Source organism: Myiozetetes cayanensis, unplaced genomic scaffold (genome assembly GCF_022539395.1).
Source record: "Myiozetetes cayanensis isolate MyiCay16 unplaced genomic scaffold, myiCay2020 scf14, whole genome shotgun sequence".
NCBI classification, from domain to species: Eukaryota; Metazoa; Chordata; class Aves; order Passeriformes; family Tyrannidae; genus Myiozetetes; species Myiozetetes cayanensis.
The window spans coordinates 6,800,146-6,859,378 of NW_026087048.1; the positions used below are offsets into that span (position 1 = coordinate 6,800,146).

At 37.9% G+C, this 59,233-nt stretch overlaps 1 protein-coding gene across 4 annotated transcripts; it reads right to left on the reverse strand.

Annotated features, from left to right (window-relative positions):
* Window positions 1-1,538: 1,538 nt before the first annotated feature.
* CGNL1 (cingulin like 1) lies at window positions 1,539-57,275 on the reverse strand. 4 transcript variants are annotated; one of them, XM_050309640.1, is made up of 20 exons: window positions 57,084-57,151; window positions 41,711-41,834; window positions 39,283-40,882; window positions 38,669-38,763; window positions 37,659-37,752; window positions 36,255-36,356; window positions 35,726-35,874; window positions 35,099-35,234; window positions 33,010-33,222; window positions 18,766-18,972; window positions 18,359-18,463; window positions 15,143-15,295; window positions 14,324-14,494; window positions 11,733-11,894; window positions 10,846-10,935; window positions 5,599-5,682; window positions 4,345-4,469; window positions 3,675-3,783; window positions 2,791-2,954; window positions 1,539-2,168 (listed from the first exon to the last, which is right to left on the reverse strand). In XM_050309640.1, the coding sequence occupies exons 3-20, from the start codon at window positions 40,867-40,869 to the stop codon at window positions 2,021-2,023; spliced, it is 3,894 nt and encodes a 1,297-aa protein (XP_050165597.1). In that variant the 5' UTR covers window positions 40,870-40,882; window positions 41,711-41,834; window positions 57,084-57,151; the 3' UTR covers window positions 1,539-2,020. The 4 variants fall into 4 exon arrangements, with proteins under 4 accessions (XP_050165597.1, XP_050165595.1, XP_050165598.1 ...); XM_050309638.1 differs by having other exon boundaries at window positions 1,539-2,171; XM_050309641.1 differs by lacking the exon at window positions 41,711-41,834 and having other exon boundaries at window positions 1,539-2,171; window positions 57,084-57,275.
* Window positions 57,276-59,233: the final 1,958 nt, after the last annotated feature.

Here is a 59,233-nt window from a genome sequence, read left to right on the forward strand (position 1 = left end):
TTCTTCCAGTGGTTTCAAACAATAGTCATCTATGAACATTTTAGGATATACTACTGGGGGTTGGAACCAGTTGTTTAAAGCTAAGTAAGTCTACAAACACATGCAAATGAAACAACAACAAATAAATTACAGCAGGTTCTCTGATGATTGTCAGTACAGTGTAGTGCAGGTCTTCTCAGAAAAAAGGCTCTTTCAGTGTTGTCAAAATAGTAAAGTTACCGCAAAAAATGCACCTTGTTTGCTACTTGAACAGATACAAAATACACAGACAGTATTACAACTATGCTGTTCATGTTATTTCCCATATAATTCAAAGGATCAAACTCAAGTTGAAGGGAATTCCATGGCAAAAGAGTCCATAATCTGCTATGCACGAATACATTTCTGATCCCGCAGGCAGGAGTTTCCTTCCATGTAACTGCATGAAAATGGATCCTGCCATTGTCAGGACTTTTGCCTCAGCCAAGTCTATCAGCCTCACTTTCAGAGCTGTTAAATTTGCTCTTTTCACTGGATTCCTTTGTGGCAATACTGGAGGCTTCCAGTGACTTCAGTTCAAAGTATTTTTTAAAATTACACTATTACTTGGCTGAATCAATGAAGAAGTGCTCACTAAGCTGTAACTGGGGATAAACACTAATAAACAGACAGGACCTAACTATAGTTTATTAACAAAATTTTGTAGTAGTGCCCTTTCCTTAGAATTCTAGATTTGCAAAGGAGCAAAACCACTCTAGTGTGATATAAGTGGAAAAAAAATATTTTTAGAAACAAAATGGAAAGTGTTCATAAATTAAAATCTTCAATGCTCTTTCTTTTAAAATTCAGACAAAATTTGTTGAATAGATGGATCAACCAAAATACAGATACTTCTGTAAACTGAAATACTAATATAAATCTGCACATGACCACACACTGCAATACATCACAAATAGATGCCCCAGAAAAATCAGGTTACATGTTTTGTGTTTCCTTGGTGCAATTTCTTGCGAGTAGCATAAAATTTTGGTATCAGTTAGTGAACAGATTTAAACAGATGTATTTAATACATCTGTTTATTTAATTACATAAACAGATGTATTTAATTCAAAGACCACAACTGATTTTACTGAAACGAGTGGGACTCTTTAAAAACCCAAAGAGAAGACTGTCCCAATGTCCTCAGCTCAGCAGGCTGTAACATTCTGCCTCTGGCAGGATTGAATTCCTTTCAGGAAATGAAAGATACCAAGTAATAACTGCCATCATTCTCACCCTTCCCTATGAGGAACAGAAAGCTTCCCAAGTGAAGTTTATGAGGAAGTTGCAGGCAGGTCTCTCTCATCATGCAGATGTGATGGTCCTTTTAGAGTCAACAGGCAGGATTAACATTTGACCTCTAATATACAGAAAATACAATAAAACTTGCACTGCTTTTAAAATGTACTTCCTGGCCCAGGAACTGTGAATCTGCTCTGTAATGCACAAAATGTATTCATTTTCATTTGTTTTCCTCTTAGTGAAAACCCAAATGTAGCATTCAATATAAATTTAATGACTTTACATATCAAAGTGATTTATATAATATTAGAAACTTTACAAAATAGTACTAGTCAATAAAAAGATCAAGTTTAAAATATTTACATGTTATACATCCTTTACCCCTACTTACAATTATTAAATAATCTCCAGTGGTTTCCTTAATTTTAGGGAAAAGCTCTTAATAACTAAAAACTAATTTTGAATTACTTTCAAATGGCTTTTTACTTAAACAGAATTTTAGCAAAATCCCATTTCCAATGTGAAACACTATCCCCGTGTTTTCAGTAGCTGTTATATACATCTTGTGTTTTATAGCTGTTCTGTAATGCAATCCTATAATAAACAGTGAAGATCTAAATAAGAAAATGGCACAGTATGGATGGAAACATTATATTCCCAACCCTTAAATCCCTTTATGTCATTTGGCTTCTAGAACATCTAGTTTTTTGATAATTTATGTTATTCTTCCAGTATTTCAAGTAACCACATCAACACTTATTTAAATTTTTGTGTCATCATCTTTTGAAAAGTTATTTCCTGAAGGTACTTCACAGAGACTGTCACCATCTGTGCTGAAATCATCGTCATCGTCGTCGTCATCATCATCATCAGAGTCAGCCAACACTTTACTTGGTGACTTCTTCAGTCTACTAAAACAAAAATACAGGTCTTTGCTATTAAAGCAGCACATCTACACGCACAACATTTATACAAAGCTCAAAACATCGACTGGCAGGATTTACATTTTTAAAGGATGTCAAAGAAACTTGTGCTTCAACAGGGATAGTTTTTCATGGAGTACACCTTACGTGAAAGGAACGTGCAAGACAGTGAAGAGCAAGCAACCGCATTTTCAAGCATCTCTAAATAAAGTAACAGACAGGGGAAACTGTTACTGAACTGGGATGTTCAAAGACAGCTGAGGAAAACTAACACAGGGTAACTACACCTCTGGCATTAGCAGGAAATTTTTATTACCACAAGCGATACGAGTGTCAAGTCCCACACTTTTTTCCATTTTATATTCCCTGCCTCAATGACTTTATTCAGCAGGGAGATCTTGGGACACCTAGAGCACACTAAAGAGAGCTGGAGAACATCTGCAGAGAAAGGAAATGCAGAGGAGTTTCACAGGTCTATGTCTTAAACTCTGTCTGCTTACGACAAACTGGTAGAGAAAGCCCTCAGTTTATGGACCCCAGGAGCAAGAGGTCAAACCTGGCAGGGGTGGTGTGACACAGAACTGTAAGGTCTGACAAGTCATCCTACCTTAACTCCTTCTTTGCAGTGTTAAGCTGTCCTTGCAATTGTTCATTTATGTCTAGTTGCTCCTCAAGTTCTCTCTGAAGTTTCTTTTTAGCACTTTCCAGTCTGTCTATTTCTTCTTCAGCTTCTTCAACTTGCCGTTTCATTGCTTTCAAACGCAAACTCAACTGAAATATTTACATGTCAGCTGATTAGAGGACTGTTTTAATTAAAGGAATTTTATTCTTCCAGCATCTATGAGAGGGAGAATAAAGACAAAACTTTGCCAGTGTAGTGACACTAATGCTCTGCTTCAGAAATATCTGAAAGTCAGCATTAGACTTCAAGAGAAATGATGGGATACCATACTTCTACAGATAATTTTTTTAAAGGTAATCCTCTTAACAGATGTCTGTAATTTGAAACACACTGTTCATGGTCTGGACAGAACACTAGTGTTTAACTCGTGCTGAAACAAATCAAGTTTTAAGCAAGGAATCAACAAAGACCACAGGAATGGCAGAGCACGTTGCTGTTAGAACATCAATGTATGCTTAACATTTAGAGCCTATATTTAACAATAAACAGCTTGTTTCTTAAACAAAATGTTATGGTGGCAAAACAGAACATTTTATTGGTCTATTTACAGGATCAATTACTGTCTGTTATCTGCTTTATTTCTTAAAATAATTATAGCATTGCTTCTACAAGTGCTTTCTTTTCATAATTTCCAAAATGAATAACCATTTAGTACCAGACAAAAGCACATGATGACAATGGCAAATCTCACTCAGTGGGAGTTCCCAAACAACAGAGTAATCAGCATCTACCTACATTCTTCTCATATCTCTTACACATGATGATTTATGTTAGTAGGATTAATATTAGATACTGGTATATTAGTCTACCTGGTCCTTCTGATCAGTCAGTGACAGATGTTCATCATCTACTTGCAGCATTAACTCCTTCACTTTTCTCTCAAGTCTGCGGTTACTTAGTTGGAAATTCGCTCTATCCCTAGGAAAAAAACCCAACCAAACAAAAGACAGGTTTGTAAAAAAGGAACTTAAATCCAATCATGATATAATTCCTTAGCAATCTTCTAAGAATCAAATAACTACTAATGGTCCCTACTTTGATTTACTGATTCCATGGAACATATTAAGAAATTTGTTCAAAAGTATGAATGACTAAGTGGAATTACTTCTGTTACCAAAGCAACATTCAGAAACAAAAGTACACTCCTCCAAGATTAGAGAATGAAAGTGAACATGAAAGTGGAAGTGTTAAAATACAGTTAATATTTCTAAGTCTACTACTGGTATTAGACACTGATAAGATAAGGAGCTATGGAATCGTGTTACAGTGCCCAGTTTTAAATTTATAAGACAACTTCTACTGTGCCTTCAGTCAAAAAGAAAATCTGCAATGCTTTTATGAAACAGTAACCATTTTAGTTTTGTGCTTGTGAGGGGAAAAAAATAAAATCAAGCTAATTGTAATAAAGACTTAATATTGGCAAGAGGACATAAAAAAAACCATGAACATGCATGTTTTGGTCTTAACAATTGGTTTCACCTTTCTTCATTTTCAAGTCGTTCTTCCAGCTCTGTGATCCTTGCTTCCATTTGAGCAACAAGTCCCTCTTTACTGGACCGGTAAGAACCCTCCAGGTGAAGGATTCTGCTCTTCAGGTCTTTGTTCTAGAGTTGGAACACACTTGATTACCACTTACATGCTCAAATTAACACATATCAGCTTAGCCCAAAATAATTTCTCCAGGAAAACATAAAGTGATCACTATATTTTTAGTTCAGTAAATGTGGAAAAAAGATGTGAGATTTTACAGTTTACTACAAACAGATTTTCTATTACTGTGCCTTATTAAAAAGAATTTAGTGTTCAGCTTCAGTTAAATTTTAGAATTAAATGGAGCCTTGAATTTCACAGAGTTGCAAGCCTCTTCTAACAGTATTTTTTAATATGTCAATTTTTTTTTCAAACAGTCTGTCAGATCTGTCTTAAACTCCACACAATTCTTTTGTCAAATTCTGTGTTCTTCTCCTGCAACTCCCTGGTTTATGGCTAAAGCAGACAAAGAAATTACATCCAATATCATTTTACTCTATCAAAGCTCTTACTGAGTTTCCCCCTCCCTTTCTTAACTACCCAGTGCTACACCTACTACATAAATAGTTTGAAAAAGATTTGTAAAAGCAGAGTTTTTTGCTCAGTTCACACTTCCATTTTTCTGAGGCCTGGTAATTTAGATTTTCAATGGGGACCTAATGAAAGAGTTGCCAGGAAAAAAAACTCAAACAAACAAAAAAATAATTACATGAGAAACAGAAAATAAAGCTTTTTGTTACAGAACTTCAAACCATGAATTCAGGTCTGAAAACACTGAAAAACAGAAAAGCCAGAACTAAAGTATAAGAATGTACACAGTATATACCAGTAGGTGGCATTCTTTTTTCTCAAAAGATTAAGATGAGATTAATTTCACATAATGTAAAGCACCAAATTAGGTGTGTGGTACAAACATGTTCTCTAAATTCCCATTACAATCTGTTTTACCTTCTTGTGGTTGTCAATAATACTGTGACTTGCTAAGATAGCTTTCCTCTGGATCTCAGCTAAGGGCCATGATAGCAATCTTACTTTCAAAGATCACTGAGCTGCAGAAAACTTATTTACTGTTATAGAAGAAAACACTCAACTAAAATCACAACTGCTTCAACTTGTATCTTCAGCAGTGTTCCTGAAACACTGTTAAGACTTTAATGAAGGAGCTCCTCTGAAAGCACTCAAAGCATTTACAGATATAGTCACCTGTCTTTCCAAGGAAATTTTGTCACACTCCAAATCTTGCTTTATAGCTCTTTCCTGCAGTAGCTCTGTCCTCATTTGTTCAATCTATAATAGAAAGAAAAGCGAGATTTCAACGAAAGATTTCATTTACATTTGTCTATATGATACTTTGTGTATGTATATATATAAAAAGTAGATATACCTCTGCACTGAGAAGAAATGCCCTTTCTCAGAACTCAAGACATCCACATGATTTCAGATGAGCTTTACAGTTACAATCTTGAACAAAATTTTCCACTTCAGGAAGTTGATATTATTCCCAGTACTTACCCTAGGCATTTTACACCCACACTGGATACTGCTGATGTTCAATAGAAGGAACTGAACTCTAAACTGCTGCATGAGAGATACAGCATGTGGCAAGATAGGGTTCTGCATCACATCAGGCTTCAAACACCTCTGACAAGTGTCTTTTTCATACTTAAATCTGGACTTCTGAAATGACACCTTACCTTTAAGCTGTTGACTAGTCTAAATAAAAGTTTCACTTTATTAAACACAAAAATCTTGTAGCTGCAGAGAAGTGCCTAGAACTCAGTGAAACCCTCTACAGACAATTGCAGTTTTCTGTATGAATAAGAACAGTAAAATCTTTTTCAACAGACTCTGCTGCATAATGGACATGAGCATTTCTCCCCTCCTCTAGTCAGTGTTATGTCTGTCATGCCGGAAGCACCAGCTTCTAGGTTTGGGGAGGGGATGCTTTTGCTTGTCTTGTTAAAAGACAACTTTTGCTCCAGTTTCTGTAAATATTTCAGTTGCATACTCAATAACCACAAGAAAGATACACTGTCCATGTGTAAGATGTTAAAAACTACCTGATCAATCCAGAGTCAATGTAAGAATGCAGCATGAGTTTGTTTCATCTCACTATTGGACTTGATTGGAAAAAAAATATTAAATTTGAGGCTCAAAGAGAAACTCTGAACTGCCCAACAGCTGCTACTGAAATTTTGGGGCTAAAGGACAAAGTCTGTAGTGCTGAAATACTTCTGTTGCCTCTCCTTCCTGCTGAGACCCTCAAGTCTTCACAAATGCCTTTGCAGGCACAGCAAATGTTACCACAGTATTTGTGCCATTTCCTGCACAGTGTTTATGATGATGAACCACCTGGGGAACACAGTGAACATCTCTGCCAATCACTGTACCTGCAAAAACACTGATAAAGATTGCAGTGGCCGCAGCATTCTTCCCTGCTCTACACCAGTTCCACATGAACTTGCACAAACACACCATCCCACGAGGCAGCTCTAAGTTACAGATTTATCTCAGTAAAGGTCTTTCCAAAGTCACTGGGAATTCTTGCATGAAAAAAAAAAACCAAAAGCAATGCTAAGAATGTAAAGGTCAAAAAAGCACAGCAAATGAAAATTTACCTTAGGCCTTTTTCTTAACCACATTATCATATTAAAAGTTATATTTTTAGTTAATCACATGTTTAAAGGAAACCATTTACACTGTTTCTGTAGCTTTGAAATTAATATATGAATACAAACCAGGGTAGCAATGCATGCGGTTGCATTTGTTATGTCACACTATGGTTTCTGAAAACTAAGGTCAGAACAACTACTAGAATGCAAATGTCAGCACGTGGCTGTGTTCTCAACTGCCAGGTAATTTCTCAAAAGCTCTCAATGGCACATAGAAGGCAAATAATCGAAAAGTTTTATACATTACACAGTAAAATATTATTTTATATGTTAAAATATTTTATAGACGCAAATTAAAATCATGCATTCGTACAATGGCTGCATTTATTCATTAAATAGGTGACAAAATTTATAATGTGAGGGATTACCTAGAATTTATTCTGCTGTAATTGCTTTAGCCATCAAGACAGACACGGAAAGAAATAAAGCAAAATTTGTGGTAAAATGAATGACTAATTAAAAATGTAACTGCTAACTGAAGAAAGGCTTTTTGTTTTATGTAGGAACTTGCTTAATGGACCACTCCAAAGTTCCACTGTGCTCTTACTGTGCTCAAAGGCTGTGACAAATTTGTGCAACCTTCCCAAGATTCAAATTAAGGAATTATTTAGAGGACAATTATTATATTTCCAAGATAACTGCTACAGTTGTTGGACACCTCTTGGTAAAAGCAACCTCACAGAACAAGAGGAGAAAGAGAGAAAGTGCTGTATCTGATTAGGATCAGACAGCTACGTGCAAATATATACAGGAGGTTGTAAAAAGAGGAGGACAGCAGGACACAATTCTTGCTGGAGGAGATACAAACTGTTTTCACTTATCTCCTCACATTTTTTCAATAGTAGACTCATAATTAACAGGCACAAAGTAAAAAAAAAGGCAGCTGTCTGCCAAAATGTGCTCAGTTTCGCTTATTTCCCAGCAGTAAGAAAGCACACTGCTTTCACAGTACATATTCCATGTACATCCCATTGGAACTTTGCTTCACATTCTACCTTTCCTATATCTAATATAGTTTAATTATGTTAAAAGAATAAACTACTTCTGCAGCTTAAATTATCACAGCTGGATTTGAAGAATGCTAACAACAAAAAAATGAGAAAAACAGATTTTACAAAGCTTTATCAGACATACCAGCATTTTGTGCCAGCTTTAGGATTAGAAGCAGCTGTAGAGTTCATTATTAGTGAAATCATTTGATTTCTAATAATGTTTTAGATGCTGCCACTATTGTTTATCATCTTGCACTAGGTTTACAGCCTATATTTCTTAATTCCTAAGTAAAGTATATACATATACATATATACATATATATGTGTGTGCGCCTATATATACACCTACATACACAATTTCCCAGTATGGGACTAAAAACCCCAATGTTTAACAAACAAGTTAAAGCCAAACAACCCCCTTTGATACTACATAATTGAAAAGCAGCGTTCAGATCCATATTTTCATTTGTTTGCTTCCCACACCTGGAGCCAGCTAAAAAGCAGGTATACAGCTACCCACTGGGAACACTTCGCCAAAAGGAAGTGAAGGATGCAGTCAGTGCAATTTTATCCTTTTTTATTTATTCTAAAATCATCATGAAAACTAATTAGTCCCTTTTTCACACTTATTGGAAACAACTCTGACATTTAATAGAGACTCATGTTTGCATTTTCACAGAATACAAGAATTGATGAGGGAATGTTAAGCACTTTCCAATTATGTTAGCAAATGGCAAGAGGTACTTCATTTTACTTGTTTATAGGAAAAAAATCCATCGTGTGTCCTGTCCCTGCTCACTTTAGACTCAAGCTTTCCATATGTGTGTCTGTGTTGACCATTTTGGTCTTTCTACAGTTACTAATACCTTATAATTTTAAAACTAACAGGATATGACCCACTTTTCCCTGTTTCCACTTTGCTGTGGTACCTCCTGAGAAGGCAGAGGAGGTGAGAACAGTGTCTCATGCAGCCATCCGGATTCAAAAGGGTGTTTAAATTTAAAAAGAGCAACATTGTGTGGTAAATGAAATGTGAACTGCTTAGTCCTGCCAATGTTTATTCGAACATTCAGCTTTATGGAAAATAAAGAGGTTGTATAACTTTTTTTTACTGGAAATTTGAGTATTATAGTTCATTATTGGGATGTTAACAATAGCACATTAATAATAATTTTTAAAACGTACAGAAATACAGATATTACCAAAACAAATCCATTATAATTTCTCATGTCATTATAAATGCTTAGCAGACCCTGAAATACTCTTTAGTAATTTGACTACTTAGTCATTCTGGCATAAAATCAAAACAAAGCAACCTTTGTAACTCATGTGTGAAATGAGAAACTCCAGACCTCAAAATAAACACATTTTTTACCCATTATGTAACATTTTGGTCACCAAACTGTATTATTGGTTTCCATTCAGTTAGCAAATTAACTTACTATAGTTATAATAAGTGGTAACTAAAGTTCTTTTACTCCAAGTTTACAACACAGGCACAGACTCCAGTATTGAAGGCTTCCTGATTTAACAATAGCATAACCCCAGATTATTATGGGTCCTTTACATTCTGTTCCACCCACTGACTCGGGGTCTGTACAATAGCAGTGGAACAAGAGCGAAAAGTCTGTGTTAGAGTCAAACAGAATTAGAGTCCAAACAAAGCAGTGATGGTGCCCTGGTGTTCTAGGATGTGCGAAAGAAAGCTGAGCTCTAACTCACTTTAAACTCTCCAGCTGCCTCAGTGGAACACAAAATTGCATCAAAAAGACACAGAAACGAAGATTTTCCTTTCTGTTCTCTCTCTGAAGCTAAAGCTATTCAAAAGAATATTCAAATTCAAAAGAAGGTTTTTTTCTGGAGAGAGAAATGAAAACAGACTACTGTGGGTTGTACCTCAATGCTAACTGTCTCCTGGACTTCTAGGAAATTACTATGAGCTCTAGCACTTCATGGAGAGTTACATGAATGCTACTGATGCTCTGGCTACTTTTGCAGTAATCAGGCCCTATACTCTTCTGGTTTATTATAAATTTTTGTTACAGGACCTGTAATTTCCTATGTCAGTTCTTTCAGAAATCTCAAATAATACTATTAAGGCCTCTTAATGAACTCCTAATTCTCTTAACACTTGCTAATTTCCAACTCAAAGGTCTCCTTTGCAATACACTCATTCTACTTCACCACACCTGCACATTCAATGGCCTTAAGGACCAGTCTTCTGTCCTTGTGGACAGAAGCAAAATATTTCTTTATTTTAATATAAAGCAATATATACATATTTAAGGGCATAGCTGGAGTACTTTTTATCTTGATTGAGACCTCATCATACAATCTCCACAACTTCTCCACTTATACAGTCAAAATCCTTCTTATTACTTGTTTGAATTACTTTGATAGGTCTCACTTAGCAACTATCACTTTATCTTCACATTTTCTGCCCTATGAGACACCACCTCATTAATAAATCCTTCTTTCCCCCTTTCTGGGCTATCGAATGTAACATTTCTGGAACAAAAGGCTGATGTTTTTACGTGGAAAATGCTTTCCAACTGTTTTACCTCTGACATACCTTAATCAGTTTTTACAGTTGTAATGAAAACAAAGTTCTCTCTCTGTTGAAAATGGCCAGTATCCTCAGTTCAGTTGATTCCACTCATTAATTCCACAGTTCCCTAAGTTCCTCCTCCTTTTTTGAAATTAAGACTCCATTATGCTGAAATTGTGATCCTAATAACACTTTTTCATAGAACCACTACAGAAAAGTTGGAAACTTGTTTAAGTACCTGTTCTCTGCATCTGCTGATCCTCTCAGACAACAAATCTGAATTAGTCTTTTCTTCATCAAGCTCAAGTTCCAGGTGAGACAGCTTGTCCTAAGTGGAACAAAGAAAAGTAATTTCAACATACTACTTCCCATCCTCTTCAGATTGCTATTCCTTAAACTTCAGGACTCAAACTGTCTGAAAGACTAGGCCTGAAAACTGAAATACCTCTTAAAAACATGTGCAGAATCTACCAAAAAGGATGGCAGGTAGATAAGCTTTTAAAGTGAATTTGTTTGTCTGACAGATGTAAGATGGACGTTTTGCTTCCTTTTTTTGATCACTCCTACCAACTTCAAGAAAATAAGAGAAATTCTGCAATGTTTCTAGAGACTGTTTCTGATTGTCTAAATTACATTATACATTTGGAAGACAATGTCCTCTTCATATGAGTGCAATGCTATAAAGGTGTTTGTTTATGGAAGTCAAATGACAGCCTAGTTGAAGGGAACAGTTCTGAAGCTGACCCTGTAACAAGGTGGTCAAAATCACAATGATATCCAGACTCCTGAAATGAACTGATATCAAATGCTAAATAGAACTTACACTTCAAAATACTTTTAAAGTTCTCAGTGATTGGCCTACAAATTAAATTAATGAAAATTTGCCTGACAAACTCTAGATAAAATTTATTAAAAAGAAGTCAATTAAAATGATGAAAAAACAGTTGTAATTTAGAACACACCATGCTACAATAGATATGCTAACAGATCACCTTTAGAATATTCCAGAATGGCTTTTCAACAACATTAAGGTATTTTGACTCTTCCCTGGTAGCATCCATGTGAAATACCAGTACTATTTTAATCTCTCCAAATAAGAAACAAACCCTTAAGAAGGTCTTTTACCTCCATTAATTTGATTTGTCTTGCCCGATCGTCTTTTAAGTGGTTTTTGGCTTCCAGTTCATACTCCAAGCTTTTCACAGTCTGTTCCAGCAACTGAGTTTTTGTTATTGCCTCATCCTGAGCTCTCTGGTGGTCCCTCAAGTTTTCTTCCATAAGACGCATCTGAAAGAGATTATTTTCATGTATTTTAGACTGCACTTTCTATAAATGAGTGATGTCAGTCGAGGGGACGTCCTGCACAAACTACACACCTGGAAGCTTGACAGGAATTGCATTGAGTTCTGGGCTTTTCACAGTAATTTTTGTTTTATCCATATGATGGCACCAAGAAAATAAACTTGGATGAAACATCAGCTCTAAAGAGATGCTTCACACCACAGGTTTTACACTGATAATTCTCCACAGTGGTTTCCTTAAAATTTATTTGTTTTTATCAAGTTACAGCAAGCCAAAATGTTGACAGTTTTCTAACTGGTTATTTGGAACTTTTTCAGTATTATTCTTTTCCTTTTCAGACTCCCAATACTTTAGCTTTTAAATAGCTGCATAGCTTGTATATATGCTTGATGCACTTTGATGACATCATTTTACTAATAACATAATTGTTTTTATATATGTGTGTGTGTATATATATATATATGTATTAGTATAGCTATTAGATAGAGTGAGGCTATCTGCTGAAGAGAAAAATATCCTGTTCAACAACAGCATGTCCTCAGTAAAATTATCCAAAACCTTCATGGTACTTTAAAAAAATATATATTGAGTGAGAGGGAGTTTAAGTGAAACCATGAGCACTCCTTGCACATGTAACTTGTAACATGTATATAACACAGGATGAGAGCTTATTTTTTTTTTCAACACACAGTTTTCCATTTTCTTCCTTTGTCAGTGATTTTTTTAGTGATGAAGTTAAAATACCGTGATAGTGAATATTTACAAAGTTTGCTACCTATTACCAACTCCTGATGACATGGTGAACATCTAGTGAAGTGCAGAGATCTGCACATGAACAGCCTTTCATGGGCACTTCATGTTTCAGAACAACAAGGGACTGTTAACTTTCCAGATAGGTATCTTTTATGTATCCATTGAGAACTTGAAAGAGATGCAATGAAGAACTCCCTTATTGCCTTGCAAGACTCTCACTCATCATTTTTCTGCTGGAACAAGATGAAACTCATGTTGCCATGATCAATACAATCTTTGGCTTTTGATGAGACCCTTGAAAAGCAAGTTCTGTGCACTGGGAGACCTCCCCAAGAGGATTCTGACAGACAACAGACTTTCCACAGAATGGATGGACTATCTATTTGTATTTCTTCTTAAACACAAAGGAGGAAGTGATAATAAAGACTTTCAATTGTCCTGAATATTTAGTCTCCTAGAAAGTCTGCTGTTTAACCTGCCTGTTTTCAGATTTTATTTCCTCTCTTGCAGCTAGTTGCCATACTACATTTTTAAAGTCCTAGGTTTTTAAATATTTCCTCATGGAGATGTAGAATTCCACAACTAGTAATATTTTGTCCATTATGTAGTGTTTGGATTATCTTTTTGTCAAACAATGAAGTTTTTTTTCGTTCATTAATTTTTTCTCCGTATTTTTTCTGTAGTTGCAATAGCTAACACTAGAAGTATTCCTCATAATAACTGTAAACACTGTGTTTACACTTTGTTTTACATATTTAATGTTTGTATTGATGTACCTTTTTACATATATTTATTCAACTCATGAGCTACACTCTCAATGTCACCATTTTATCTTTCATTGTTTGTTATGAGTCTTCATTCCTTTAAAAAGCCTCTCCATCCCTGAATGAAATAAATATATAAGGAAGACAGAACAATAAACAGGAACAATTATTTCTTCTGTTGGTGTCCTTTTAAACTGAATTGAAAATAATTTTTTAAGGAGAAAGGGCAATGTAATAGAAGTTCTAAACTGGAAAAACCAAACTATTAAAATATTCCACATACAAAAAATACCTGTGACTAAAATATTCTCCAGTTTTCCCAACTGCATATTTTTAGAAGACTGGATTGCCTTACTGGCAAAATTTACATATTAAGAGGCAGACACTTCCTGACTGTGGCTGATTCTTGGCTGCACAGACACCTGCACAGACACCTTTGTCATTTAAATCTGCAACTTGGCTCATATGCAAGAAGAGAAGAATATATGTCAGCTCCTCTAGACCCAGTATTTGGTTTTGTTGTTTGTGTTTGCTGAGGGTTTTTTTCCCCTAAATAATTGCTGGGGGTTTTTTTCCTAATTCAAAAACACGTCTACATTCCTTCAGTAGCAGGCATTAAAGAGCAGCAGATCATCAATGGAATCCTTGTCATACCACTTAAGACACACTCATTTGGCAGACACTGCACAGATCTGCCACGACCAGGAAAGCCCATTTCCCTGGCAGCAAAAACACACTGATCACCTTCATGAACAACGAAACTCAAGAGCACTGACTGAGATCCTGTCTCATGATTAAGTGCACAAAAGCATGATAGTAAACACTCATCTTGAAAACTATCTGAACTGTATTCTAGGCCAAAGGTTAGAATTTGTCACTGAACTTATGGGTCGTTACCTCGTCTTGCATCCTGATGGTCATCAGACGTGATTTTTCTACCTCCAGGTTCTTCTCCTTCAATTGCCTCTGCAGATCTGCAAATTCCCTGCGATTTTTCTCCTTGTATTCATCAAGCTGGCTCTGAAGCTCCAGAGCTGATGTTCTTGAGATCTCTACCATTTCAGACATCTGGAGAAAAAAAGTACATATAATTTCTTTTCCTAATGTAGTGTTATAAAAGGTTCTATCATGTTTAATACACCAAAACGTTCTTTTCTCCAGTTTCAACATTCAGCTCAGTTTTCAGACAGAAAAAACATTAATTATTATATATTTTCCTAAATGAATGAATTTCTATGCAGAAGTGTGTAAACACAAAAGCAGAAAGGTTATTTTCTAATAGTATGTGTGGCAAGACTGTTCTCTTTCTGTCTGGCAGCAGTTCTTCCAGCTGAGTGATGCAATGAACTGCATGGCCACACTTCAGTGAGTCAGTATTAGTTGCAGGTTTACACACACAGCACAGTAGGTTTGATGCAGCAGCATTTTGAGAATCAGCTGTAAAACTGAAATATCAGTGACATTAGAACTGATCTGAGACCTTGTTTAAACTGAACTAGTTTACAATGCTATTTTGAGATAGTGGTGTTCCAATCACTGTTCCAGCCCTGAAAATTTTTATTGAGAGTCTCTGGGTTAAAGAGACTAATAGTAAACTTTGCATTTCACCTTCTTTTGTACATTTCCAAATAAATAATTCTTTACAATTTGTCAGTTCATTTGCTTCTGTCTGTTAGACATTCAGCTTCCTGCAGCCTCTCTGGAGTGAACTCCTACCTCCTCCTGTAACTTCTCAACAGTCTTGTTTAGTTGCCATCGTTCATTCTCCATTTCATTCTTTATCTGCTGTAACTGTTCCTTCTGCTGAGTTTCATCCTTTAACTGCTGAGTTAACTGTTGCCTTTCCTGTGAAATACAACGGGTGTTCTCCTGCAGGAAAATAAAAACACATATAATGAAATGCAGACCCTCTGTAGATTCCTTAAGGGAATTTTACTTAACACTCAGTGCAGCAGTAATACCAGCAGGCTGCTGTGACATTAAGACAGATTTAAGGGTTTTGGGTTTTTTTTTTTAAAGTTTATGGAGTTACAGTTTGCTAGTCAGTATTTATTATTTTAGTGATGCAGTGCTTTATCCCTCCTATAAATCCCTTAAACACTGTTGCAACATTTGTAGGACCAATTTCATTATTCTGTTACATGCAAAGCATACATTCCTCTGCAGCTGCACACCAGCCAGGAAATCCCACCTCCTGTACAAGACCCAATATCCACTCCAAGTTTCACATTTTCCTATATGCTCCCTGAAAAGTTCTCTCAATAACCACCTTTTTTTTCCAAGTGAAAACAAACAATCAAAAAAATCCCAACCACACACCTCCAAAACCCCCACAACAACAACAAAAGCCCAAATCTGTTCCTATGGTGAGTGAGAAATAACTATTGGTGTTTTTCCCCATTGCTGTGCCTCTGTAGCACCCAGAAACCTTTATCAAGATGATGCTGCGAAAAGAGAAAACTTTGCAGCTCTCAGCACACAAATCCCCCTCCTGAGAGAACTTTTGCAGTTAATGTTCAAACCAGACCTAAATGTTGTGGATTAAATTTTTAATGGCCTGAAGAGTATCCAATGTGCTCATCTACCAGGGGCTCCCAGTGTCTCTGTTGTCACAGGTGGGATGTCTGAGAACTTATCACCCTCCTACCTCTAAACACCATCCATCAGCAGAGTAACAGACTGTCACTAGTTCATTCCAACACAGGTACAATCACATGGTTCGTATGCACAGCTCTTCTTTTTGGAAAAGTGTCTAATAGCTAATTGTTCTCTTGGCTTGGTGACTTCTACGTGGTGGGAAATGGCCATTTTCTTACCCCAAAATTATGCATGAGCTCCTCCGAATCTATTTAAAAGGAGCCCATATTATGATAGTATTATTTAGCTAGTAACTATGCCCCAGAATGGCTTATTCTTCAAATAGTGAATTACCATTTAAAGCATAAAAAGCTCCTTGTTATTTTGCTAAAATCTAGCCAGCAGAAAACTTGATAACATAGGTAAAGGGTAAAAATATTCCTCATGAAAGCTGAGCATTGCAAAAGAAATTATCTTTGTTTTAATATAAATCCTTAATTACAACAGATACTACTTCATTCTTGTACTATTAGTCAGGGGGGATAACGTGTCCTATGTAGTTTCTCATCAACAATAATTTTCTTGGGCAACACAAATTAGGATATTGTATCGCCCTTTACTAGATCAGTTGATAAAAGAGAAAAATACTGATAAAATTAGCATTCCTACCTTAACTTTAATACTTGAGAAACACTAATACGTCAGGCTAGAAACAACTGAACTTCAACTTCCAGTGCTCTGCAACTCTCATTCTAATGCCTACCATTATTTACCACAATGAAAACAGAAATTCCATGTTCTTCCACCCATGGAAAGGATCCCATGTTCTGAACGTTTAATTTTAAAAGCACAGATCTGCCATCAATAATGTTGGTTTAATTGATATTTTTTAAAGATATTACAATACCATATAAAAATAACAGTACCATGCTATGGTCAAGGGGCATAATAATTATTTCCTTTCCCAAGAGAGTTCTCAAGAAACTCAGAAAGTCTTCTCAATGGTGCAAATTGTTAAGATGCATTTCATTTCATGAGACACTGCACTACATAGAGGAGGTTACCCTAACCAGAAGTTATAACAACACGGAACACTACAAAAATGCTCCTGTCTTGACCACCCCTAAGGAAAATTTCAGGATAAAGCACTACTACAAACTGGTTGTAGGAATGAAGTGCACACTAGTTTTAACTTTTCTGAAAAGAAATCTGGAATGGAGGAGGAATAGATTTGGTCACGTTTAACTGTTACAGTTCTATTTGTATCGTCAGTCTTTCTTATGCTAATCCACCATTAAAAGTAATTTGTGTTATGTAAAAAGCAAGATGGGACAGTTAGGAATTAAATTTCCACTGTGATAAACACTATTATTGTGCCAAAATTTGTCGTCTAAATTGTCAGTGGCAACACAAGGCCAAATCAACCTACTGCACAACATTACTCATTAGAACAGGCAAACTCTAAAGACAGAAAGGCTGAATTGTTCTAAACAAAAGGGACCACTGATTACATCCTGAAGTCCATTAGTGCTCATATCCGGTGCACAAGAGTGTAGAATCAGAAAGAGGATTAAATTTAGTCTTTCCTACTTTAGATGTAAGCTGTGAATAAAATGGCAAGACTGACTCTTCTATCTGTCACCTTTCCCAGAATCCCTTAATTTGGAGACCCTGCCTGGAGGCAGCATTCTTTGGCACGATGCCCTGAAGGATGCATAAAAACAGAAAGGAAAGAACACACTTCTCAAGCACCTTGACCCAAAGCTAATCAAGATGCAGCAGATGCATATGGTGCATTGATTCATGTTCCACAGGAAGGGTAAGTCAGACTGTGACAGAAGGGAAGTATGCTCAGTGCAGGGCACTGAAGAGCAATGGGCCACCTAAAAGGGTTGTGTAACTATCAGCAATACATACAAGCAAATGAGGAGTTTTAGGGAGGTAGAACAGATAAACAAATTTTAAGTGCAAAAAAAAAACCAAAACAAACCAACAAAACCCTGACCAAAAGCCTCAGATAAAATACTTCTTCGTGTAGTTACAAGGAACATCAGCTTTAAAACATCATTTTGTAGAAACAAAACTTAGTTGCCTATATTATTAAAATCTTATATTTCTGAAGCACATTCCATTTTAAAGACATAGGAGTATTTTCTTTTTTTTTCTTTTTTTTTTTTTACCATAATTAACTGAACCATGAGAACATGCTAGTTAACACAGTCTTCCCCCTTGGTTTTTAGTCCACAAAGTACACTTCAAACAGAATGAGACTTACCTCTGTAGAAAGCAACAGTGACTCAGGTAAACAAACAGGAAATTTAAAATTTAAATATTCCAAATTGTTCCTGTTCTTACCTGCAGATCTTCTAGTTGGCTTTCCAAAGCTGATTTTAACACTACCAATTCCTTTGCCTCCTTCTCAGCACGTTTCAAAGCTTCTTCCAATTGTTGCTTCTCTTCCTGTAATGATTCAATTTGATACATTCAGAAATAGTGACAAGTAAATTTAGCTATTAAGTCTCTTCACTATGGCCTATCACTGATCTCCCCAGTTACAAGCTGTGACTTGTTTTTAATCTGGTTTGCACTGGGGAAATCTTTCCTATACACGTCAGCAAACTGCATCCTGCTTCTTAGAACCTGCTGGTTTCCTTCACCCTTCCTGATAGCATTATCCGTCCTCCTGTGTCAGTTCTTACTCTGCAATGAACCCACTGTAAACAGGAAGAAGACTACTGAAGGGGCTTGTTTTCTTAACTTACCTCATATGTCTTTAATTTTTCCTTCACTGAGTTTTCTTCTCCTTTCATATTATCAATTTGTTTGTGCAGCTCCTCAATTTTACTCTCTAACTCAGTAACTCTTCTCTTCAGCTGTTTGTTTTCCTCAGTCAGCTCCTTGACTCGATTTTCTATACTATTTCTCTCCTCTTGTGCTGCATTTCTTTCACTTTCAAGGACAGTAGCACTCTAGGGAAAACAAATTATGTCATGTTGGAAAAAAAAAAAAAAGTAAAAGCTGGTGCTGTTTTCCAACAGAAGTTTCATAAGGCATCACAGCAAATATAGCTAAAATGTAACATTAAATATCAATGAAGTATATACAACATCATTATCAAATCCCATTGTCAGCTATTTCCAAGTGATCTAAAAAACTTAAGACACCAAAAGCCTATTTATCAAGAGTGTCTTCCACAGCAACACAAAATTTAGGCAGTCTCACCCCACTGCTGATTCAAGAACTAACATACAACACACATACAACACTCCATGCAGCTTTGTGGGGCTGCAGAGGAAATGACAATAAATATAAAGAAGTTTTGATATTGAAAAAAAAGGGGGGAAAAAAGAAAAAAGGAGGGGGGCGCTACTGGAATAAAAAGCCCCAATGGATTTCAAAGCATGGTCCCAAGAAGGAGCTGTGCCAGCACAGAAGAGCAGTAGAGACTGGAAGTACCTCAGAGTGGTACTGGTACAGTTCTACCTGCAGATGAGACAGCCCATGCCTGGGGCTGTGCTTAGTCAGCACTTCTGCTTGGGTTTCAGTTCCTGCCCGAGGGTGGAAGGAGTTCAACTTGGATTCAAAAAGATACACCTTGCGTTTTTCAGAAACTCTAATCAATATATAGCACAAACATAAATTATAATAAAATTATAATAAACTACTCACCACAATTTAGCACATGTGGCAATAGATCTTTAAGTGTTTTATTCAGGGTAACTGCCTGCATCTTGTAACTTTTCAGAGCTAATAACCACCTTACCACTTACCCTCTAAACACCCTACCATTTACTGTGGAAACCATGAGTGGAAGTTTGTGTCTATATTGTTACACTCTCTATACTGTTATAACACAGACCGGGTATGTATTTACAAACACATGGGGTAAAGAGCTGGAAGGATTTAATCTTTGCTCTTCACTAACTTCTCATTCAGAATCCCGTCCAAAGAAAATAGAAGAACTCAGGATATAATTGAGGTTCTTGCTCCTGGGCATTCAGGGTCTGATACAAAGCAATGCTCTGTACAAAGATCTGCTTCTCCTGTGCAGGCCCACTGCTTTTTGTACAAAGACCTTAAACAATAGTAAGAACACCAGAACAGACTCAGGCTAGACCAGTATCCTCTCTTGTGGCCACAGCTGATGTTTAAAGGCAAAGACAGAAAGAACAACTATGGGACAAGCCTTTCCCCATGACACACTCTCAGCTCTCACTACTTCTCCTCCATGAATGTATCATCCATTCATTTCTCTAAGCTCTTTCAAATCCATTTACACCTTTGGCATCTACATTATCTGGTAACAATAGGTAATTGCACATTAACTACTGAAGTACAACAATTTTGCATGTGAAATAGTGTTTATCTGGGTGAAAACAAAAGAAATCCTACCAAACTGCTCTGTAAGAAACTGTTTCGTGAAATATTTTATAAAACCATGAAAATCACTTTTCGGTTACATTATTTTTGATTGTTGTTCCTGATTTTCCCTTCCCCATGCCCAAAAGGAATAGGCAAAGTTATATAAAAGGGTGTTTACAAAGAGTGCCCTCACTAGATTGTTTTCTAGTAAGCAACAGCTTTAAATCATGCAAATTAGTTTGATAAAGCGGTAACTCAGAAAAAAAAACACTCCGACTGTCTACAGGGTCAATGAACTTATTATACAAAAACTGGCAGCATAAGCAGGCTGACAAGTTTTGGTCTTTTGAAAACACTGAAAAAACTTGTTCTTCTAAGTACATGACTGGTTAAAAGCTCTGAAACAAATCTGTTGATGCTTTAAGGTTTCACATTCCGAAATTTCAATAGCATTTATATATTCCTTTAATTTTTGCTTTCTTCATGCAGCGAAGTTTTACTAATTAGCAAGCACTCCACCAGTGGCTCCTTTTAGTCTCATTTCCCTCTGCTGGAGCTGAGTGAAAGCAGCTGAGGCACTGCTGGGGAGTTCAGGGAAAGGAATGTTGATTTGTCTGTTCTTTTTCATCCAACCGCCTACTCGGGGCTGCACAGTGAGGGAGGATTGCAGCAGCCCCGCATGTACCTGAGCATTCCACTGCCTCACCTGCCCTGCTTTGCTCTGCTTTCTCAACACAGGAAGCACTGTTTCCTTAGAAGTGGATGCACACACACAAAAGCAAACAAGCTAACACCCACCCCCCAGATCTACATACATAAATATACACAGAAGTAGTATCCATCTCTATATATGATTTAATTTAAGAGGCTCAAAGTTAAGTTCAGACTGCATCGATGCTGTCACATCTAGAGATCTGCTCCTGCTTTTTGCTGTATCTTAGGATATAGAACCTAAAATGAAACTCAACTGTTACTTGCTCTCCTTTTCCACTGTGTATTTCACTAAGTTAGCAGTAAGTTAGGTGAATATATATAAGAGGTAGAGAGGTACAAAGAGCAAGTTGTGAGTACTACCTTTATTAACCTAATTTAAAATCCTGGAAATAAACTGGATATATAAGTAAAATCGGCCTAAAGTTCCAGCTGTTTGAGTGACCAGCACTTAACCAGCAGATCTTCACAGGTCCCTAATGACTTTGGCATCCTTACAAGGGTTGCACCTTCCCATGAATGATCTGTTCCAAACAAATTTTCCAACATAGTAAGTAAAAAAATTCATTTCTTTTACCTGAAAGAGGTAAGTCTCAAAAAATACCAACAATAAATACATACACTCACACATACTTTTTTGAGATGGTAGAAAAACCTCTGTTGGTATATATGGGGAGCTGTGCTGTATTGTAGTTGGAGAGTGAGCATTTTTCCTACTTCTGGGGGGAGAGTAGAAAAATTTTCTTCACAAGTGCTTTCACTGTACACTATTGTTCCAACATCTTTTCAACTTGTTTCAGATACGACTGAAAAGAAACACAGGAGTATCTATCCTATCAGTTTACCTTACCCAACTGTACTGTACACTTGAAGTACGAAAGATCACCCTGAGGATATTGTTCAGGAGCATGATAAACAAAAAAAATACACCAGTATCTTCAATTTGATAGTAAAGTTTAAATAAAGTCAAGCCACACAAATACAATTTAGATGTTCTTTGTGTAGAAAAAGTACACGTAGCGTCACTTCTCCAAAAGAGTCAAATTACACTGCTGAGTCTAGATTGAGAAAAGCTTATGTTCATTTTTCCCCAGTGTGCTGAGAATTTCATGCAGAATTTTCCATTGGCATGCCATAGACATGCCAGCACATGCCATATCCTACAGCATATTGACACGGCAAGTTTGGGTATCAAAAGTCTCCACAGCTCTTCCCTTCTTGTATTCTCCACTGTTAGTCCTATTTGGCACCCCATGTTACCTTCTACCTCCCCTCCAGGCCTGCTCTTGGGAAGACAGGTGAGATAGGAAAGAGCCTGGGTGTCATTGGAGAGGACACACAAAGAAAACAAGCCCTGAAATGCACTTCTGACAGACCTTGTAGCAACACCATTAGGGGAGAACCTGGTGGAGAGAGATCCCTGTCCATATATTGAACAGTTACATAAGGGTCAGGTCAGCAGCCATCAAATCATAGGTGGACACTGATGAAGCAGAAAAGGCTTGTTGTGTCCTTTGCCCATGGAACCACACAGGCAGTGTGCCCAAGCAGGCCCACACAGCTAGAAGGCAGTATTACTCACACAGAGACCACAGGCTGGATTTACCACTCTGTCACTAGAGCTCACTCACTGTATTCTGCATGAAATATCCCTATTAAAGCATGGCTGTAGAAGATGTGAGAACCACTGCATTGAAATTACAGAGAAATTATTCTGTACACTGATAACGTTTGAATGGCAATTACTGCACTTCATAGGCTAAACCGAAGTGTGGGCAGCAAGCGCAGTTTAAGCTGCCCAGCAGCACAGCCCAGCAGAGTTGTGTCCTGCAGGATTGTAACAGCCAGCAGCAATCCTGCTCTGTCTGCATGGGCAGGGAGGCTGCCTTGAGAACTCAGGCACTGGCTCACAGTTCAAAAAAGGAGCTGAAGGCTGTTTGCAAAAGCATTCAGTTAGAGTGGGTTAGAGTGATGAGGATGAAAGCAGAAGGATAACCGACCACGAGGAAAAAACCAGACAGAGAGAACACACATGCAGAGATTGTGCTGTGGATCCACATCCCTCAGTCCACAGGAGACTTACCTGTAATGGTGCTGAACATAAACAACATGAGTTAACCAAAGGTCCTTAATGACACTACACCAATTAATGACTCCTGTCAGTGCTCATTCATAAATCCTTAACACTTACTTATTTGGGGACATTGGAAAAGTTTTAGCAAATATTTTAACTAAGTTTATACAATTTAACCCACAGTAACAGAGCTGGGTGAAGGTCACAAAGTAATGATTGATGTTGAATATGAAACATTAACAAACATTGTTAATATAAAAACTTCAGAGAATTGTGGATCAACTTCTTCACAGAGTTTAAGAGATTATGAACATAAACACATAACAGAGCACATATCAGACAAAACTAGTTAAACAGGATTCTTGACAACAGAACCTGGAATGAAGTGCTGTATATTCAGACTTATTTGCCATACAGAAGAAAAAAACCAAAACCAACCAACAAACAAACAAAAACCCCCCAAACTAAAACAAAACAAAGCCAACCAAACAAAACAAACAAAAAAAAAACAACGTGCAAAAAACCCAATCTTCTTGAAAAACAGGAGAAGAGGGAGGGAATTGTATCAAACATTGAAGTGAGCTCTTTGGATCTTAAAATTAACATAACTAAATTTCAATATTGCAGTTTCTTCCCTATGATACATAAAACATGCTTATTTCTTTTTACTCCCACTTACTAGTTGTGACAGCATGTTTTAGTAAACCAACTTTTTATTATTACTGTTTACTGCATTGCATTACAGAATTATATTTATGTAAGGTAAATACCCTATAGCATTTTTCTCGTGTTTATTTGCATTTGCTTTGTCTTTCCTTTCAGTCTGCCTGTCCTTTCAATCTGTCTGTCCTTGCTGTCTTCCAGAGCATCCAGTGCCCTCTATTTCCAACCTTTAGCCTGCTTCACATTCAGATATCCATCTCCTCAATCTCTGAAGGAATAATACCTTCCTCTTAATAACCACATCCTTTGCAGACTTCTCAAACACACTTATACCCCCTTCTCATTTACTATATTTGAATAAATAATTTATTATGCTTTCTCAAATTTTATCATGTTTAAACTCATGATTTAAGGTTGAGCAAGCCTTATCAGCAAAATTAAGCTACAGAGATTAGGTAAAAGGAGTTGGAAATGGGTAGCAAATTTCTAGAAAAAGCTGAGAATAATTAAAAAAATATACTTGTCCAGAAGAAAGCAAGCATAGTTGTAATGAGAAAGTCCCACAACACAAAGTCCTCTGTGACTGACTGAAGATAACCTTGTACATTCTGATGTTGTCACTGTGCCATGGTACACTCTTGTCTCTGCCAAAGATCTCCTGAGGCAAGACACTCAGCCAAAGCTTTCCAGAGGGGCTCAATAACTGCACTTCCTGAATTTCCTTGGTGCTTGATTTGAGACACTGGGTTTGGTTTCTAAAGACTTGAGCGCACAGTTGCAACCAAAGTCAGCAAAAATGGCACCCTGAATATATCAAGGACTGTATAATGGCTAACATTGTGTTACCCAAGGCACTTCAGTTTGAATATGCACAACTAAAGGATCCTTTTAACATTAATGTCTCTACCTCTTCATTTCCTATACTTAATGCAGTGGATAACATTTTTCATAAGCTGGCAGCTGTGCTGAGAAAACCACTTAAGAGTTTGTGGGGGGGAAAAAAAAAAAATCTTTCTTCAGAAGTTTTTGATGGTATGTACCGAGTGCAAGAACTGACCCAAGCCTGGAAAACACTGAAAAATGAACTATTCTAACATTGTGTTTGAGTGAGTAAAAGCTACATTTAACTCAGAACAGGTGAGAAGTGAGAATGCATGCACATACACATATATACGTGCACACAGACAGATATATATAGGTGTGGATTGTTTGGTTTGATAGGTACACCTGATCTGTAACATTTTACCCAGCACAGGTCTGCTTCTCTGAGCCCACAGTCACAGCTGCTGGAGTTTATATGCATGTGGCATTTAGCTTTCAGCTTGTTCCCCTGCATAAGGGAATTTCAGTGTGAAATTTGTTTCCCTCACTTGGTATCCTGCTGCTTTTAGGTGTTTTGCCTAACAAGAAATTAATCTAATAAAGTTTGGGTTGTGTCCTTGTATATTGTCATAATGTGTCCAGAAGTAATTTAGAACATATTAAATTTGGTCAAGACCAAGTTTAAATAAAGCAGTAAATATTGTTCCAACTTCTTTGCTGCACAAATCTCAGTAAAGCAAATATATTTATATACTATTCTACTCTCAACTTTGATGCAAGCAGTGAACAGATTTAAAGAACTGGAGATAAGGCTAAGATAGCACAACAGGCATCAAAATCAAACAAGGTCCTTGAGATGCAAATGGAATGTTTTTTTTCAACCTGAATACAGGAAAAAAGTACTCCTGGATAGGAATGTAGAAAATGTTCTGTGGCTCCATACATTTTACCACACCCTCAACACTGGCAAAGACATGAGTGTAGTTGTGTAACTGATCGTTAAAGAATGGTTTTGGCTAACTGCAGGGCTTCAGCTGGTGAAACTCCCCTCTGGCACTGACTACAGGACACAAGAGTGTCCTTTCACAAAATACAGGAAGAGCTAAAGTGTGTGGGAGCTAAGTATCTCATTCACAGCATGTCAGAATCATTACATTTTGGCAAAATCCAATGTTTATCAGGCACAACTTGGAAATTTTTCTAAAAGCCTTTAAATTTCCTTTCTGAATCAAGCTCAAATGAGTAAAACTAGTTCAACTAATTAACTGTTCCTTAATAGCCATACTTTAAGTACAAATCAAAAAAATAAATCTCCACTCAAAATGAGCTAGAGCACAAAGCAGAGCATTTTAATGGAAGTAACAGACTTTGAAATATTCTTTTCATATTGGTATCAAAGTAAATGCCATGATAATCTTCCAAAGTCTTCTGAAAGAAATGGAATGGTGGTGATGCTCACTTCATTCTATCATTGGTGTAGAACACTTAAGGTATCAAGGAAGATACTGGCTGCTGAAACCAGCTCTAAAGACCCACAGGCCACCTTTTTAGGTTGATGCTGGGCTAGTTGTTTAACTTCAACTATATGTAAAAGGTTTCATGTGGCTTCAAGGATTCAGATCTACCCAGCTCAGCTCCCTCTGATGATCTAGAGGGGGTAGCAGTGATGGAGATATCAAATCCCTTTCTATTGTCTTTTCCTCTCCTTTTTGTATACAAACAAAACAGTTTCTATAAGACAACTAGACACTGATTTCCCTAGGTAACATTTAAAAATCCCCAAAAACTACACCCAAGGACTAACACCCAAGGAAACAAGACAAACATGGTGAGCCTCAACATAGGGACAGCCCTCTAATTGCAATCATTATTAGCTCTTCTGTAAAGGCAGCTTCTGAAATCAGTATTATTTTGCTATAGTCATCTAGTTTTCAAAGCTCATGAATGTAAATAACAGGTCTTTATTTCTGTTTGTAGTTCTGGTATTTTTACCCACTGTGCACCTTTAGGCAACTCTTCCAACCTCAGACACTATTTCTTAAAGCAGTTGAAAGACCTGGGATGAATAAGACAGTAACACTGGATAGGACAGGTAATAAAACCTCCTGTCTCTATAAAAGGAATATGAAAACTCCATAAAAGCAAATTGGAGTGTTAGGCTGCCAACCCAACTGGAACCAGACCCTGTCCCTACAACTTCCCCCTGAAGAAAACGGGGGAAAAACAACATTAAAAAAAAAGCTTCTGGAAAAGAGACTAAATGGCTCAAATGGCTTTACTTACTGCTTTTCTACTTTGCACAGATTTTATTAATTCTTCCCATCACCTCAAAATGAGGCCCAGCCAACTTTAACACACGGCTATGTCTTTGAAGGCTATTATTAGTTACCTATTAAAAGGGTCCATGGTTTTTTCTCTCTTAGTGAGGTATGCTGCAACCAGCTTAAATTCCCAACTGTACTTCCAGAGACTATTCAGTAAGCAAGTATACAAACTTGCAAGCAAATCAGACTTTCATTTCAGCTAGAGCCATTCTATTGACTGGTTAAAAATTCACTTGTGACAGTTTCAAGAAAAGACTTGCTTTTTTCCAAGATCATTTTCACTGATCAAAGTGGTATCATATCCTTAATATTATTTCCAAAACGATTTAGGTTTTCATTTGTGAGAAGTAATAAAAGATTTAAATGCCCTCATTTTAAGACTGAGAATGCACCCCTTTTTTTACACAGAGTACATTTAACAAAACTTTCCAATTTAGCATGACCATACATTTACACAGTTAAACAATCCAAAACCAGGAAAATATTAACCTCTCTCAGCCAGGACCTATATCAGTGTCACATTATCCCCCTGGCTATGTATCATGACATACTCAGACTGGCTTATACTAACAGTTTTTTCAAGGTCAGAAGTTGTTGCAAAGACGAGGGTAAAATATTAACTAATTCTGTGTTCACATTGTTCCCTGTTGTTTGACACAGTCAAACACTTCACATACATCTACAAATAAACATATACTTTCACAGGACAAACCACCTGAATAACTACACTGTCTTCTGCTGATAAGGATTAGAGATCCTCCTGAAATGGATTAGAGATCCTCCTGATGGCATTAAAGAAGCACCTGTCTGTACAGGCTCTTGCCAAATTTCAGAAACACAAAAAACCCCCCACCAATAACTCCCTTTCCCAACCCAGCCTAACTGAACCAGTCCCAGCAGAGTGAGGTTCACAGTAGTGAAATGACTATTACAGATAAAACAGAATGATTTTTTTATTATTGTCTAGATGTTGTCCAATCCAGCTCAAATAGAACTTTTGCAGGACAGTTTTGCTCAGAGGTTTCCTTAACTCTACAGACAGTATAAAAATAGTCTCATGGTACTGCCTCCACTCAAGCACACACATGTACCCGTTGATTAAATGGAGGAGTAAACTGCACAGAAAAGAAAGGCCAGAGTAGGTAAAACTTAAAGACACAGTCACCAAGTTACATCTTTAGTGCCCTATGGAGGTACAGTTTATAGTCTTGTTGACAACACAGCTAATATTCCAAAATTTGTTTGGTACTTAATTTAACGGGCGCCTGAAAACCTGCATGATGCTATTACCAAACAACTTCCTTTCCACACACAGAATACAGACACTTAAAGTAAAACAAATCAAATCTGTCTCCCAAATTTTCCATATACAGCTGTAAAATATATGTTTCCAATAACAATGCCCATTTAAGGAGTGCCTGCAGCCTTCCCTCCACCATCACGCTTCTGTCTGCACACCCTCCTTCTCATTCCCCCTCCATCTGTGTTTGTACCACACTGAAAAGCAATCAGAGACACACCAGGCTTTTAGAAGGCTGGTAAAGAGGGCAGAAAAATGCAAGGAGGGGAGGGTTATGTCATGAAAGATGAAACATTGACTTGGACCAGTCACTACATCATTTGACTCTGTACACAGTTTGGATCAGTTACCAACCGGTTCCTACCACTGAAACCAAACAAGTGTTTTGTCAGCACGACAAAGGCTGGCCCAGGCAAGCAGAAGAAAGATGCCCCACCAGGGGTATCTGAAATCCTGGTTCATCTTCTCTAAACCTTTTCCAATTGCTGTGTATCTTGTTTGAGATGAACACACTAGTCTCATAGGATTCAGGATGCAGATTCAGAGGAGTTATAGATGTATGGATACAAGGGCATAACAATGCTCTCATGCCCAAATAATTCTTATCATATAATTTATATCTTTTACTGCTATCAAGACTATGGGTTTTTAGTGTGATTTATTACAACCCCAAGATTTCACCTTAGAGTGGCAAAAAGTAGCTGAGATTCTATTGGTGTTTTTCATATATATAATTTTACAGTTATATATACATTAAATCTGTATCACTTTCAGTACTAAAATGTTTCTGCAATTCTCCACAGTTATATCTTCTCTTCACCCTGGGGAACTTGGTTTGTACAGCATTATTCAAAAATATGTTCTCAGAATATACTAAATTATGTTTCATTTTACATTAAAACTATGTATTCCATCCATTTCTACAAGAAAAGAAGACACAGTATGTATCAGTACCATTTACAATGCTTAAGTTTTTATTAAGCTTCTGCTCCATGGGGAGATTTGTATTAGTTTTGAGGAAGAAGTATAATATTATCAGGTTAGGTAGAAAAAGATTCAATAGTTACTTTCATTTCAAAGGTCTTTACAGCTCTGTGTTAGATTCACCTGAATTCACAAAATGGGAAAAACCAAAACCAAAGCTTCTTATCGTTTATAGTACTCAAAATTCTATATTATTTTCATATCTTAAAGGAGTACGCTTTTAGTTCATAACATGTGCAGAAGGCAACCACTGCCTTTTGCTGTGGTAAAATTCCTTCTTCTCTCTCATCATATCATGTCTGACACACACATGTCAGCTAAAGGCCATGTGATGACAAGCCTCACTGCACTCTTAAATGTGTTGATAAACTAATCAGCTCCAAGCTCTGAGTGTCTGTTTTACCATTCTGAGAACAAGGTCAGACAAATGACAAACGCTGAATAAACCAGCCAAGGTCAGGCCTAAATAAGCCTCTTCACAACATGATGATTACAGCTTTTTCTGAGCAACACAATTTGTGCAGACTGCTCCTCAAAATACACACAGGTTTGAAGTGCTGTGCATTTGCAACTGCCCTCTTAGGCTGATACAGTTTCACTGGAATTTGAACAGCACCAGTTGCAATAGGCTATAACCTTTTCCCTGCAGTATTACCTTCCAAAAGCTGTTTCCAAATTTTACTGAAACACTGGCACTTCATCTACAGTGACAAAGCACTCCTGGTAAAAGTAGTACAGTTCTGGACTGTTGTGTTGTAGGGTCAGATTAAATAACAGAAATGTTTTGTATTATATTAAAAACTGGAGGAGATCCATATTTATTTCTGTTCCAGCATTGTGATTATGAAGAATTCTATTCTTAACCAGAAAGACCTTAATTTCTTAATTTATTATTAAATTAAAGGTAATTATTATCCCACAGATATGTTCTGGAAGTTTTACTATTGTTAAATGGAAATAGTCTGATCTCAGTCTTAACAAACATGAAACGAAGTCAAGAATAATCACGGCCACCTTGAGACCACCACAAGAAAAACCATAACACAAAAGTAAGTTTAAAAGGTAAACTGTAGCAAAGAAAGTTAATATCTTAATATCTGTGACTTTATGTAAAAATCCTTATTACAAAAACCAAAAAAACAAACAACAATAAAAACCCACCAAACCCCTCCAGCCCAGCACCACGGCAGAGAGCATGAGAACAGAATCATACAGGACAAACAACCCTGCCCTGTTCTTTCACCAGATAACCCTGAGTATGTTTTTATTGCTTCAAAACAGATCTATGTGGCATTCTACACACAGAGCAAATGAACTCTACATTACTTGCCAACCTACCTGAGGTCTCCAGCAGCTGAAAATTCTGTTGATTTAACACTGGCATAAAAACTACTTCCTTTCTCTATGGAAAGTCTTCCTTAACAGCCTATATATATCACAAAACACCTTTTCATTGTACCAATTTGGATTATCTAGAAGCAATAAGTACTAACACTCCTGCACATACAGATTCCAACATAACCTGAGCTATCCAACATCAGCATCCACATTTTGTGTGTGATAAACCACTATTAGAGCATTTACACACCTGTTTTCCTCACCACATACAACAGAATGGCCCTTTCCACTAATTTTTATGTGAATTTCTTGTACCCCACCATCCAGTATGAATCTTTCCAGCTTGCAATAGTATTAGAAAAAAAATGTAACAGGTCAAGCAGCTTCCATTGTATAGAACTTGATTTTCACATACTCTGTTGGGTATTTCAGATTAATTATAAACCCAATCATTAGCATCACAGCAGATCACTCAGTTAACTTACTGCAGAGATTGGTTATACTTTCCTGACAGAAGATATATCAAACTCAACAACTCATCTCAGTCAGCAGGCACAAAGATAATGCTGTGCTTAAAAAAAAACAAAAACCAAAATCCAAACAACATTAAGAGTACAAAAACTGGAAAGATTTAAACAAAACAAAACAAAACAAAAAAACCCACCACCTTGCAATTAAGCATGTTTTACTTTAAATAAAAACAAAAATCACCTGCACTGAAATTATAAGAGAACTGGTGCTTAGGGCAACATTAATCAAATAAATTTCACTTTTGAACATCTTATTAAATTTACTATTAAATTTACTATTAGACTATGTCATGCAAGTGAATAAATGCTATTTATAACTATCTCTGAGCCAGAGCACCCCAGTCATAGAGCCATTTCCCAGACTGTGGTATTGTTATGCTGAACAGACTACTCTTTCATTTCTTGTCAGTCGTAATTACAGTTCCATAATTGAAATACAGTAAATTACCATGCAGTAACTTTGAAAGATGGTTCATTGAGGCTGAGCTGTCACTACAATTACTGTATAATAAAAAATGATCATTTAAATGTTCTACTTTTCTCTCAAAGAAAAAAATTAATTCAGTTCAAGCATCTCAGACGAGTCAAATATCTTCATGATGATGTAAACAAAGAGAAACAACACATTTAAGCAAAGCTGAGCCATCTCAAGCACAAGTCCTAGGCTGCATTAACAGCTCAGCATATACAAAGTTTTCTGACCTCTGAAGAAAACTGCACGTTTAAAAACAACCCTTTAGAAGGATAATCTTTAACAGAATTCATTCCTAAAATATCCAGCATCTTCCACATGTGCTCCTATTTTGCTCATAAAGCATATAAAGCTTTGGAAACTGCTTTCAAGTTTCAAGCTTAATTTTAACTCAGTTCTAAGTTATGTTTTAGGTCACAACTAGTAGGATTAGTACAACTCACCTAAGCCCAGTGAGGTGTAACAGACATTAATTAGCATGGACATTTCTAAGCAGCAAACTGGGCCTACAATTCTGACTTCTATTGGTCAAGCACAGTTTGCCCTCAAAATTAAAAACAAAAATTAAACACATGACAGAAAGAGGGAAAAGACACAAATGCTGTCACTGTAAAAACAATGTTCAAAATTTTATGAGAGCATCCCCTTACCAAAAAAAAAAATTTTTCAATGTATTTGTAGCTGCTGCCTCTGCAAAGAAAACTTCACAAAGGACATCTTTTAGAAAACAGTAACAGATAAGCACATGTGAGACCTGTTCCTATTCTCCCCCTCACACAGACTTCCTGCTGATGCTGGAAGAGGCAATTCCTTCAGTTTTGTTTTCTTCCTGTCTGACTCAAAACACCCAAATCCCTGCTGTTCCTTGTGCTGGAACTCCTTTGACCATTCAGTAAATAAGCTAAGTTCAATAAATGAAAAGGACACAAAACAAAACCCCCACACTAGGACTAAGTAGTCGAATGGACAAGGTGGGACAATGTATTCAGGGAACAGGATGTGACACAAGGAGCTGAAGGCAGGAAGAGTGGGCTGCAGAGAACTGCTAGAAGTTTCAAAACTATAATTTCAACAGCAGCACTAGCAAAGCACACTGGGGCTCTTCAGGGCATTCTCAAGGTTTTGGTGATTCTGTTTAACCCAAGACAAGCAAATGGTCCTCTGTACTACACTCCCATCTATTCTCTCTCAAAGTTTGCAATTAAGCACATGTAGTCAATAACTGATTGAAGAAAGAGCCACAACTTCAAAACATTAGATGAGTGTATAAAATAAAACTTGTTCTCAGCAGCTAAGAATCCCCAGCCCAAATCTTTTCCTATTTATTTTGCTAAGAAAAGAGTAGTATCTGAAAGAGCCTAGTGTATGACATCTGAGAGAGGTAAGATTTTTCCCTGTAGAGGTTAATTGTAATCACTTGTCTTACCTCTGTTGCTTTCTCCAGGCTCTGTCGTAGATCAAGCAATTCTTTATCGTGCTGCTCCTTAAGTTTGTCCATCTCCATGTCATGGCTGGATACTTCTTCTTTAAGTGCTCCTTTTAAAGCTGTAAGCTCTCTCTCTCTCTTTCTCAAGATCTCCTCTTGTTGATCTTTTGCTATTAATACTTCTTGCAGATCCTGTTTCATTTGCATCAGCTCCTGAAGCCCAGAATTAAAACACAACTGTGTGACAAATAGGGATGTTCTGCCTGTATTTCACAGGAAGAAAGCATATAAGCTTCCCAAGACCAACTTCATTTCACAACTGGCATATGTTTTACAGTAAGCTAAAAATTTACTAATCCCTAGGATTATTAGAAGTATAACATATAGCTGATGTTTTAACTGATGGGTCAACATATCTGATGCTGTAAAACTATCAAAAGATTTTGATGGTGTATGTGAAGCCATCAGTAAATAAAGAAGGAGTCAAACAGAGGTTGCAGTTTAACAACTCCCTAAGTCCTACTTTCAGTAGCAAAGAGGCAGATAAGAACAAAGACAACACTCTTTCTCACATGGCAAGAGAAGTAAACCCAGTGATAATTCTTTGTTTTATTTTCTGCTGAAAGAATAAAGTTACTTCTTCAAGTGTTGAAGACAAAACAAGTGCTTCCCAACTGAGTCCATGCATTCACACCCTTCCTCCTCCCACCATGTTCACCCTAGAAGGCATTTCCCCTCCCCAAATTGCTGGGGAGGAAGTGGATAGTCAGTAAATACAAAGACTAAATACATGTGCATATAAACATAGAATAAAACAGCAACAATAATCAAAAATGTACAAAAATGTAGCTTTAAGAATTATCTGATTTGGTATTTCTCAAGCTGTGAATAATTGCACTTCCAAAACCCAGGTAGGCTTCCCCTCACTGAAGCAGGACCAGTACATCTAAACCACTTCTGACACACATCATCTACTTGTCCTTAAAAGTCTACAATGAAAGGGATTCTACTACCCTCCCCAGAGAGCCTGTTTAATTATCCTATTCCTCTGTTTAATTATCAATATTATTAGAAACTTTTTCCAACACTTACTTTAACTCTGAAGCTGAGTCTCTTATTTCTTACTCTGATCTCCACATAACACAGAAAAATTGATTACTCTCACCTTTAGAGCAACATTCTACAAGATGCTTTGAATCTTCCCTCACTCCTCCACTCAGATTGAAGACCTGCTTCATAGTGACATTTTCAGTACTACCACCATCATTTGAGATATTCCCCTACTACTTACAACTTTCAGCTGTCTGAGATTTAAGATCTCACCAAGCTAGTTATTCTACCAGCATGTCTTGTGTGCAAACACCTTTAATATTCCTGAGGTCTACTGTCTATGCTTTTGTTCCCTATTTTGCATTTTCTCATTTACCTTCCATTACTTCTTTGCACTAGTATTAAGACAAGTTAATTGTCTTGGTACTTTAGAGTATTAAAACACACCGAATTCTAATCTTCTTTTTGAACATTTGTGCACTGATACTCCTACACACCCTTATCAACAAATTTAATAAGCTGTGTTCTCTATTTCATAATCGGTGTATTAATATAACCAGGGCTCCAGCCAATTCATCCTTCATCACAAGGTGACAGAAAACCTTTAACTCTTTCGTTCCTCTCCAGACTATCCCTCCTCCTCTCCCCCTGGACCCATCAACAGAAAGTCAACAATTCAGAAACTGCTTTGGTGAGTTCTTTTAATTTTCTTAGTTGAATCTCATCTGGCCTTACTAATATTTACATCTCCTTTAAACTGATCTTCTCTGTTCTAACCTCACATCCTAATTGCTAAAACTGACTGACATAATTGTCTGGTAATAATGGATAACTTGGTTGTCCCTTAACCATGACCTTTTTTGTTCTCCTGCTCTATAAAACAACGGTACTAACAGTTAGAGTGTATTGGTTTTGGATTAATAGAATAGAAAAAGCAAAGGCATGTATTTCTTTCATCTGTATCTTGATTCCCACTTTTCACGCAATTCTTCTTTTTTTTTTTTTTTTTTCATTCTCCTTCTGGTACTTTATAACTAACCTCAATCAGAATCTCTTTCTCCCCTTGATCAGTATGTTTGGCATTATCCAGTTCATCATGCATCTCAGAGAGCTGGTCCTGAAGATCTCTGATCTCAGTCTGGTGCTGTTCCTGCTCCATCTTCACTTGAAAAAGCCTCATCAGTAAAAATAAGACAGGATTTTTTAATTTGTAGAAATACTGATTTGTTCATTCAAGTACTAAAAAGACATGTATCTAAAAAGACATATGTTGCCCACAAGAGAATGGGATATAGTAAGGCAGAAAAATTTAATGTTAGAGGGGTAAAAATGAGAAATCTAAGTAGATATTTAAGTGGGAAGTTGTATTTTGTTTCAAACCTGGTCATTCAAGTTTTTCCACATTTTAAAGATTCAGACTATATATCATGACTGTGAAATATTAAAAGCATTCTGCACTAAGAGGAAGACTATAAATTCAGCAATCTTTCTCTTCCTTCCAGATATTCTAAAAACATGCCTCTTTTAACTGGGAGAAACACTTGCTACAATAACAAATGCACTCATCTGATTCCATCAAAATATTCAGCAGACACAGGTAGTTTTAATCTAAAATGTTTAGGGAAAGGTACAAATCCCAATTGTAACTTTTCTAGAATGAACTCACTCCTCCAGGTTTTGCCTGAGGTCCTTCTCATTTTCCTCCAGCTCCTTTTTCAAGGCTTCCTTCTCACGCAGACTTTCCTCAAGCTGCAGCTGAAGATCTTTCAGGCTTGCTCGTGTAGCATCTCTCTCTTCTTTGGAATTCTGCTGATTCTGAATTTTGTACACCAAAAGTTAAGCAAGGTAATAACAGCTACATGAGTAACACAGTTTGACTCTCAGCCCATGCCTGTCTTGACTGCAATTAACTGAGTAACATTCACCTCTGCAGATATCCAAGATTTTTTTTGTGCAGTTGCTCAACAGTTTTGTTCACTTCTCCAAACTCCTTCTCAAATACTGAGAAGAAAGACATTTATTAGAAAGCGTAACAGTGCTATGAGCAACTTTAAAAGACTTCTGAAAAAGCACAGGCATATCTGGATTAAGAAAAATAAGAAGCAAAACAGATTCAGCTGGTCGATCAGTCACTTATTTAGAAAAGTATATTTGAAATAGTCGAAAGCTTTATAACAACAAAGTGCATGCAGTACCCTAATTTCCAGATCCAGTTTTTTCTCTAATTCTTCCACTTTCCTTTCAAGTTCTGCTTTTTGTTCAGCCAATGCTTTTACCTCAGCTGAAGAATCCGAAACCTACAATTAAACAGAGACATTTATTCCCACAAATGCAAGACATTCTTTTTTTTAAATCTAAAGGAAGGCTACAGGTAGGACTAATAAAGTGTAGCATCAACTGTCTGAGTTCATCAGGGACTTTTCATATGGGTCAGGCCTGGCTAAGGTTTTCAAAGGAACCCTGATTTGATTTTCATAAAAATTTCTGGACAATTGCTCAGAGCAAGTTGTTAGTAAAACAGGAAATATACAAATCTAAAGAAAAATTCAAATTAGGCAACACATGAATCATTTCACAAGTACTCAGGCCCAAATTTGACTGAGATATTTCTAATTATGCAAAATGGACATCAAAGGAATTCATGCTCATGTGTCAAGACAGATTTTCAAATACATTTTTAGGATGTGTTTTGCAAAAAAAAAAACAAGTTGTAGTTAATAACAACAGTTACATGAGTCTCTCATTCCACACCTGTCTCACTGCAATTAACAGATTAACATTTAACAGATTAACGTTTATCTGTGTAGATACGTCAGAAATTCTATGTGCATGTGCCTAGCACTTGTATTCACTACTCCAAACTCCTCAAATCCTAAGAAAGAGATGTCTTAAAAAGTGTAACAGTGCTGTGAACAACTATACTTAAAATAGTCTTCTGAAAAAGCACAGCTATATCTGGATTAAAAAGGATATGAAGCAAATTAGATTTTCATTTTGACTAATTATAGCCCAGAATAAAATAATAAACAATGAGCATTTAATCATTCTCATGCCATCACTGCAGCAATTGGGCATTTCTTCAGTTTGCTTTAGAACTGATTAAAAAAATGTATCATTTAGCAGGAAACAAAAACTTTTCAGTAGGCAGATTGCCAGATATTGTTGTTGTAATGTGACTTTTATACAATATCCTAGACTACTGCTTTTCTAAATTACAAATTTAAATACTTCTCTCCACTTGGATATCTATTTATAGCACTACAAGGAGAAGATGCTCCACCACTATTTTTTAAAGTTAAGTAGTGTAGCTTCTTCTTTGATCCGACAACTTACTGGTGTTCATGTTCAAGTTTGCATCTCTCTCCTTCCAAAATGCAGAAACAAAATGTAGATGCTTCATGGTAGACTTCTTTACATTCTTTTTTAATTGTTAGCAAATACATTTTCCATAAGTCACCTCAGTGCATGATCAAGCTACGCTCCTGAGGGACTGCAAGAACAGCCTGGTTGAAGTCAGTAAGGGAAATTCAAATGTTTCATGCCCTATCTGAATACTGCACCACTCTGAAACAAGCCAAAGCAAATTAAAAATTCTTTACCTGTGTCCTTCCAGCAGCTCTTGACTTTAAAGTCTGAATTTTCTCAAAAACTAAGTTGACTTTCCTCTTCGTTGCATCATCATTATCAGGACTTCTAAAACAGATAGTACAAAAGCAATTATATGATCAAAGTCATTATTTTGTTAACAACACAAATCCAGAGTGCCCAAACTACTGAAAATCATCACAAAAAACCCAAACTAATATGAACCAATCACAAATTATCTTCACCATGATTTATTAAAACCTTTAAAGACAGGGGGTAAAAATTTATATCCCAAATGTTTTCTGAAAAGCCAACCAAAAAAAAGATCACTGAGCTCTTTAATTGCAACTCTATCCTATAAGACTGTAGCTGTGGCAGGACAGATATTCATCACGTATATATATTATTCAAACATACTGAAATTACAAGTAATTAGTACTAGGTTTTTCAAGTTCTGACTTCTGCACCATAAAACAGCATTTGAAACAGCTCCTAGAACCTGCTACATCAGGAATGCAAAGAAACTTAAATGCATTTTATGTTTTTAATTAATTTCTCCTTCATCTTTCAGTAGGTTATCACTAGAAAATACCAAGTATAAGAGTTACAGGTGGACAAACGATTAAATGCACAGCAACAAGAGAGCTGCTGTCAAACTTTAGGAAACAATTTTGTTGCTGTTCAAAAAACCCAAAGTTTTAAACTCCCATGAGGTACAATTTGAATTCTGCATTAACCTCTATATCAGAAGTTTAATTCTAGGACTACTTAAAAGACCAAGTATATTCTAATTCAAAAGTTTCAAGTACATTTAATCATATCCTGCACCTCATGTAAGTCCTGATAGCCTGGGTATTTCGAGATCCTGTAATGCCTTAGAGGACACAGTTGAGACACAGAATTGTCTAACAGACAGTTCATTTAGTTATAGTTTTGACTTCACTGTTCCACATTTTAAATGTAGTAGAAAATAAATATTGAGGAAATACAGTCTTCCCTCCAAAAGTTAACTATGTTTACTAACCCCTCCTTAAGGTAATTGTAAAGTATCTGTTTAGCAGTCTCTTCATTTGTTTGCTGTGAAAGATCTTGTTGGCCTTTTAAGAGATCAGGAGTTGCCTACAAGGACAAGAAAAAATGTCAGAAGATACAATCCTATGACAGTTGTAAATACAACTTGTACAACTGAACTTCTCCATTCTATTCTATTATGAAAACATTCATATACTGTGGACCTGAAGTTCTCAAAGATCCACTGGAGTTTTGGCTTACTGCAAAGAGAAACCACACTCCACACCAAAAGAAAAGAAACAAACTTAATTTTCTGTAGTTATATATATTTCCATATTCTATTTTTGTACATTTTTGCTAAGAATAATCATAATATCATTTACAAAAATCTGCTTTGGCCCCACCATTTTCCTTCATCCATACAAGAATAAATTCCTTTACAAACCATATTTTCTACACTTACAACAACAATAATTTTCATATTTACATTTCTCCAGAACAATCCCACTTGGAAGTATGGTGTGATGGGAGTCTGTTCTCGTGAAGACCAGAAAAATACACAAATAACGTGACAGTTTTCATATGTGAGGATTCAAATGACAGCTTAAAGAACAAATTCAAAGTTACCTGAATATTAGGGACAGATGAACATGTTCTTACAGAAATCTTCTTGGCCCCTGAATCAGGGGAGATTGTGATTCGGTTTGGCAACAATAAAGTGGAAGTTACTGTTCTAACTTCCTCCCTCTTGCTCTGTCCTGGCAGTGTAGATGACCTACACACTGAGCTCTCAGGATCGGCTCCATTTTGTTTGTGGTGTTGCAAAGAGCTGAAATCGTTGCTGTCAGTGTCTTTAACAGGCATCTGCAGTTTTCCAACACTTCGAGCAGAAATCTTCATCTCTTTGGAAAGTGACTTCTGATCCCTGGATAACTGTTTGCGAAGGCAGACTTTAGATGGTCTCAGCAAGTGCTCAGTTGACTTGCCCAAGCTTTTATTGAATTCACCTAAATAATCTGAATTTACATCAAGACCTAATGACAAGGCACTATCAACACTTCTTGATCTTTTACGATCATCTGGATGAATTCTATTCCTTTTTCCTGACCTGCCTCTTCTGTGAGGATCAACCTTCTTATCAAACTTTTCAATTAGCTGATCTACCCCTGGAAGTGAACCGGTGTCGATATCGCGACCAGTTCCCGGCAAAAATGGGATGTATCTCCTGTTTTCGTGTCGATTGACGTTGTCTGCATAGATGGCATACTCCTGGTCATCAAGCAAGAACCTGTATAAGGAATTTGCAGAAGTGGGAGTAGCTGATGAGGACGACGATCGTCGTGAGTCATCCAAGACCAGCCCAGTAGAATCTTGTCTGCGGAAGGGAAGCACATCTGGTCTAGGTTTTCTTGTCTCTTGGTAAGAAGTGGGACTAACACACGGGGATTCTCCTGCAGATGAAAATGACTCTGAAACACCCACATCACTAGGGCTGATCTTGCTACTGGAACAGTCCAACAGTTGCTTATTTTGATCTTCTACTGACCTGTTCAAATGTATCTTTTTGGAACTTGCTTTGGTTGGCTCTGCAAGGTACGTATTTGTTTTCTGTAGAGACACTACTTTAGATGAGGAAACCCAAGGCTTTGCTTCAGTTTTTTCATCTGCAAAAGATTTAGATTTACTGCACACAGAAGATTGGTAATTATCCAAGTTCAAGTTATTTTTTTCAGGATCATAAGGCTGTAAAAGTTCAGGATGTCTTTGAAAGTTCAACAAACTGGAGGATTTCATTGCTTCATCTTTAAAAACTGACATTCCACTTTCCTTTTCATCTACATGGGTTATCTTCAGTTTTTTAAGCACAGAGGGTTGCATGTGCTGTATTCCAGTAAATTTTGTGTGTTCATTGATTTTATCCTCCAACTTAGAAGCAGTATTGGAGTCTGTGGCTGGCTTGTTTACAGGTTGAGAAACGACCTGCTGCTCTTTTCCAAAAGGAGGAGGATTTTCTGATAAACATCCTTCTGTATTATTTAATACTATGTAAGGATGTCCATCGATTCCCTGGACTCTGATGCTGACACCGTAAGACCCCGTCCTCAAATTCTGTGCACTTTTAGTCTTTTGAGTCTCCTCACTCGCGAGTTCAAGAGTGACTTCATAGTCCGGCTGCACGTGCTTAAACTCAGCAAAATATGGCTCCATGTCCATCAGAGGATTATAGCTGGAAAGGAGAAAAATTACACAACTGTCATTGCTTTAAATAATTTAGATTATTACATTCATTATTTTATTCCACCATTCAATGTGACTATGAAGATTAAAAAATGGCAATGTGCGGAGAAATCAATCTCGAAGCTAAGCAAAGCCCAAAGCAAATGTTGTGACACAAAGACAAGTGTCTGACTGACAGATTCTGGATCAATGGAATGTTATTTTATCATGGCAAATGTTACCTTCACAGAGCTGGTGCTGGTTGCTTTGGAATCAAGTGAATTCAAATATAAGCAACTCTGGTACAATCTTCTGAGTCAAAGCAGCTTTGGGTATCTCCACTGCATTTACTGAAAGACTGTACCCTTCCCAAATAATGATCATTTCATAGCCAGCAATTGGTACCAGCCATAGGAACCCTTAAACATAAGCCCAGGAAAGCAAAACACAACCAGGCAGTTTTAGGTTATGGGTTCCAGGTAACCAAAGCACTGCAAGTAAGGTCAATATCCTCATTCCTTTGAGTTGTGCTTTATGTACTTGAGTTTCAACGTTTGGTTCTAATGACATCTGAAAATAAACTTTTGCATTTATTATCTCATTGTCATCCCTAAGAATAAACTTTCTGATGGATTAATGTAACAATCTCCCAATTGTAACCTTGTTCCAGAAAACTCCAGTTGCTATCCTAAAACAAGGTTCTTTGCTGAGCAACAGAAGTGGAAAAATACTGCCAGTATTTCCAAAGTTGACAGTATCATTTTCAGAAGCAATGTTAACTCCAGTCTAAATGTGCCAAAACTGTTTCAGGTCTAGAAAACAATAAATTAAACCCTACCTGTGTTTTTAATGTTAAATGCCATTCTTTCTTTCTCTAAGAGCTGGGTTTGCAGGGAGTTTTACTTTACTGTCTGATGTATTATGAGCCAAGTGCCTACAGGCAGTGACAGTAAGAGCTGTGTCTATAAAAGAATGGAACACAAGACTCTGTCAGAGTGATGCAAAACCTGGAGGAATAAACTTTTGAACTGAGCTGGAGAGTTGAGTAATCCCTGAAGCCTGACAAAACCAAGCTCTCTAACCGATGGTGAGTAATCATCCAGAGGAAACTGAAACAACAGGATGTCTCATGGAAAAACAAACCTCTGCAGCCAGTTTCTCTCTCCATCTATCTCAGCATGAACCACCTCCCTCAGATATTTGTGAGCAGCAGAATTCTCATTTTTTCCCGACAATGAATAAAAAGGTTTGGCTCAACATTCAGAGTGCACTAGTTTCCACACAATTCTTCCTTCTAGCAGGGCAGTTCCCCTAGAAAACCTCTTCCTCTCTAAAAACCAACTCCAGCTCCCCCTCAACAACAGTTTACTTCATCCCAAGGAATCAGCCTACATTTCTCTAAATATAATGCTAGATAGCAAGTGATTATTTTCAGGAGGAAAAAAGCAGTATCATTGTCAAAGTCTTCCTTAGTTATTAAAAGGTTCAGTGACCTAGTTAAATTCCAAAACTAAATCAGGGGTTAAATTCACTTATTAAAGGGAAGTAAACAGACAATATGAATTTGATCTCCATGTAGGAACTCCTGGAGTAGGAAGAGAATCAGAACAAGTGAAAAGATGAGACAAAGAAGGTTAAGGAAAGTGGAAAAACAAGGAGCAAAAACAACAGAAGGAAACAGTAAGGACTAGTACACTTCACAATCTCAGGCCTCTATTCCATGTATTCCTCCACACTTTTTTACCTTCTTTTCTGAATACTCACAACATCTCACATTAATTGAGACAAAAATAACAAAGTTTATTCTAATCACCCAGAGTCAATGAAGACATTTCCATCAATGTAGAGGGTTTTGACCAGGGTACTGAACTGAAATCAGCTTCTGAACTGCCCTGATGGTGACTAAGAATGCAAGGAGGGAGAAAGAGAGAGCACTGTACAGAGTTCTAACTTGGAATAGTCACTGCAAAATGACCCATCTCAGGACTGGATGCTGAGGGAGGAAGGAAACCAGGAAACCAGGCTCTCCACTCTGGTCTTTAAACTGTCCAGCTGCATTCACCCATGTCTCAAAGTGTCTTTGTTCGCTCAAGGCAACAAAAAGGAGGTATTTTGAAAATTTCAAAAGTTGTTCTCAAAGTAAGCAGTTTGAAGCTCTTACACTTTCCATTTTTATATTACTGTTATATTACATGACGTTGATCTGAAGTTACTTCTCTGGATATGTAATGAAATAACAGAAATTTAAATATTTTCCAGTCTTAGCAAAATAAAAATCACAAATTAAAGTTTCTCAGACTTCTACATCAAATCAGCATGATGTCTAGGGAGCAAAAGACGTGATTTTGTAATTGAAAATTACTAACAAAGAGACTTCAAACAGCCTGAGGAAAAAAAAGGCAACAAAATACTACAACTTCTAAAGAGCAAGCATTTAAATTCTCAATTAATGTTTTCAGAAAATACAAATTATTCAGAACTCTACTTGAAAAAATCTGGTTTGCAGAACACAGTGTGCTGATACTACTGTAAGTTAAAATCACAGGTGGCATATTTGCATGTGCCCACGTCAGTGAAAGAAAACCCCTCATTTACTGGATTTGGTAGCACATCTGCAGAAGGTGAATATGTGAACACCTCTAAAAAAGGCTCTCCACTTAGTGATTCCAGCAAGACTAGAAATGCCACTAAGACAAACTGCTTAGGGTATGAAACTCAACAGTGCACCTTCAAGCTCTGTACATTAGCAGACCTATAAAGAGAGTTAAGTTCATCTGAATTTGCCATTAATGGCAACAATTCACAAATACAAGAAAAAGGGGTCAATAAAAATAAACATAAAAGTTAAGAAAAAAGTATTTACATCAGTCAGCATAAAGAACAGATAACCAATAAACTGCAATATGTCATATTCAGGGTGACTGCAAAAGCAGTGCTTTCAAACATGTTGCAATGTTGCTAAAAATATTAAAGAAGTAGAAAAAAAAACCCAACCCCAAACACCATCAAAAACCACTACAAAACACCAAACCCCCTACTATATAGTGGAAACAATATTTAGGTTAATAATCTACCTCAAGTTACCTTAAACTAACCATTAATAGATTTCATTTGTCTCTAAAACCATAAACAAGTATGTGTATTCATCTTCTTCACGTGCATTATACAATAACTCTTAATTTTACTGTAAAAAAGGATAAACCCCTGTAGAAATAAAAGTGTTCACCCAAAAATTTTTTAAATAAAACATTTTATCTTTATGTAACTGTGGAAAAAATATGTATAAATTCCCACTACATCCACAAGAAAGTAGCACAGATGACCCTACTGTTCAAATATTGAGGACTTTACTTCAAATTCCTATTTTATAGGACGTCAAACTGCAGTGGATAACACTCACATGAACCACATGACATCAAAAAGTGGTTTTACAACACACAAAAACACTGGTTTGGCAATATTGCAAACATTTTTAAATTAAAAATAAAAGCATTACTGGCTTTCCTCACGCACAGCCTTTCTGAGGAAACCCCCAAAGTATGTTAATTGATTAATTGCAGCTGCAGTCGCGTTTCCACACCCAGTGGTCAGCTGGAATCTCAGGCTCTGGCGGGGTTACAGCAGCAGCCGGGGGTGAGAGCACCGAGGCTGCTCCTCTCCCATCTGCCTGCCCCCTCCTCGAGGGGTGTCACCACGGCAGAAATGAAAACACCCGAGAGCTCTGATGGTTGGGCACACACCTCTGCCACCAAAAGCTGCAGCTTGGCACGCTCAGGTAAAGTGTGCCTCCATCCTCCATCCCAGGACCTGTGACACGGTGCAGGGGGACAGCTGGGGGCTCTCACAGCCACAACCGCCCGCTTTTAATCTTCTCTGAGTCTGCTGAAACCCTCAAATGTTATGGCTTAACAGCTTGTTTAGTCTTAAGCTTATGAAAAGAGGTTACATATTTAAACAGTATTTGGGAAGATATTTTCCCTGTTTGTGGGGCTCCTTGTTACTTATTTGTAGTTACTTACAAAGAAAATAGCTTTTTTTTTTTAATAGAGAGTGATAGAAATCCTAATTCCACATTTTCTGCAAAACTAATACTTTAGATTTTAAATACAGTCTTGCTAGTCATTTTATTTGCTGTCTCAGAGTTTAAAAATACAACTTTCAGAAAACAGAAAAAAAGTCTTAAGCTAAAGATTTTTACCTGAAGTCTTAATTAGGTAAAAGACTATAATTCTATTATATTATAAAATCAGTTCTTATCTCCTATCTGTGAAGTAAGTATCATTACAACATCACATAAAAATTGACATGGATTGAAGAAATGACTACTTCAATGAATTATTTTCTTTGGAAAATATTCTACTTGCTAAAACAACAGGGAATATAGTCAAGGCCACACAACCGCCAGTACCTTTCAGAGATGAAAAGTTCAGGTGCAGTTTAGAACCATGTAAGTACATTCACACCTTCCGATTGGTATGTTCACACGTTGTTCATGCCAAGCTACATTTTTCTGAGCCACAAAATTTCTCCAAAAAACTTGCAAACAGTTCAGAAAACAAAGAGCCAGATTTTCTACAGTTACAACACATAAACTTAAAGAGCTGGATTTACTGATCAACACGTTCAGAAATTCCAATCATCATCTAAAGCAAATCCAAAAGAACACTAATAAAGATCCAGGAAACATAGTCAAGCACAAACAAAGCAAGTTGACTCCACAAGGTAACACATGAAGTTTTACTGAGACCACTTAAGTATATTGACTGTGTGCCCCAGATAAGTTATTTTATTCAAAAGGTCAACAAAAGAATAATTTTCAATCAAATACATCCTTGAAAAATGTCAAGCGCTGAAAAAAAAACTTGCTCAATGAGTTTATCAGACTGAGGCTGAGCCTGCAGGCCAAAACCTTTGGATCTACACAGGCCCTTTCTACCTGTGAAACAACATGAGAACCATGTGTATTCCCTGCGTGGTCACATCTCGTTTCACCTACAGGATCAAGTCCTTTAAACAGTTCCCAATGAGCTGGTTTGAAAGATGCTTCCTTCACTTCGGTGGATCTATATTACCAACTGACTTTAAAAACATAGGCCTTCACATACTACCCCCAAACCCAAAAGTTGCAGCATTCCCTTTTCTCAGCTTGGACAATCCTCCCTGCTCCTTTGTGAGCCCACAACACGCAGCCACAGCTTTACTGACCCAGCAAAAACAGGAGCAGTTTTTATCAGATCAGCAAGAAAGGCACCAGGGAATGATGGAATCCCCTATTTTGTCAGCAGCACGGCCTTGGACTGCCTGAGGCAGTCAAAAAATTTCAAACTGAATTTGTGTTTTAACTCCATTTTCAGGGATAGAAACCTTTCAAAACTTCTATGAACAAAGACACCTGTCACTCCAAGCTGTTCAGGCCTCTCAGTTTTGGGATTTCCTACTAAAATAAGACTTCATAAAGGTGTGTTAAACCACTCACTTTAAACACAGGCCTCCAGTGGGTATGGAAGTCCCATATTTTATGATTATTCAGAAAAGGTTTTATTTTTCTGAACAACTCCTTTTTGCCAAAGACAGAAATGATGGCATTTTTGTTTATAAAGTGAACTTGTCAGCAGAGGTTCTCATGTCTGAAAATCCAATACTTTGCATATTCTTCTGTAGCAGTTTGTTCTTCAGTGGTGATGTGATACTTTACAAAGAACCACAGGAGATGACCACTGAAGGTTTAACAGGTGAAAAGCATTTTTTTTCTTTTTTTCAGATTCCTTTAAAACATTTCCTTTCACAGCTATTTTGCGGCTAGCTAACAGCAGCTATGTGAGACCTGCCTTACAAAAAAAGAAAACCTGTCATCTGGAACCCTGACTGCTCTCCCTGACAACAGGAGCAGAAAGGAGTGCTTTTGAGAAACACACTCCTGTGCCAGACTTGTCTGTTCCCTTCTTAGCATTACAGCATCACAGAGGCATGGAATGTCTCCACTCACCCCTTTCAGTTTTTCTTTAGCCAAATCTACAAGACAGATTTATCCAAAAAAATTCCCTTCCCAATCCTGTTAATGCCAAACTCTGCATGTGAAGCTTCTCTTCTGTATCCTGCCCACCCCTCCCCATCACAAAGCCTCCAACACATCTGTCCCACTTTCTGCTCCAGCCTGAGACCAGCCAGCTGCACTGGACACACAGGGCTCCTGGGATTATAATCCAGGCAGAGATGTTGACCAGCATGTGGGGGGATACACTATCCCACCAACAGACACGATCCTGGCCTCCCTAAAGAGCCAGAGATCCCTTACAGGTATTGCCTCACACTACCTGTAGGATCCTTTTGCATACAAGCAGCGAGGGAACATGGATTAATAAAATGACACTGGGTTCCATGTAATTTATTTCCAAATTTGCTTCCCACAAGAAAAAAAAAAGTCACTGCCCATATTATTTAATCAGTGTCTTTTTTTTAAAAGTGGGATGTAACAGTTTATGGATGTTTACTCCATGTTTTCCACATGCACAGCAAAAAGCCAGGAAGGAACTATAAAATTTGTCCTCCAGCCTTACACAACATTGAGCTTGGTCTCCAAACTAAATAATGGATTCTCTGTGCAGCTGACTATTCAGAAAGTATCAGCAATATCACACAAAGACAAAGTGGGTGTGAGGTCAATAATAAATGACAGAGTTATGGAAAAAGGACAGGAAGTAACTTAAGGAGAGAAGAGGATGGAAAACTTACATACTGTGAGGGTAAAGAAAAGGAAGTAGACAGGATAATTCATGGAAAGACCAAAACTGTAATGTTTTTATACTTGATGGAACACAGTCTCAAAAACAAGCCTTGCAAGTATGAGGGGAAACTTCATCACTGTCAATCCTACTTATAATTTGCTTCTGCACTAGACAAATGGGCCTGGGTTGCTGTCCCTTTCCTGCCATATGGAAGACAGCTCCAGGGTACCTGATAAGTTTATTTGATCTACTGCCCACAGGGGAGCAAACAGCAGAAAAATGACATTTTAAAGTTCTAGATATAGGACTGGAAAAAAAAGTCAGTGAAACACACTGAAGAGCACACTGACAATATCCAGCAACAGGAAGATACCAGAAACAACAATTTTACCGTCTTTTAAACAGATTCCTTATCCCCACTGAAGATTTTTTCCTAGTTCTGCTGTATTAATTTGTAGCATCTTTGGCAGTCACTCCCCACAATTATTAGAATGAAAATTATGACAGTTACAATATATAATGAAACTTCCACACAATTTATTTTTCCCCTGTACTGCCTGTAAACTGTCACTCTGTCTAATGGTCAAAACTTTCAAAATGCCTAGACAAAGGATTTTCTGTAATACATAGTGTCATACTATATCTGCAGGCAGTAATGGGGGAAAAATTACTCAGAGAGATTTCTTTTATTATTGGTCAGCTGTTCTGACGTCAGCATCAAAGACCTAACCAAAATGCCTATAAATGAAGAACTGGAAAAATGACTGCTGAGTTTTCAGACATTTATTCCATTTTAAACCAGCTCAAAAGCTTCATGTGCCACCTCTTCTTCCTGCTTCTTGGAAGGAAAGAGACTGTGAAAAATCTTATACTTGAATAAAATCAGGAGTTACTGGGAACCTAAGCCACACGGCATGTGTTTTTCAAAACTCCATATACCAGTGTTACACTGCAAAGCCTTATGCTTGGTATCACACAGACAATACCAAGTCAAGGTAGCTCTTCCGCATCCAAGACAGGGCTACCCTGTTATTATAAGCAGAATTAGCCTCACACAGTTCATAAAAACCTAGCAGATTATATTCTTAAAAAAAATCTACATATAAATGAATGTACAAGCTATTTTTAAATTTAGTACTAGATTCCACCCAGCACCTCAGACCCAGTCCCTCCATGCATCTCTATCACCAACTGGTGCAGTGCAAAGAGAGGAGGCCCACGTGTGACTTGCTGCCTCCCACTCTGGTGCCAGGACTGTCAACCCAACCTGCACTGCTCTGCAGTGACGTTCACACCCACGGCCAGCCCAAGGTGTGCACGCTGCCTGTGGAGAAAGGAAAACGCTGCAGGACCACACACCCACACTGCAAGTGTCTCCCTCAAACCTCCCTTTAAAAGCAGGAATTCCAGCCTCCTCACCAGAAGCCATGCAGGTCTGTGCCTTCCATAAATGCAACATGAGTTGTTGTTTTTTCCCTTTGACCAAGTTGTGATTAAACGTCGTAGTCATATACCTTTGGGTGCAGAACGGAAAATGAGGTCCAGCCAGGAACACTGACCCACAGAAGGAACATTCCATCACAGCAATGCATTTTTGTAGGAAGTATTTCAACACTTCTGAATCAATTACTTTCATTTCTATTCTGTGAAAAATACCATTCTCTGTTGTGATTTCACGTGGCACACTAGGGATGACAAGTAAGAGCTTCCTGCAGGATGAAAATTCAAAATAATGCTTTTCTTCCTTAGGCATTAGTGGAAACAAACAGCCACACTTCAGTCAGCACGGATTACAGGTGTTATTTTATCAATTTCTCCTGAAACACAGTATAGCAAAGTGCAGAGTCTTTGGGTTTGCTGCCTTAGAAGTGAGGATTTCAGTTTCAGTTCTGCCCAAATACTCAACAACCTTATTCAGACGCTCAGCCAATAAAACAGAACTTCAGCAGCCACCTTTCCAAGGACAGGAAGAGGACTGTATTTAATAAAGACTGTCAGTAGAGAGAGCTATTAAAAGCACTTAGAGCAAAAGATACTGTTCACAACATGGTTCATACTCCCTCTGGCTGAAAAATGTTGTGTGTAAGGAAGTCTCAGTGTCTGAAATGTAAAACATCTTGTTAGTCCTATGGAAGTATGTGACAGATCAGCCAAGTACTTGAGCTGTGTGACAACCAGCAGGTTTTGTTGGCTTATTTGTTGGTTGTTTTGGTTTGGTTTTTTTTTTTCCACAATTAAAAGCTGCTTCAATGGCTCTAAGTCAACAACAAGATATTTTGGCAGATCCTCAGGTCTCATAAATTGTCAAAGTTTTATTGAAAACAAGGACATAATATATATATATCCAATTTTCTTTATCTGCTATGTATGTATTCATGTAGCAATTTTACAGGATTTACCCCCAAAGGAACCAACACATGACCTACTAACCTTGCTTATTGAGTGGAAATTAAAGCCTTAATTTTTGTTAACCATAAAAACGCTAAGAAATCCCCAAATTTCTCATGGAATATTCTAAACTATATTATATATACTGCATTATATATACTTTGTATCATTATTAAAAAGCTCTCTTTTATTGAAATAGTTAGTTTGCAGATTCTCCCAAACCATAAGCAAAAGGGCAAAAAAAAGAGGCAGCATTAAAAGTATACTAAAATAGAAGTCAACCTGTATCTGAAATACAGTTCTAAGAAACTAACTCATGCCATCTGTAGTGACCAGACCCAGGTCCTGTATATCGTGACACAAGTCACTGGAGGGAGATGGAGAGTTACATTTGTTTATTAACAGTTACTTTGGTGCAAGCTCTATGTGGACACAAATACCTGCATGTGTCCTTGTGCCACGATACTGTTTCATCTCCCAGACTGGCTCAGACACACCTGTACAAGTTCTTGTTTGCCACTAAAACAAAATCCAGTTCCTGGGTTATCTATCTGTCCTTTAAGTATCTCAACAGTAGTGCACTATTAATTAACATTTATCAACTTCAAATACAAAAAGCAAGTGAACACCAAAACTTTATAAATACTTATCTCAGAGTTAATTATATACACAACCACACTCAGTTTTCCTTCACTTTTATGAACTTATAAAGGGAAAGTTAAAACCAAGAAAAAAAGAGTAATAAAGTCACCAAGGGGAAATTTTATTTTATATACTCTCTCCTAGTTCATCAAATTCTAAATGTTCCTATCTGTTGAAGTATTGACAGAAACAACAGCTGAGTGACACAAGAACACTTACTCATTCTAAAAGCAGTTTGTGATTTCAAAGACAATAGCTGGTTTGTATCCCAACATCTGACAGGATTACACTCACTCCACAAGAGATTCTATGTTGATTCACTGCATTTTCCTCCCATTGTCAGTGTTAGAAACTGTATTTTTTTCCAAAGGAAATTATCTTAATACATCGTAATAATATCATTATTGTTTCAATCAAAGAGAGTATCCTGCTCATATTTTTAGAGGCTTGAGCAAAAAAATCTCAAGTTTGTTAAGATTCTCTTAAAAAGCTCTTCTCAAAGGAATGAAGAGTTAGGGTAACCTTTATTTAAAAGTTTTGCAAGGTCTTCAAAACCACAAATTTATTTGTAATACTATCTAACATAAATACATCAATAAATAATAAAAGGTTCCTTATCCCAAAGATTATTCCTTCACCTTAAATATGACGTTTCCCTGGACTTTCTTGTCACTATCCCCACCCTAAAATATAATCTTGTCTACAGGAATTACAGTTACAGCAACTGTAATTGTAGATGCAGATGCAATCAGCATAACCTTGATTATATATGCATAACTTATTCCTAAAAGAAATTCCTAAAGAAAATTAATTATGAACTGTATGAGTACAACTGCTTGCAAAGGTCTCACCTATATGGAGAGACACAGAACCTGATTAATCCCTATGGAGATGCAAGTATTCAAGTACAAAAACGACATGTAAAAGAGGCTGTAGGAGTCATATTTACACAGCCAACATAAGGCCACAGCTTCATGTGTATTCAAGCCAGTTATGCCTCCCACTTTTCTATTGTTAAACTTTGTCTTAATTACATCGTATTCTTTAAACACTTGGCTTCACACCCATCTGGTTTCTTTCAACTAATTCAACCATGCGTTTTCCAACTTAAATATGCAGCCAGGATTGCAGGCCCTGAGCCCAGGCACCACCAGACAAGATGATATCATCCCACTCTGTCTGAGACATGAGCTGAGAGAGGAGAGGCTGCACAACTCCACAGAGGAGCTTCCCAGTGTGCTGGACTGCAGCACTACGAGCTGCAGCACTCACAGGGGCTTACAAAGCCTCTGAGGTCAATGTTGCCTGGTGTGGGCCCTGCCTGTACACTGAGCACAGGTTTAACCAGCTCCCACTTCTCACCTTCACACTGGAATAGCGTTAATTACTGGGGGGAAATGAGAGAGGTAGGGCTGCTTCTTTAGGAAGCTTGAAGTGTCTGTGGAATTGTAATGTAACATTACATGCCATTGTTCTTCTAAATAAAGGCTGCTACTGCCAAACATTTGCTCCCCACATATAACAGCTAATGGTGTGCAAATGAGCGTATGAGGGATACCCCAACCCATTACCAGGTTCAACAAGGCCTCAAAATATTCCAAGCTTAACTCACATCACTGAAAACATTCCCCATCTCTTCTATAACAGCTTACATTTTCCCCGCCACTTCCACATTATGCTTTATGATGAAACAGAACACAAATAACTAACCCACTTCTGCGTGTGTTCACGTACTTGAAATACGTTTGCCATTTTAATAAACTTCAACAGCTCTCAGAGGTATCTTTCAATAGAATTTAAAATGGGGTTAAATCATTCCTACTGGCTGGTAAATACTTACCAGGCTTCCGCAAGTGTCTGTGAGTTTATGTACACACACGCAGAAACACATAAGCACATATGTAAATAGGTAAGCATGGGCAGCTCAGACAACACATCTCCTTTTCACACTGTATTTAGTTTCCACATCCACATTTTCGCCCCTTTCAAATGGTGTGTGTAATGTACATGCAACTGCAGTATTATGAAGTGCTGCAAATGCCTGGAGTAAAAATCTTGTCATGCTGGACTCAGAGAGTCACATAGCTATTTGAATGGTAATGACTCTTGCACGCCTGGGGACCCTCACAAAAAAGGGCCATTGGGGTAATAATTGAGGCATCTCCCAGTCTTACCAATCTCCCTGGTGTTTTTTTGAAGTCTAAGTGCTTTCCAAGATGTTTCTCCAATCACATTTATTCCTCATGGCTCTCTATCTTTACCAAAATCAAATCGAACGTGAAAAGGTTCCTACAGAACACTGATTTTAAATCTCATACTGTCAACCTGGTTAATGAATCTCATAAACACAACAGACGAACCAATTTAGTTTTAAACAGTTAATTTGCCTAAAAATTCAGAGGCATTCATACAAAAACTAAAATATATATTTAAAATGTTTGGCTATGGATTTTGTCATCCACTCTATTCCACATAAAATGGAGGGTTGTAAGCCCACATTTGGATAAACTCCTTCAAAGAGGTTGCCAGCTCTGTTGGCAAAGATGCTACAAGATCACAACAAATGCATCGCACTCTAATCCCAAACAGTGGTGACTCCATGACTACCACTCCACTAAATCTTCAGCACATACATTCCTAACATGTTCATTTCTCAGGTTTAAACAGTAAATTTTCATACTTGGCTATCCTGAAAAGTATTACCATTTTGATCTAACGCCACTCAGAGAGTCAAGGTCAAAACAGTTTCTGAAATGCGTTAATGTTTCCAGATAAACATGCCTGGAATAAACATTCCATGAACACTTAAAGCACTTTTCCTCACACAATAACCCAGTAATGGAGTGTTCTCAGTGGGCAGATTCTCCATTCTGCCAATTAAGAATAGAAATAGCAAAAAAAAAAAAAAAAAACCAACAAAAAAAACCAACACAAAAAAAAAAAAACCAACACAAAAAAACCACCAACCTTTTTTGGGTTTTTTTGCACATCCTACCAACACAACATTCAAGATTTTTATTTAAAAAGTCATAAAAATGCCAAACCTAAGTTCAGGATGCATCAAGTCAGTTTGTTGAGACCCAGCATCAAAACAGGAGGAATTTTCATCTTCACCTCATCCTGGCCACTCAAGTCAGTTGTTAATCTCGATACTGTAAATATGTAGTTCTTTGCACAGTCTGGCTCTGAACGGTCTCTCTGAACTGGTCAGGTAGAAGATAACCTCCTCCTACCACTAAAACAGGAAGGAGAAGGGAGACAGATAAAGAATAAACACAAATTTCTTCAGCCTGCTTTATCTGAATACACGGGCAGTAGGCAGCAGGTAGATGTAACATTTCTGCTGCTGTTTAGAGTTGCACTCAAGAGGGTGCAGAAGTGAAAAAAAAGTGCCCCATTATCTTATTGTTCATTGTCATTTCTCAGAAATCTCTTTGTATGAGTGATCTTGACCAGATTCTTGCTGGTTCCTTTCTAACAACATAGGTAGATGCTGCCACAGGCTGAACGTTGCTTTGCATGACCAGATTCATGTGCTTGATATTAATATACACATTTTCAGGTTACCTCCACAGTAAAAAGGCCATATAATAATGACATCATCATCACTATGACTTCAAAAAGCACAAATGGTAAAACAGCAAACTATAGAATAAAAGTGGGGTGGTCTACTTTTAATTTCTGACATTGGCAGAATTACTCAGTCCTCAAAGTACTTAAGTAGCAATTTTTAAATAATAACCTGCCCACTATGGTCCAGGCTGAATAGCTCCTTGCACACACGTTCATCCTGAATTGCTCCATAGCAAAAGACTTAAAAATTCACGTTTGAGGTCATGCCATTTCACCTACACATTTCAGATGACACTGCAGAACCCAGACAAACCAGTTTCACCAATACTCCCAGAAAGATCAACTTCCCATTACACAACGTAAACCAGAATAAGGAACTGTCACCAATTCTCTTCTGCACCTTTGTCTTCCTTCTTACACAGGATATATCACAGACCATTTCTGCAGCGAACTGAATCCCACATCCCCTACACATACCCTCCCAGGGCAACCTAAGTGCATATCAAGACATTTTACTACCAACAGGGAGATCCAATAATGCAATTAACAGAAATTAAAATCAGCTGGTTTACTTGGAGGCAATTCAGGCAGCCTGAGCAGTCCTCCCATTCATTAGATTTAAAAGCAAAATGCAATTAAGTCAAATACTGAGAATAAAAAAACCCCAAGCCAGTTGTGTGACACAGTCCTGGAGCAGACAGGCTCTTTAGAATATTCCTGCAAACTGCAACCAGAGTTTGATAAGGCCTGGCTTTTCATTACTGCCCTAACACTAGTTATGTTTGCTAAAATAATCCCTTCTAGTGTCTATTTGCATCGCAGTGGGATTTAGAAACAGTTAATGTCAGCTGCAACTCAAGGTGTATGTAAATCAACCTAGGAATACTTTTCCTATGATAAACATATTTCAGAAACGCCTCTAAATTGTAAATACACACACTTAAAAATATCAGTCTCTTTGTAGTATACTTCATTTGAAGCAATGCATTTTTTATATCAGATTAATTTTAAAAAAAGAATATTAAACTGAAAAACTATGCTAATAAGTTATCTTCTCTTACATGAAAGATTATCTTAATATCCTAAGAAAATTTTAATAAAAATATGAAGCATTGCTTTCTTATTTTGCAGTTTTCTGTTTAAAAAGTGTAACTGTGTCCCAAAAAGAGTAACATACATTAAAAGGCAGTGTAATTGCCTTTCATTACATGACAAACTTCATCTCGTTTGTAAAACATGCTGCTTATTACACTGTTAATGGTATGCTTCAATATCGTATGAAAAATTCTCATTCCTACTTATAATATTTTTCCAAAAGACCCGAATTCAAACTAACACTATAATTATAAAGGAAAAAAAGGCTTATAGCAATTTGGTACACTTTTACATTCATCAGCAGTAACCACATCTGGCTTAGTACACACTGTGAGCATAAGCAGTTTTATTCTGGGTCTAACATGAGAGAAAAAAACGAGACAATTCAACAACTGACACTTCTAGAAAATATAATTGCTAGTCAAACAAGTTCTTACAAAGGTACCTTTAAAAAGTAAACAGTGGTTTGGTTTTGCCATTTTAATTATATTTTTATACAAGTTTTAAAGTTCTGTTAAAGCGAGCTATAAAAGAGATTTATAACTATGAAACATGTGACAGTTGTCAGCATAAGCGTCAGACACCAAATCTATCAAATTCCTACGGATGTACCACAAATCAGGATATTCCAGGGGTTTTCTGATTCATCTGCAGGATTCACTTATATGAGTCCAAGCAAGTTAAACATACCTTATATGTTCAGAAAAATAGAACAACTTTCAAGAATAGGTTTCTACTATTTCTATTTTGCTAATTATTCAGTGTACACTGTAGTAATTTAAAAAAAAAATTTACATGCTAAAAACAGGAGCAAGATAAGAGCTGCAAGAACTATTCTTCTGTCAACTGCAAACGTTCATGCAAACTCACCACAAAAGTTATATCGCAGCACTGATCTCCGCATAAAGTTGTCATCAAATGGGGAGGATATAAATTATATCAGATGCAAAGTTAATTGGGAAGAAGAACAAATGGCAGAACTGCCGTTCTAAGCTTTTCCCAAGCAGAAGCGAACACACACAACGCGGACACACCCTTTCGCAAAAAAAAAAAAAAAAAAAAAAAAAAAAACCAAAACAAAAAAAAAAAAAAAACAAAAAAAAACAAACAAAAACCCAAAAAAAACCAAACAAACAAACAAAAAAAACCAACAAAAAAACACCAAACACCACCACGCTAAATTGCGGAATAAAAGGGAGATGAAGAAGTCAAGAGTGCCGAGAGCCCAGGAATGCCAGGAATCCCCGCAGGAATGCGCGCGGGCAGGCGGTCCCCGCTCCCCGCGGGGGCTCCGGCCGCGCCCGCCCACCTGGAACGCAGGGCCGGCAGCAGCACCTCCAGCCGCGGCTCCGGGGCAGCCGCTCGGCGGGAGGACCCCGCTCTTGACAGCCCCCAGGAGAAACGGAGACAGACTCGGGTCTTACCGGAGTCCGCTCTCCCCTCCGCCGCTCAGCCCGCCCGGCCGCTCGGCCAGCACAGCCCCGAGGAGCGCCCGGGGGAAGCGCAGCCCCGGCACAGCTCCAGCGGCTCCCGGGCGTGCGGGGACGGCCCGGCACCCTCGGCCTTTGGGAATGCGCGCGTTTAACGGAGCAGAGGGAGGCAGCGACCCGGGGCGCCTCGGCAGCCGCCCCCACAGCGCGGGCAGCAGCCCCGCGACGCCACCGCCCCCGTGCCCGCCGCGCTCCCGTCACAGCCCCGTGCCCGCCCGGCCCTGGCCGCCGCGGCGGGGACAGCCGGGCGACACTTTGCCCCCTCGGCCCCCAGACCGCCCGCCGCCGCTCTCCTCACCCGTCCCGGGCCGCCTCTCTCGCAGGGAGATCCCCGCCAACTCCGTGCCACTCTCTCCGCTGCCCCGCCAGCCACGCTCGCCGCCGAAGCCGAGCGCGGACTGCCCGCCCCTCCAGCGGGGGAGGGGGCGCCGGGGCCGGGCCGGGGAGGAGCCAGGCGGGGGGCGCTCGCGCAGGTGAGCCCGGGGCTTCCCGCCGCTTCCCCGCCCGCCCGCGGCCTTTGCTCTGCCTGTGGGAGTGCTGCGCGCCGGGACCTCCCCGACAGACATCTATGGCCCCCCAAAGGGAGGGGAGGGCGCCCCGCGCCTCCTCAGCTCGGGCTGCGGCGAACCGCGCCGGGACGGAGCGGGGTGACCACAACAATCCGCTGAGGAAGAAACCCGCGCGCTGCCGGTGGAGGCCGCCTGACAGCCGGGTTTGTTTTCCCTCGCTGTGCGGAGGCGGCTGGCGGGGTGCCCGCCGCGGCGGGAAGGGCTGAGGCAGCACAGGGACGGGGCAGGGCGGGCGCGGTGCTGGCCATGAGGGGGAGGAGGAGGTGAGGGAAGCGCTGAGGGAGCCGGGCTGGAGCGAACAGGGCAGTGCTCCCAGAGCGGCGTCACGGGCACCCCTGGGCACACCTAGGCTGCCTTCAGCACTCTGGTGGTCTCCACAGTGTCTTCAGCTAGACTGGAACTATCACAAGGTGATTCCAAAATGTTCTACACGTGTAGTGAGAACTGAAGTGCTGCCGTACTGCAGCATCTCTCTCCCCTGATCCAGAAGTGAAGGAAAGGAAGGTGCTAAGGACTTGTGGTTTACAAGTGTCATCAAAAAAAAAAAAAAATACGGTATCTACAACCACGTCACAGGAATTGGGCCTCAGATAATTTTTTACCATGCTCAGAAATCTGTTCTCAAGCTTTGAACCACATGAACCAAGGGACATTGTCAGAAAAAAAAATTACAGTGTATGTACAGGGAAACAAACACAACAAAACATGATCCCTATCCACAACAGAAAAATGCAGTGAACATGAGAAGGAAGAATTTAATATATGAGCCATGAAAGCTATGTCAGACCTGTTCTACATGAGGAGTAGGGATAGGAAACATCCTCTTTTCAAAACCAGTAGTGCTGGAGGTCACTGCTCAAATGCCTGTCAGAGCTGCTCTACTACCTGTTACATGTCTGTCAAAACAAGCCCAATTAGCAAACACGCATGCGTATATATATACGAAATTGTATATAATTTTATCGATTTTCTGTAAAGAATGCCCCTGTCCTAGTTAGAATGTATAAACAGAAGAGGTTCATCTATATAAGGAGCTGTTCCAAATAAAACATCAATATTAACACTGCTGCGGCACTGTATCCGATTTGAGGTTCTACGCTGGGAAAAAATGCATCAGAAAACTAAGTGCATTGTAAGGACATGTATTTCAGTAGTATTCCAAGTCAGTATTTCATAAGGATCTCTTCACTGCTGCAATAAACAGTCAAAATCAAAACAAGGAGACAGAGAGGAGTGTCTGTCAGCAATTGCTGTGATAAAATAGTAATAAAATACTATACTGATGGTTAATCAGTAGAAAGAACTCTAAACTGTGGGAATTGGACAAATTATGAACAGTTCTAGAGAGGCAACTAGTGAGGTGTTTGCAGACATATGGCAGTGTTTGCTAACAGGAGGGAAGTATTAGGTGTGACAGGGTCTATAAAGACTTCTGTTGTGCAAATATGCACCTCTATGTAATGTATTAAGTTGATTCTCCCTCAAAATGGTTGTTGAGACGAAAGTCATAGATGTGCAGATTTTTCTGGCCCCTCTTAATGACTTGACTTGTCAAAAAAAATTCGTGAGACAGAGCAGCCCAAACTTGTGCTGCCATCTTGATTTTTTACATACTTTGACATTTACCATTTGCTTTTCATGTGCGTTTTTCCACATAATCAGTCCACAACTAATCTTGGAGCTGTTTAAATTAAAGATGTAAGTTTAAGTAAAAATGTGTAATGTTTAAGAAAAAGTTTGCTTAACCCCTTTCACTGTAGTTTTCAGAATACACATGAAGGTCATACCCCCCCCCCACTGATAAAACTGGGAAACAATGAATGGAAAATAAAGTAATTAAACTTTTTTTTCCTCAGTTAGTACGTGAGTTATGTGGCAA

Coding starts and splice junctions, on each gene's coding strand:
- CGNL1 (XM_050309641.1), bottom strand. CDS start 40,869: ATGGACATGGAGCCATATTTTGCTGAGTTTAAGCACGTGCAGCCGGAC. Junction 38,764..39,282: donor CATCTGTCCCTAATATTCAG/GTAACTTTGAAT, acceptor TTGTCCTTGTAG/GCAACTCCTGATCTCTTAAA. Junction 35,235..35,725: donor CTCAGGCAAAACCTGGAGGA/GTGAGTTCATTC, acceptor TTTACTGATGAG/GCTTTTTCAAGTGAAGATGG.